This window comes from Panicum virgatum, chromosome 7K (genome assembly GCF_016808335.1).
Source record: "Panicum virgatum strain AP13 chromosome 7K, P.virgatum_v5, whole genome shotgun sequence".
Taxonomy (NCBI): domain Eukaryota; kingdom Viridiplantae; phylum Streptophyta; class Magnoliopsida; order Poales; family Poaceae; genus Panicum; species Panicum virgatum.
Genome location: NC_053142.1, coordinates 9,224,985 through 9,297,073, shown reverse-complemented (window position 1 = coordinate 9,297,073; position 72,089 = coordinate 9,224,985). Strand labels below are relative to the sequence as shown.

General features: G+C 46.6%; 2 protein-coding genes and 1 pseudogene across 3 annotated transcripts; 1 reads left to right on the top strand and 2 right to left on the bottom strand.

The window, feature by feature from the left end:
• Positions 1-17,296: 17,296 nt before the first annotated feature.
• On the bottom strand, positions 17,297-19,421 carry LOC120639744. 2 transcript variants are annotated; one of them, XR_005661646.1, is made up of 4 exons: positions 19,200-19,421; positions 18,109-18,206; positions 17,778-18,013; positions 17,297-17,705 (listed from the first exon to the last, which is right to left on the bottom strand). XR_005661646.1 is itself a non-coding variant. In XM_039915627.1 (3 exons), exons 2-3 carry the CDS (start codon positions 18,189-18,191, stop codon positions 17,884-17,886), a joined length of 213 nt encoding a protein of 70 aa, XP_039771561.1. In that variant the 5' UTR covers positions 18,192-18,206; positions 19,200-19,420; the 3' UTR covers positions 17,325-17,883. The 2 variants fall into 2 exon arrangements, 1 of the variants encoding a protein (XP_039771561.1); XM_039915627.1 differs by having other exon boundaries at positions 17,325-18,013; positions 19,200-19,420.
• Positions 19,422-31,992: 12,571 nt separating this feature from the next.
• On the top strand, positions 31,993-33,605 carry LOC120639741 (thaumatin-like protein 1b). The gene is made up of 2 exons (XM_039915626.1): positions 31,993-32,197; positions 32,529-33,605. Exons 1-2 carry the CDS (start codon positions 32,086-32,088, stop codon positions 33,245-33,247), a joined length of 831 nt encoding a protein of 276 aa, XP_039771560.1. The 5' UTR covers positions 31,993-32,085; the 3' UTR covers positions 33,248-33,605.
• Positions 33,606-33,744: 139 nt separating this feature from the next.
• Positions 33,745-64,355, bottom strand: LOC120639742 (annotated as a pseudogene).
• Positions 64,356-72,089: the final 7,734 nt, after the last annotated feature.

Sequence of the window (72,089 nt, the reverse complement as noted above, 5' to 3'; positions counted from 1 at the left end):
GCCATTCCCGGATGCCAGCTCGGTCGCCAGCCCCTTGCACTTGCTCCTCGCCGGCCGCCTCCGCTGCTCCGTGCACTCGGACGCGGCCGCCGTTCTAGCGTGTGCAGCGGTCGCCAGCCCCTTGCTCTCGCTCCTCACCGACCACCACGTACCCAGCGGCCCCTCGCCCTGTCCGATTCCGCGCCGCCACCTCGAGTCGCGCTGTGCAGCCGCGCCCGCTGCCCTGAGTTGCGCTGCGCTACAAGGGGAGGGGAGCCGCTAGCACCAGGGGAGAGGAGGGGAGGGGAGGGGAGGCCGGCAGTGGGAGAGGAGGGGAGGGGAGAATGGCACCGTGCTGCCGAGCAGAGGCAGTGGTGTGCGCATAAGTGGGGCGGCTGGAGGTGAGCTACAAGGAAAGGGGGAGATGTGGAAAGGAGGGAGGGAAGAAGGGAGAGGAGGAGCTCGAAGGGGAAGGGAGCTGGAAAGAGAGAGGAAAACAATCTGAGGAGTGAAAGAGAAAAATGAAAATAAAATAAGTGGGTGAAGCCATCACCGCCGAGTCATAATATGAGCTGGAGGTGATGCTCGACCATCACCGCCGGTTCGTATTACCACTCGGTGATGAGCATCACCAGTGAAAGTGATCGGGTGCTCGTATCCTAAGAGGGGGAGGGGGTGAATTAGGCAAACTAAAAACCTTAACCTATGGCTCCAACTATTTTGCACAAAACATAAACGAGATCATGCTATCTAGATGTGCAACTATGGTTCTTCTTGTGTAAAACTCTTGTCCCAATAGAGTTTTGCAACCTATAGCCAATTCTAGAAAGATACTACACTAAAAATGTAAAGGCGCACAAGTTGCAATATAAAGTGGGGATGAATGGAAGCAAACTCTTGACACAAAGAAGTATCTCGTGGTATCGGTAGGCAAATTCCACCCCTTGTCCATGTTGTTGGAGCACTCAATCAAGAGTATCGCTTTTCGGCCACCAAGTCTCTTCCGGGGACATCTTGACTTGCCACCAAGGTTTACCCAAGTTTCCGGTCACCTTGGCCCCGTTTTCCACGAAGGGTGGGGGTTTCAACGTCCCCCGCACAATATCGTCAATGCCGCTCCACACCAAGCCGGAGGGTCGAAGATGTGCTAGCGAGCCACCAAGACTCCAAGGATGGTCGGCGCACCGAAATAAAAGTTGGTTCACTCAAGAACCAACACACAAGGTTCAAAACATTTCTCTCTCACTCACTTAAGTGATCACTAAGCACTTGCATGGCTTGGATATGTTCTTTAATGTGTATGGGGTCTCCCTGAATTCCAGCAACTCCAAAATGGCCGGAAGAAGCCATTTCTATAGGCCACCAAGTTGAACTAGCCGTTTGTAGTCGTTGTGCATTTTTCTGCGTAGGCGTCGGTTCATCCGGTGGTAAGGCATCGGTTTAACCGGTCACACACAGACTGATACTAGCCATTGGCCTTCTGACGCGCTGCTTGTTGCTGACTCAGCACCATCGGTTTAACCGATACAATGCACCGATGCCCATCGGTTCAACCAGTGCTGAAGAGATTGCCTTGACTTTCCTCCAGCGCTGACGTCATTGCGCCGACGCTATGCTCCGATGACTGTCAGTTCAACCGGTGCTGAAGGCGACTTGAGCCTTCCATAGAAGAAAGTTCTCCCTCGTCAGTTTTTCAGAGATGGGAGAACCGAGCTGCGATGCAGCTGATGTTGAGGAGGACGCCATGGAAACTCCTCTGGTTGATCTAGTCGGCTAGATGTATGTTTGGGAAGAAGTGGCTCTGATTACTATGTAAAAAGAGAGAAACGTGATTGCCGAATTCAGCACATCACGTGGTGTATATATATATATATATATATATATATATATATATATATATATATATATATATATATATATATATATAGGATCTCAGCATTGAGTCCTCAAGGATTACGACACGGTTTACAATTCAGAGTCCAAGTAGGTTTGAATACATCTAAACCTCCTAGTCAGACTCTATCACGATCACAGTCGTGGTACTTGTTAAAAGAAGCAAGCATTGTTTAACAGCCCCTCGTGTGCGAGGGCCAACACCGAGGGTCCGAACACTTGAAGAAAGATTGCTGACCGACCTCCGCAAAACGTCTCCCGAAAATCGGAGAACAGACCGAGCTGAAAGATGTGATTATGTTTATGAGGCACGCGTCTCTTTTTTATTGCTTGCCGCTGGGGTTCTTCTCGGTTTTACCGTTGCTTGTAACTATAGCTTTTACCCCTCCTATAAAAGCGGATGAGGGGGTGGTTGGTTTCATGCCTGCTTTCGTTGGATAAGCTTCGCCTATTTTTTGTTGTGACACATGTCGAGTTCTCATTCGTTTGATTTCAACCGGACCTTCGGGACCCTGCTTAATGTTTCATTTTATCAACTGCTTTTTTTTCTCGAATGCGCAGGAGAGCTGCGCATCAATATATTAAGAAGGAGGGGGAAAAGAACCCCTGGTACAAATTGTTACAGCGTTAGAGGGTTTGTAACACACCCTTTTAACAACAAGATAAATCTCTCTCTAAGGATTAGTACATGACCAGTACATGACTAGTAAGCTCTCGACCAAACTAAGATGCAGGAGGAGTGAGGGCGAGAAGGTGAGAAACTCCTCGAGCCCTTGCCAAAGCCCACTGTCGCACTTCATTTTTGAAGGCCGGGACGACTGTATTTAAGCTGGGAGTACCACCATCAAATACACAGTGGTTACGGTGGAGCCACAGCGACCAAGCGCCTAAGATAATGATGGAGTTTAGCCCTTTTTTTACTTGACCAGCAACTCTATCACTTGCATTGGCCCACCAATCTTCAAAACTCAAGTCATTCCGCTGCGGGGTAAGAACATCTAAGCCAAAGAGATTTAGGATGGTGAACCAGAATTGGTGTGAGAAAACGCATGAGACCGTCAGGTGGTCAATTGTTTCCTCATCCTGATCACATAGAGGGCCCTGATCACATAGAGGGCAAGTTGTAGGGTGAGGGAGGCCTCTCCTTGCAAGTCGATCTGCAGTCCAGCATCGATTGTGAGCCACTATCCACATAAAAAACTTGCATTTCCTCGGGGCCTAGCTTTTCCAAATTCTTTCCCAAGGACTAAATTCGGTGGCCCCTATAAATAATGCCTCATAAGCAGATTTTGTTGAATACTGACCAGAAGTTGAAAATTGCCAAATATGTGTGTCCTCCACCTCAGGCTGTAGTTGAACTGTCGAAAGAAGCTCCCACAGCTAGAGAGATTCGACCAAGACCTGCAGTGTTAAAGGTCCTTTTATATCAGAAATCCAACTTCCCTCAGAGAGTGCGGCATGTACTGTTTTCTTTCTTGCTCTGGTTGCGACTGAACTGAACAAATGTGGCAGCGACTGCTCAAAGCTTTGGCCAAGCAACCATCTATCAGTCCAAAAAAAGTGTTTTTACCATTTCCAATTTCTGAAACAATAGCTATAGCGAAGAATGCTTTGACCTCTGCTTGAGCTTGGATGGGGAAGAAAGCCCATGCCTTCTCAGGTTCAGTTTTTTGCAGCCACAACCATCTTAATCTCAGTGCCCAGCTCAAGTTCTGAAGGCGTGAAATACCAAGGCCCCCTAGATTATGTGGCCTTGTGACTTTTGGCCAAGCTAGCAGGCAGCGTCCCCTCTAGCATCCTTTCTTCCTCTCCACAGGAATCCTCTCCTGACTTTATCAATTGCTTTCAGGGCCCATTGAGGAAGGTCCAACACTAGTACTAGGTAAATCAGCATGGAAGTGAGGACAAATTGCACCAAGACTTTCCTGCCAGCTTTCGAGAGTAAATCAGCTTTCCAACTTGGTAGCCGGTCCCCAATCTTGTCGATGATGGGTTGAATTTGTGTTTCTGTCAGCCTGAGAGGAGAGAGTGGTACCCCAAGATAACTGCAAGGGCATTCTGAAATCTGACAAGGCAGAAGTTCTTGCAAGGCTGTTATATCCTCCTCAGAGCATTGTATAGGGAGAACATTGCTCTTTTGGATATTTGTTTTGAGTCCTGAAGCCTCCCCAAAAAGTTGTAGAATATCCAAAGTAATTTCGATATCACTAGCCGAGGGTCATAGGAAAATGACCACGTCATCTGCATATAAGGATATCCGATGCTGCAAAGCTCTTCTCGCAAGAGGTTGCAGGAGCTGCTCATCCGAAGCTTTTGTTACCAAATGACATAAAACATCCATGACCAAGATGAATAATATGGGAGACAGCGGGTCACCCTGTCGCAGACCACACTGATGCCAAATTTGTTTTCTAGGTGAGCCATTAAGAAGTACCTGGGTGGAGGAGGTGGCAAGCAAACCGCTGATCAGATCACACCAAATAGGACCGAAACCTAAATTCCTCATAACTTCCAAAAGAAAAGGCCATGACATAGAGTCAAATGCCTTGGTAATGTCTAGTTTCATAAGAATTCGGGCTTGTTTTTGTTGATGTAGGAACTTGGTGGTGTGCTGCACCAACATGAAGTTATCCAAGATAAAGCGCCCTTTGATAAACGCACTCTGATTGGGTGAGACCAGCTGGTTCAACTTATAACTGCTTTTTCAAAGTCCAACTTGAGTATGATAACCTCTTTCTTTGACTAGTGACAAAGGTGAAGGTATTTTAGAGTCTAGGTTAGGCAGTCTTGGATGGTTCTAGATTTGATAAAGCCATAATGATTTTTATGAATGAGACTTTGCACTAGCTGTTGTAATCAATTTGCTAACAACTTTGTGATCAATTTCATGGAGCAGTTTAGGAGAGAGATAGGTCTGAAGTCAGTTGCCTTAGAAGGATTATCAACTTGAGGCAGAAGAGTACTGTGAGAACTATTCAAACTTCTCAAGCATAAATTGTTCTGTTAGAAAGCTTCATAGAGCTCATAGAAATCATTACAAATAATTGGCCACAATTTTTTTCAGAAATTCATTGTTGCGGGCCATCAGGACCAGGGGACTTATCCGAAGGAAGATGTTTAATTACTGAATATATTTCCTCATGTATGAAGGGGTATTGTAGTATCCCCAAGTTATCTGCTGAATGAATAAGCTCCGATAAATTTTCTTGTGGAACAACCTCTTTTGTTGTACCTAACCTCTCTTTAAATGCCTGCCATAAAATTTCTGCTTTACCTGAATCCAAGTGCACTTTTTAGTTGTCTTTCTTAAGTAGAAAGGTTATGAAGTTTCATCTATGTTTGATTGTTGCATTTACATGAAAGAACTTTGTTCGTGCATCACCAACTTTGACCAATTTAATCAGAATTTTGACCAATTTAATCAGGATGTGGGAGTCATTATTCAAGATGTTAAAAACTTAATTAGTGAAAATTCTTCTATAACTTTTACCTATGTTAGTAGTAGGTGGTGTAATAAGGCAATGTTATAGCTAAGCAGATATAATTTGGTTTAATGTGCCTCCCGAGATTATTCGAAACAAATAGCTGCTTTATTATAAAAAAAAGATACTCAGATGTCTATAGAAAAATAAAAGGAGCCGCCGGTCACGGGTCCGCCAGATATACCTACGGCTTGTAACTGCGCGTGCCCTCACTCTGTTCATTGGGATGTGTAAACCGACTTCATTTTTTAAGTCTCCTTTCATCCCCATATGTTAAACTTAGATATATGCTATCCACCGTGGAAGATATACTGACCAATATAGTGAACATGTGGCTTTAAACAGTGAAACTGTCAGGCTGGCTCAACGGAGGGAGGAGCTTCGTAGCTTTTTAAAGACTACTCCTACTGTCCTACACCTAGACTCTCTCTCTACTACAAAAATACATTAACGGCCACCTTTAAAGATGGTCTCGGAGACGGACACAATTGATTAACCGAGACGGTTGTTCTAAAGCAAATGCCGAGGCGGTTACTTAATAGCAACCGCCTAGGTTAAGTTTATGTTGACAACCAAAATTGGCGGGAAACCAGGAAACTCCGGGTTAGTACCCGGATACTCCGGACGCCGGTTCGGACGTCCGAACTTTGGCCCGCATACTCCCGGAACTCGACCGGATACTTCGGACGTCGGTTCGGGTGTCTAAACTTTGTCTCAGATACTCTGAGAGTTGGCCCGGATACTCTGGACCGCCCTGGGGGAGCAGACGGTCCGCAGACTATTTCTTGGCCCAAACAGCCCATATACCGCTTGGAGTATATAAATAGAGTTAGGGTTTCCCTCCCCCCTCACTTCTCTCTCTCCTAGCCACCCCTCTCTCCCTCTCCCAGCGCGGCTCCATCTCCACCCTTTCAGAGTCCGCGCCCCTTCTCTCTCCTCTCTGTCCCGTGCCCCTCCCTCCTCCTCTCTCCTCCCCGCCGCCACTTGCCAAGCTTCGCCGTCTGTCGAGCTCGCGCCGGCCTCGTCTCCTCCAGATCCGGCCTAGCTCAAGGTCCTCCCGACCAGCCGCCCTTACGAGGTCCGTGGCCACGGCACTATCTCCCTCCTCTGGATCCGGCTGCCCTCCTCCCCCGTCGACGCTGCCCTTCTCCGGATCCGGCCGGCGCGACGCCGGAGCTGGCTCGGAAGGCCGGGGACCAAGCACAGCGGCGGCGGATGGCGGCACGGCGGGGCAAAGCCGCACACTTGGGCAGCGGCGGTGGCGCGGAGCCACAGAACGGAGCGGTGGCGGCACAGCGGCGCGGCCGGAAGCGATGACCTAGAGCGGTGGCGACGGCTCGGAGCTACGGCACAGGTGGAGGGCAGCGGATCCAGGGTCGCCGAGGCCGGATCCAGCGTCGGGGAGGTGGATCCAGTAGCGGCAGCCCGTGGATGGGCTCGGCGGGCCTGCCCATGGGTTTTTTTTTTCTTTTTTTATGTTTTTGCTATTTTATTAACTGTGGTGAGCGCCTGAACTGCCTCGGTAAATCGAACGATTTAACGTGACCTTGAGGGCGAGGCAGGCGAGCAAGCCCGCCTGGGGAAATTGATTTTGCCCGCCTCGCAAAAAATTTTGGTAGTAGTGTCTCTCGATCTCTAGATGTTTCCTCGAGATCACCTTTCCCTTCTTCAAACATTCTGTCTCTCCGTAGTGGATGTACGTAGTAAAAGATGTTCTTGTTTTGCGTTGACAAGTTTAAAACTAATAGATGTAGTATAATGCACAAAGACGCATATTACTTGCACAATAAAACTATATAATGCATCATGTGTATTTATTTTTATATAGATAAATGAATAAAATTATTTCACTATGGATAGCATGAGTACTTGCAAGTAGTACTTAAATTATTTCACTGTGAGTTATAAAAAATAATGTAAATAATTTTCCACAAATATATACCCGTCTATATTTATTCAATATGTTGTTAGTCTTGCACAAAAATCTATGCATCATAACACAATTTTGTAATTGTTTTACATAGTACACAAATTTATGTGTACACACAAATTTGTGCATCTTACAGGTTCAACAATTTTGGCATTTTCTATCTACACCAAAATATGTGCATATATCTACCAACCATTTTTTTTATAATTTTTGTTATATGCAAAATGATATGTGCATGCGCATGTTACTATTATTTATAGTTGCATCAAGTCAGATGGGCAAGGGAAGCACTAGACCTCTCATCTAGCACAATATGCTGTTCTCCGTGCATGGCGCCATAGAGCACAGAGCACCTTTGTGGCTTTGTACACCATTGTTTAGTGTGTTATATACAAGGCAAATTTTGGCGTAGCACATAGTAGAAACACGTATTTTGCTGGAGCACACCGCCAACTGCAGTATTGGCTGAGTACCATTATAAAAACGGGATCTTTAGCTGTAGCACACCACCTCCATTAGAATATCATTTTTGCTGGAACCAGAGAGAGAACATTTTCAAAATGACTATGGTTGCCCCTCGACTAGCCCGTGACCCCCTCAGGCCCGATCCGGTGCGTGACCGAGAGGGGATTTTTTTATTTTTAACTTTTTTTAATAATATTTTAATTTCAACTCGTATTGGTTTTTATTTGTAGGGAGTAGCCCGTTTGGTCGCGCCACTTGTCATGGCGCGACAGATAGCCTCTGTCGCGCCAGTGCATGTGGCGCGACAGGGTGGCCACGCTGGCGGTATTTGCAGGGAGTAGCTCGTTTGGTCGCGCCACTTGCCCTGGCGCGACAAATAGCCTCTGTCGCGCCAGTGCATGTGGCACGGCAGGGAGGGCCACGTCATCGCCGACGTGGCCCTCCCTGCCGTGCCACATGCACTGGCGCGACAAGCCTGTCGCGCCATGCGGGCTGGCGCGACAAGGCCAATGTCCTGGGCCCGCGCTGGCCCCTTCTCCCCCACCCTCCCTTTCTTTCCCTCCTCCTCCCCGACCAGTGCTACAGGCAGGGCGACGGCGCCGGCCGCCGCCCCTCAAGATCCCCCAAATTCGGATTTTTTTGAGGGGAAAAAGTGGGGGGAATCGTTCCCCATCCTTGTCCGAAGGTATTGCCCCTAATATCTCATCGTTTAACCGTGTGCATTAGTAGTTATTGGTGGTTTTTTTTATTAGGGTTAGGTTCTTGATATGAGAAATGGTGGTGTTGTTGATAGTTTTCTCATGATTAGGGCTTTAGATGATACGTAGATAGTACTCTGCTCTCGATTTGGATGTGAGGTAGTACGTGCATGCATCGATTAATATGATTTCTAGGATTGAGTAGTGAGGATGTTAATATGAGGTAGTACTTTGTTTCCATAAGTATTTTGTTTTTGTTTCCATAAGTATTTTGTTTATTTCACATGGCAAGAAGCTGCTATATATCGTGTGAACAATCCTCCCAAATGTCGATCCCTACTACTCTGTGGAAATGTTTAGAAAGGCCTATGCAGGAATTATAATGCCCATGACTGATAGGAACCACCTATGTTGAAGAGGGCTGCTGGTAGACCAAGATCAAGGAAAATTAAGGGTGCAGAAGGAGGGAAAGCCACTGGGAGGCAAATGCAGCGCAAAAGGTGTGGTCAATTTGGTCACATGATGAAGACTTGCAATGAGACGGTTTATGACAGTGATGCTCCACCTCCAGCACTACCTAAGCCTAAAACAAAGAAAAACAAGAAAGCAAAAGCTGCAAGTATTGCATCAACAAAGCAATCCCAGGCTGGAGCATGTTCCATTACCATTACAGCACCACCACTGTTATCCAAGAGTCCTGCTGTTAACACTAAGAGCAAGAGAGGACGGAGGAAGAAGACCAGCGTTGGGGAAGGAGTGACTGGCTACGGGCGACTGTTTTTTTTTTTTTGATCAGCACTACGGGCGACTGGGTTGGGTTCAACGAAGTAGGCAAGCCAGGGGTAAAATCGACCAATGCAAATATTTTCTCTCTCTGATTCCAGCAAAAATCATATTCTAATGGAGGTGGTGTGCTACAGCTAAGAATCCTGTTTTTGTAATGGTACTCGGCCAATATTGAAGTTGGCGGTGTGCTCCAGCAAAATACATGTTTCTACAATGTGCTACGCCAAAATTTGCCTATATACAAATATGGACAGCACATTTACATCATCCCCAAAATTTTGTCAATATCTTTTTGCATAGACATTAATAAAAAGATAATTAAACATTTTTAGCATCTAAAATATATGCGCATCTTCAACAATAAACAACTTAAGATGCGGTTTTGTGCAAATGAACAACTTTGAGATTCTTTTGTAGTGTGTAGAAATTGTACCATTTTGATTTTAAATTTTTCCTATGCTCAATAACAAGTGCATCGTGAATGAACATATTTGAGTTTGTTTAGGCATACATATAAATCACTTTAAGTTTGAACTATGTTGGTATGACAAATTGCTAGGCATTCATGTAAAAAAAAATATGATGTAACTCTTGAGTAATAATCATCCCAAAAAAGTCTCTTCAGCGATAAATCATCTGGTACACATGGGCCTGGTTCAGGATGCATCCGCAAAAAATCTTGAGGACGTGAGCTTTAGGAGCGCCTGGGAAAAAATCAGGCTACTGAGCTAGATTCTTTTTTCGATCCATCCCGCCTGCCTTGGTACATCCTGTCTTCCTAAGTGATCTATCTCGAAACCCGTGCTGCAAACACATAATTTATTCACCAGTAGCATCAAAATACGAGATGCACTGCACCAAAATACGTACTGAATACCCCGCCGCCCTGCGGTCTCCTTGCATCATGAATCATAACGTCATCCGCACCGTTAATTAGCGGCGAATCCGGCATCTACGGGACAAAATCCACCCTCGGATGTCTATGCTCCAACTTGACTCGTGTAGTCCTGTGTTCCACGAGTCGATGCAGTGCAGCATCAATAAGTTTCACACGCCCCAACAACCAAAGATTCGACACTACTGTTGTAGCAAATTAGAAGCTGGAATCCCAGTGCCTCCCGATCCACGATACACTCCACCACGAGTTCTTCAATCCCCTCGAGTCCAGGCACTTCTCATCAGTGTATGTATGCCTCTGTCTCTCGCTCTGCAGTTGTGTATTTTGTTTGTTCTTGCGAGATGGGCGCTAGCTCTCGGCTAGCTCTCTATATACACGGTGCTGCGGCGCTAGCTGCCTTTTAAGATCTTGTTTTTTTGGTTGGTGCAATCAAGCAGCAGCGGTCGTAAATACCAATAATTCGATATCGTGTACAACAGCGCGTGTATTGCAGTTGCAGCGATTTGGTACCTTCATATGTAACTTATTTTTGCAGTTGTACTACCCTGGCTTCCCCTGGAAAACCTTAACGATCGTGATTACTAGTTAGTAGAGTGGATGTGCCTAAGCACTGCCGTATCTCAGCCACATTATTTTTTTTAGATAATGGGAAAAGAGTACCAGCCTTGACCTCGGGAGAGGCTACAACCGATGATTACAAAGTTTGCAGCTCTTCCGTCTGCGATCACTCTAACAAGATTAAACAAAAGGCGACATGGCCATCCCAACAATTTGATGAGGATGCTTATTAAGGATCAATCCCATTATTAAATCTCCATCCATAGTTGGCTAATAACTGCATGATCAAAACCTCCATGGTTTGACATGCCTACTGTAATGCCTCCTTTTCTTCATCACGCCTTTGCAGCTGTGCTCAGAATCTGAGCCAATGGGTGGCCGATGTAGTACCTATATGAAAGTGATCGGGTGCTCTAGCCTAAGAGGAGGAGGGGGTGAATTAGGCACTAATAAAAACTTAGAACTAAGGCTCCAACTAGTTTACACAAAACTTAAACTAAAACATGCTATCTAGATGTGCAACTAGGTTGTTCTAGTGTGAAACCCCTATCCCAAAAGAGTTTAGCAACCTATAGCCTTTCCTATCAAGAAACTACTCTATGAAAGTAAAGTCATACAAATTGCTAGTATGAAATGCGGAAGCTTAAAGAGCGGGATAGGAGATAGCAAACTCTTGACATGGGTGTTTATCCCGTGGTTCGGTTAGCACAAAGGCACACCTACATCCACGTTGTTGTAGCACTCACTAAGAGTATTGCTACTCGGCCATCAAGTCTCTTCCGTGAACACAATCACGGTCACCTTGGCCCCGGGTTCCACTAAGGAGCTTCTCCACAAAGGATGGGGGTCTTCACGTTCCCCGCATAAAGATGTCGTCGCCGCTCCACACCAAGTCGGAGGGTCGATGATGTTGCCGGCAAGCTTCACGCTCCAAGGTGCCGGCGCACCAAGCTCTTGTTTTGGTTCACTAGAGAACCATAGCACAAAGGCTCAAGGCCTTGCAATCACACTCACTAAGAGCTAACCTTTACACAACACTCTCAAAGTGTGCTAAGCGCTAAGGATATGATCTTGATGCTTTTGTATGGCTTGGAGATGTTCTTGGGTGTGTGTGGGATGTCCAGTAACTCCAGCAAACTTCAAATGGCCGGGGTGAGGCATATATATAGGCCACCAAGTCTTGTAGCTGTTGCTCCAACGGTAACCAGAAAATCTGCGTACCATCGGAAGAACCGACGCTACCTCAGCCTGAGGTAGCGTCGGTTCTTCCGGTCACTCATAACCCGAAGTAGCCGTTGAACTCCTGACAGCTGTCGCAGTGATCACCGGTTGAACCGATGCTTTGTACCGATGCATCACCGGTTCATCCGGTGCTTAAGAATCTACTCCTGGGCGCTGACGTCATTGCACCGACGCAATACTCTGATGCACTGTCGGTTAAACCGGTGCTGAAGAAACTTCTCCTGGGCACTTGACATCGTCTCTGGTACACAGTACGCCCAATGCACCGATGCCCTTTCTTGGACCGTCGGTTCAACCGGTGCCTATAGGCTGACTTGGGTTTGATTTCCTCCTGCACCAAACATCATAGCGTCGGTTCTTTCGACAAGCGTCGGATGCACTTCGGGCCTTCGGGCCTTGCTACGCCTATCTTCTCTTACTCTTTGTCATCACTTGAACCTAAAAACCTGAGAATGGTCATCTTAACAATCATATTAGTCCAAGTGTTGTGTTGTCATTTGATCACCAAAATCACTCGAAATGGGCATAAATGGTGCCATGTTCGTTTCAATGTAGTACCTATATGTAAATTTTAGTTGGAGATTTGTCAAATACTAAGCCAAATGGCCCAACATAAAGCAGATGTTCCTACTAACAGTTGCATTTTTAACTTGGTTCCCACCCCCCCCCCCCACCCCGCGCGCCCCAAGCCAATTACCAAATAAGTGAGCAATGCTATGAGACAGATTTAAATCAAAGGTGAATTGTACGGCTCTCCATAGGAACTTGGCTACATGACAATTAAAAAAGAGATGTTGAATAGTTTCATCACAAGAACAAAAGCAACACTGTTTTTTACCAAACCAATCCCATCTTGCTAGATTGTCTTTAGTGAGTGTATGACCTGTCATGGTTCGTCTAAAAGACACATTGAGAGGTACTCTATCAAAAACCGATGCTACTGTCGCATGCTTTTTTCGCACAATATTAAAGATACTTCTCTCTAAGTGTATAAATGCCCAACTATAGTCACAAAGATTCGGGGTCGATGGGGTCGAGGGATGGGATCGAGGAACGAGATACGGTCGTCATGAGAGGTTTTTGCAAGGAGGGAACGAAAACGACCCCGCGTTTGACGGGTCGGTGTTTCCGGGTCGAGGAACGGTACCCTCGACCCCGAATCCTGTGACTATGTGCCCAACTACTTGTCCTTCCAAAATCTTGTTTGATTACTATCATTTAATTGGAAGGAGCCATAGCTCAGGAACGTATCTTTAACTTTCATGAGACCCTCCCAAACATGAGAGTCCCCCACTTTCTTTTCTACTTGAGCAATAGTCTGGTTCTTTAAGTACTTGTTCCTTAATAAACTTTGCTAAATGCCCTCTTCATTGATATGTTTAAAAAGTCATTTACTTAATAAGCACATATTTTGTATATCAAGGTTCTTATGCCTAACCCCCAATTTCTTGTGGCTGGCATATAATGCTCCATTGGGCTAATCAATATTTCTTCTTATGTTCGTCAGATTGCCAAAAGAACCTTGACCGGTAGTAATCCAATTTTTCAAATATCCCTTTCGGGACTTCAAAAAACGATAACATGAACATGGCTAAACTAGTTAAGGCTGAATTTATTAGAACCAACCATCCTCCTACCGACATGTGCTTCTCTTTCCAACTACTTAGTTTCTTTTCAAACTTCTCTGCCATCCTCCAATCTGCATTGGTAAGCTTTCTAAAGTGCAACGGAAGGCCAGGATAAACTTCCCAGAGTGCCAACCAAATAAATTGAAGTTCCTCCGCAACCAGATATCTCAGCCACATTATTTGAAGTTCGAATTTCTTCAACGTGATTTTCCTCCGCAACCTGCAATTACTTTCCTCAGCATTTTGTGGCGATTTAGTGTGTAGAGAACTCAGGGAAGTGATTTTCCCTACCGGCCTTTTAATTTCCTTGTTCATCACAGAAATGTAAAATCTTGCATCCATACTCACAGAGAATCAGCAGCTGATCGCTCCACACTCATGTGATCGACCTCTCCAACTTTTTTATGGGCTGATGATGCTTGCACAGTCATGGCGTAGCTTTTTTGAATCCCTGTACCTCCCAATCCTACATTCATTTCAACCCAGGGATCAAAGGGCATCCAACACGTCTCAGCAGTACGCTTTAGTTTTGTGGTTGCCCATGAACATTGTATTGCTTGTCTGATGGAAACTCTTGGCTCTCTATTGCGCTGCCTTTTAAGGTTGGGATCTGTCAGTTCGTGTAACCATAAGAAGTTCAGCTTAAATTTTTTTTGCTCTATCAACAATGTAAGCACGCACATCTTTTGAACCTTGCAAAGGGGACATAAACTCTACTTGTAATAAGCTGCTCACATGGAAATTTGATCGCCCATACAGTCCTAGCTTGATGATTGTACCAAACATATAACTTGGCTGTTTTTTGGTACCTATGGCATAACTTCTCCATGTGGTTTGTACATTACAGAATCACAGGGGCACGATTCATAGTAACAATTTGCATTGAAGTTACGCAACAATTTGCAGACTCTGTTCATACGGACACGTGCAGAACGATAAAAGAAGTAATGGAGATCCGGTGCAAACTAGAACCTGAGAAGCTATTACTAGAAGCAGTACTGTTATTATGGTGGCAATGGTGGTGGGGTCCAAGAAACAAAATTATATATGGTGAAAGGAGCTGAACTGCATGCTGTACTGCAGAGTACATGCATCGTTTCAGAAATAGGCGGGAGAAGACAATAAGCAGCCAAAGCAGAGGAGGAAAGCTGGAAAAGACTTAACTGCATGCTACTCCCTGTACAGTTAAGCCTTTAATATGGCCTAGGGTTTCGGCATCAGCTTCGCAGCTCCCTGTACAAGGAAATACAGAGGAAGGGACCGGACTGCTCAGCGGATGCAGTATTGTTCCACGGAGCCAAGACACTGATTTCCACTTGCTTCAATAGATGTACGCTAATCATGAATGTAAGGTCAGTGCCTATGCTTGTTGCGGTAGGGCTCTCATGTTTCTTTCCTTTTTTTTTGGATAATAAGTAGGGGTCTCATGTTGAGGAGCACTCCCCATGTTGCTGGAAGCGTGTATTGTTGCCATTGTAATGCCCGAGCCGAGAACGTTCAGTAACAGAGTCGTGTTGCTTAAAAAAACACAAAACAAAGCAAGGCCCAAGTTATTTTTTCAAAAAAAAAAAAACAAGGCCTAAGCTTACATTCATGGAAGGCATGTGCCTGAATTTCGATGTCAGTCATATTTGTTGTTGGATATGATGAAATGTTCAAAGAACGTAAGGATGACCCAATTGTTGAACTAAATTACTCAGATCGGCAATAGTGCTACATATTACATGAAGGATTAGCTCAACGGACCAAGAAAAAGGTGGCGCATAACTGAGTTCTGGTTCTCCGACTCATTACACCGTGGGAAATCGAAGGTACATTCCACCAATAACCACGCATCCAAATTCCACCAACAAGAGAATTGGGGAAACATAGGAGTCAGGAGTCAACACGCCGTAGGAACGACGCAGTTGTGTCTCTAATTCCAGCAAGCATGATGATATATATGCTTATGGACCCATAATCCCTGATGCCTCTCAAGCCTACAACATGTTGTTAAGAAAATAAGCTGTTTGTAATGCATCGCCATACTCTACTACTCGCACAGAGGCAGATGTTGTGAAGACCGATGAGATTGTCAAAAGACAGTGGCTGGAGCCTGGAGGGAAGTTTTGTACTCATACATTGAGTGTACCCATCGCGTAAGGTAGTATATGATTGGCTTAAGTACTGCATCTCTCTCTGTCCGTGGAGTAGAACGGGATATAGGACGAACGGCTTCAATCACTCTTCTATGTCTTCAAAGCATTTACTTTGAAGTAAATTCTTGCCAGTTTTCCACGTGCATGATGAACTTAGTGCTGCTTAAAAAGATAATAAATTACTCAGATCGGCAATAGTTCTTGCTGCAATTATTTTTCACCAAATTATAAAAGTTGAATTTCACTTCATCGACGAATGATGAAATAAATGTGCAAACAGGTGACACCAATTATATAGGATCAGCTAAGTTTGTCAAAGCATCCAATTTCCAATTCTATTAAAAGATCAAGTGTGCCGACTATAGAGTTGTACAGCAGGTTCAAATTGGGCAGAAACACTTGTCTCGTGCAAGCAGTAGTGCCAATGTCTACTACCCGTTCAAGCATCTATGATAATCTTGTTGCAAAAGGATAACATGATCACTTACATATGTATCTACAAACAATGGGTGAGATTGAGGCAAACTCTATTTTTGGAGAATGAATTGACTACATAATCTGTTGAAAAATAGAAATTATTTCTCGACAAAAAATGTGATTACAGAGCCACAGACTGTTTATTTTTGTAGGATCAAGCTATAATAACGCCAGAAACTTAGATGTAGCTACCAGACTCGTTACAGCTTAACAGGCACTGTTATATTTTTCCTAAGATATCTGAGCGATTGTATGGGAAAATTATCTAGCTTGAAAAATAAGAAAACCAACTGCAGCCCGTGTGCCAAACTATACGTAGTAAAAGAAGAAAAGAAATTATTTCGTTACCACTACAAATTTCCCAAATCCTGAATCTGCCAGTACATGATCTGTGTCTAGTCATCCATGCCACACAGTCATTTTTTCATGGAGGTAAAAATATTCTGTGTGAACTGCGAAGAGTGGAAAGAGGAAGAAACACTCATACTATGACAATCAACTCTACCGCTCTCTAATGCAATCGTGTCCTTGCTTGAATCAAAATGCAATATGACATTATTCCATTCGTAATCTATGTATTGTCATTTACCAACTGATTTTCTGTGCTTCTTTCCATTAATTCTCACAAAGTTACTCCCTGCAGACATAGTTACAAAACTCTACTGCTTTGTAAGTGAAGTTATATGCATCAATTCAAGCGATACAATGCAAACTGATGCTGCAAACTTTAAAATGTAAAATGCAATTTTTTTTATCCGTTGCCTATCACAAGTGACTCTAAAAATCCACCATTGCTTATATATGGATTTACAGGTCCCTTTTGCAATGTTAAAAAAGAACATAGAATGCAATCCATTTTCAACAGAACCAACGGAATTTCCCATGTTCAAAATGGCATTTTACAAAGATTATATAGCACAGTAGGCATAGATAAAGGATGAATATGCCCAGCAGAAGTTGATTCTTCGACTGTACTGCTTTTAGCCCCTGAAATGATTACAATTGGAAAATAGTAACATAGAACGCAATCCGATTTCGACAGGACTAACAGAATTTCCCTTTTCAAAAGGCAATTTAACAAAAAGTATATAGCACAGTAGGCTTGGATAAAGGATGAATATGCCCAGCAGAAGATGATTCTCAGTCTGTATTGCTTTTAGCCCCTGAAATGATTACTATTGAAAAATACTAAAGGGCAGTAGCTGCCTGACAGAACAAGGTCCGTACACCATAAAGGGCGGCAGATTGTTCTAGACAGCCAATTCACATGGCTATTCAGATTCTGCTTAATAATACATACGAGATGCAACTAATCCTATAAACATCCATAAAAAATAGTATACCTATAAAATAATTAGCAAAGTTTACACTTCTATGAGGTCTACAATATCCATATTTCATTTCAATGGAGCTCCTAAAACTACAAGTAGTCATATATGCATCCACAAAAGTATATATACTATTTTCATATTGAGCAAACTATGCACTTCTAAAAGGTCTTCAATGTCCACCCTTCTTTATATAGGAGATACTGAAAAAAAATTCATTGTCAAGGCACATGCACAAACAGATGTCGCAAGACCCAACAATGATAAGGACGCACATAATACAAGGTATTCTTAACATGGCACTATTTCAGAGTTGTGCACTTTTGTGATCTGCCCAAAGAGATGAAAGGGAACAGGCCTCAAATGTCAGGAAAGAATACATCACTTCTTGGGATAGTTGGTAGGATCAGGTCCAATATCGCGTGATCCAGTATTCACATATGGTCCTCGGAATGTAGCCTGTGGTGGCAGAGGTTTTGATGAATCAATGATAGCCCTGTTCTTTGATTTCCTGGAAACAATGTGCAGATTAAAAAGAAAGTTCAATGCCCAATTCTCCTTCCCAAGTTGCATGATGGTGAAAGACAGTGCGCAGCTTGTACTTACACAAAAAGGAATGGAAATGATAAACCAGCACCAGCGAAGATCAGCAAGCCAGTGGCAACTAAAGCATTGTGTGCCCTGGACATGAGTTCTCCTTATAACTGTACAAATAAGGGAGAGAAATACATCCGATTAGAAATTACCACAAAAATCTCTATTTGTTCTCAAGACTCAAGAAAACAATGGAAATTAGACAACTGGAAGGTAAACACTATATTGTGCCTCACAAGATTTTGTAATTACATCACAGTAAATTAGTTGCAAAAGATTTGGTCACATGTCTTATTATTTGTGACTGGAGAGAGCAGTTGGGAAACCTGAAAAATCTCAACAAAGCTAGGAAACTGAACGGCATACTGGTCAGGGTGAGAAAATGAAGTTGCTTTGTGCATAGCAAATTGCTTCCACATTTTAGCCACACAAGAGAAGTACTATATAGAAACAAATGAATTCAACAATTCAATCATACTTATCACCAATTAAACAACATATAGTTCCTGATTACAGTATCAGAAGATACGTTAGACATAGTGTTTATCTCAATTTTCTCTTTTGAGGACATATGAAGGTTTTATGAAGTATTTGTCACAAGCTCATTATGAGGTGCATGATGCTTAGCATCGAATTTACAGTGTTCTAAGTCACACACAAAAAAAAAGAATTTACAGTGTTCTCTGAACTTCTCGTAATTCAGTTTACAGAGACCAACTTAGTAAAGTCCAAAGTTTCAGTGACGTGTAAACTTTTCACATATACAAATTTATAAACATACTAATATTAGCAGCTACTTAATCACTGCCTCCTGGATCACAAAGCATGTGTCTTATTGGACAAGGTGTCACTGGAAAGGAACATAGTTAATTGCATAGTTTGTCAGCCAGCCAAGGGAAATGACCATATAAGGTACACTAGATTTGAGCTCTACGCGGAGATCGAATTTGAACCGCCACCGGATCGCACAAACTCACCGAAGGATATCCTAATTCGTAGATCACCAGAATCCAAAACCAACAGAATTGATGCCCGAACCCTAACCACACACCTAATCATGTGGTTCCGACGTCGAAAGATCCATAGGAACTGCGTCCACTTACCGGAGTCGACGATGCCGCGACGGGCGGCGACGCCGGCGAGGAGGAGCCCGGGATCGACGCTCCTCAGCGCAGGGAGAGCAGCGAGAGACTGGAAGCCACACAAAGGGGACCGGCCGTCGGCGGGGAGATCGACGAGCACGACAGCCGGCGGCAGAGAGACGGGCGGCGAGGTGGCGGCGGCGCAAGGGATGTGTGGGCATGGGGCGTTGGCGTCGTGCAGGCTTGCGGAGTTGCCTTGTTTAGGCTGTAAATGGGCTGGGCCAGCCAAATGAAATTGTGGAATGGGCTACGTGCAATTCTATTTTTTTTTTTAAATCGCTACGTGCAATTCTAGAGTGGCCTGCGAAGGATGGCTCAGAGTACTCTGGTCTTTTTACGCGCGCTGGACGTGCTGGTTCACGGTAGCCCTGGACGGAATTGATGGAAGGGTGCAAGAACCAAAACGAAATTCGATTTAGGGTCAAATAACCAAGTTCAACTGAAGAAGGATCAAGAAACTAAACTATTTTAGAGCCAAGAAACTAATTTAGTCAAAGAACCAATTAGTGCTTACCTTGTCAAGAGTACGCACAATTGGTTAAGATGAAAAAGGTTGTCGACACCCCCCCCCCCCCCCTCCCTTCTAGTTTAGTTATCCTTTTATCTAATATAAGCATATTGAGAAAAATAAACATGTCCGGATGATTCCAAGTTGAGAAATAAGAAATCGAGTAGCACGTCAAGCCTAACTGAAGCCAACATTAAAGACACTTCGGAGTCAACATAAGCGCCTTGTGCTTCTTAAGTTCCCGATGGTTTTGAATAATCATTAGTCGGTTTAATCAATTCAATCAACAATGAAATCTGAAAGCGTCACGGATGGTGAATTGACGTGACAAAATGATTTCGTCACAGAATAAATAGTATGATGTAGTGTTATCAATCAGTCTGAGCAGGTGGACTTCAAGTTTTGTGATAACCTACACAGACCATATGCATCTGCGAGTGTAAGAAGTGGATCAATTTTTACAGGGCCTATATAGTTGTTGTTGCATAGTATTTCTGGTTTGTTGTGAGTGTTGTTTCAATTTGTTGCAGAGAATCTTTCAGTTTGTTGTTATAATTCTTTCAATTCATTGATGTAGTCTTTTTATTTGTTGTGAAACGTTTTCAATTTGTTGTGGCATGTCTTTTGATTTGCTATGATAGATCTTTCCATATGGCATATATAGGACCCTACATGTGACGTTGTTGTGAAACGTTTTCAATTTGTTGTGGCATGTCTTTTGATTTGCTATGATAGATCTTTCCATATGGCATATATAGGACCCTACATGTGACGTTGTTGTTGTAACAAATGGATTTTTGGAGGCCGTGGGGCATTATACTTTTCTTCTTTTTTCCATTAATATTGTTTGTGGGGTACGGTCCAGTTTATCGATAATTTATATCAAGGCTCAAAGGCGAACACCTAGTTAGAGAAACAAGGTGTAAAGGCTATATATGCATGATGTCGTGGGAAAGAAAAAAGAAAAAGAATATTGTAATTGAAAGACGTAATAGTTAGGGAATAATGCATTGATTGATCACTACTACAGAATAGGCTTTTGTTCCAGGTCATTTATCCCGGTTACCTTTGGGCCCGGGACAAAAGGTGGCTTTTGTCCCGGGTCCAAAGGCTAGCCGGGCCAGCGGGGGGACAGGGGCCTTTTGTCCCGGGTGGAGCCACCAACCCGGACAAAAGGCCCCCCTTTTGTCCCGGTTGGTGGCTCAACCCGGGACAAAAGGTCCAACCCCTTTTATCCCGGTTGGTGGTACCAACCGGGACAAAAGGACTCTTTTGTCCCGGTTGGTGTTACCAACCCGGACAAAAGGCCCCTCCACGTGATAGTTCAAAAGGGAGTTATTCTTTACTGAGTCACATGTACTACTTAGTTGAGTTGGCAATGAAGCCATGCGCTAGGCAATAGTTCTTGGGTTCCAATCCCACATGGCGTAAATATTTTTTAGCACGAGGGACATTTTGTCCCGATTCTACCACCCGGGACAAAAGCCTCCAGCGCTTTTGTCCCGGCGGCCGAATCCCGGTTCCAAAACCGGGACAAATAGCCCTTTGGAACCGGGACAAATGGCCCGATCTGTAGTAGTGGATGATGTACAGGTAGAGATTACATATATAGGCCAGAGGCCCATCCTACACATATACGACTCAACCAACATAACGGTGGTGCTGAATTGCATGCGGACATAGTTAAAGAAATTAGAGAGAATGGAGAAAGTTTCAGACTTGAGGTGAAGGGGAAAGGTCCAAAGAAAATGGGAACAGTCGTCCAAAATGATGGGGTAATATTTGTAACCGGAAATACTAGCAACAGGTGATGTCCAAAGATCACAATGAACCAAATCAAAATTATGACTAGCCCTGGAGCGCGAAGAGGAAAAAGGAAGTCGAATGTGACGACCTAGCTGGCAGGCATGACATAGAGAACTAGCAACGTGCTTAGTACATGGAATGGCAGCAGTGCTAACTAGCTTGGCGAGAGCTTCATGACCAAGATGCCCGAGACGACGATGCCACAAGTCAGATGAGGTGACGGCTGTGAGGCCATGTGTGGAGGGCGGACTGAAAGGGTAGAGCTCGCCGGAGCTATTGCACCGAGCGATCACGTTCCGAGTGCGGAGGTCCTTCAAAGAAAAACCAAAAGGGTCAAATTCTATGGAGCAGGAGTTATCAGTGGTAAACTGACAGACAGAAATAAGATTCTTGATGAGGCTAGGTGTGACAAGAACATTATTAAGAATGAGAGGACCACGGGCGGAGGGAAAAAAAAGTGAGCCGGTGGAGGTAACGGGGAGAAGAGAACCATTACCGACAACAATGTTAGGAGGGTTGAAAGAAAAGGAGGAGGATGTCAGAATACCAGAGTCGGTCGCCATGTGGGAGCCAGCGCCGGAGTCGAAGTACCACTCGGCACGAGCAGGAGGCGGGGTGAGCGTCACAGTGTTGAAGGCGTTCACGAGCTGCTGCTGATCCCAGGACACCGGTGCCTGCGGCTGAGGGGGCGCATACTGCACCGGGGCCCCGTACTACACCGGAGTAGGCGACGTCAGCACGTAGTAGCCTGGTGGCCCATACGCCACAAAGGCATGTGGGCCAGGCCGGGCCTGCTGGAACTACTGAGGGGGCGCCGGTGTCCCAGGCCGAGGGCCCAGAATAGAACCCTGGTGCGGCCAGACCTAAACGGTGCCAGCCTAGGGTGTCGACCAGGAGGGAGTGCCAGAACCCTGGGGTGTGCCACCTGTGGCGCCGCTGTGGGTAGCGCCGTTGCTGCTGCCACCGCCTTGTTGGCCACCGTCTTGATTGTTGCCGCCCTGGTTTCCCTTTCCACGGCGGCGGTTCCTGTTGCTATTGTTGCCGCCGGTGGTCCCCTTGTTGCCAGGGGGCGCTGGAGAACCGCCCGACAGTGGCCGAGAGCCCGTGGCGGCGAAGAGGGCGGTGGGGTTCTGCTTGCGGTCGTCGATGGGGATCTCCTCAAGTAGCAGGGTGGAACGAATCTCGTCAAAGGTAGGAAACGGGCGCTGCTGCCGGATGAGAGGGACCATGTGGACGAAGCGATCGCTGAGGGCGCGAAGGAAGGCGAGCGTGAGCTTGCGATCAGTGAGGGGGTCATCGAGGGCGGCGGGGTCGTCGGCCATGGACCGCAGGTGGCGGGAGAACTCAGAGATCATGAGATCCCCTTGAGAGAACTTCCGGAACGTGGCTTCGAGATGCAAGGCACGACTCTCCTTGTTGCCGAGGAACTAGTCCTCAAGGAAGAGCCACGCCGCACGAGCCAAGTCGAACGCCATGATGTCCTCCATGAGACTGGCGGAAACGGTGTTGTAGAGCCAGGTGAGCACCGTGGACTCCATAGAGGCCCAAGTCAGATGGTCCGGACAGCGATCGTTGGAGAGGACGTGATCCGCTAGGGCATACCTGGTGAGGACGACGGGCATGAGACGGCGCCACTTGGAGTAGTTGTTGGAGGTGAGGTCAAGGGTGACCGGAACGAGGGAGCGGATGTTGAGGACGCCCACAGCCTGCGCATGAAGAGCCGCCGCGGCAGTCTCCTGTGCGACGAGGACGAGCACAAGGTCGGCAGCTTCCTTCTGGCGGCGCTCGGCCTCAAGGCACGCCTGCTCCTCGGCCTCCTGGCGACGGCATGTAGCGGCAGCTTCTGCGGCAACACGGTCTTCCTCGGCTTTCTGGAGGCGATCGAGTTCGGCGGCACGGAGGCGCTGGAGCTCTTCAAGTTCAGAGGGCATCATGATGGCGACGAGATGAGTTGCGGCGAGCGGCGCAGGCGTCGAGAGGACGAGGTGCGGTTGTAAGGATCACCGGGGTGTCCGACCCTAGAGGGGGAGGGGGTGAATAGGGTCGCTAATCGCTTTCTATCCTAGGGCTCAATCTATTTGCATGAGATAAACCTAACACGTCCTACACATGCTAGTTATGACTAAGGTTTATCTATGCTACTCTCTACTTACCCCTAAAAGACTTGCAACCTATAGCCAATCCTAATCAAACTAACTAGGAAAGTAAAGGCACGCAAGATAGAGTAAATGCGGAAACGTAATACGGTAAGTAAAGAAGTAAGGGAGAGAATATGCAAACTCCCGTGAAGACACCAAGACACACGATTTAACGTGGTTCGGTTAGGACACAAAAAGTCCCTCCCTACGTCCACGGCCACTTGTCCAACACGAACAAGTGTGATGCCGAATCTCTCCGCTTGATCACCGTCTTGCGTTCGCCACCAAGGCTCTTGGCAAGCAAAGGCTAAGTGACCCCAAGTCACCAAGACAAGGCCACCGCCACCGTCTCTCTCGAAGCGTCACCCACGGCACCGTCTTCACTATCAGAGCTTCTCACCAAGAGGGGTCTCCTTCCCCGCACAAAGTGTCGTTGCCTCTCTACACCAAGTCAGAGGGTCACACGATGAATACACAAAATGCTTGCCACAGCAAGACTTTCACTCAAGCTAGTTCTCTCAAGAACTAAGCCTAATCAAGCACTAAGCACTCTCACAAGTGTGCTTAAGCCTATATGATGTACAATGAAGCTCTAAGGTGGTTGGAGGTGTTCTTCAAGTGTAGCAGGCTTCAGCAACTCCAGCACCCTCAAATGACCCGACCTTGGGGGTATATATATAGCCACACATCCAAAACTAGCCATTGGGAAAGGCTGTCAAAATTCCTTAACGCCGGTTAAACCGACACTGTAGTTTTGCCATCACCGGTTTAACCGGTGAATGCTTTTTCCCAGCAACTAGCCGTTACTGCTCCAACGGCTACTTGATCAATTGCACCGACACTCTTGAATTCAACGTCGATTTAACCGGTGAGTGCAAGCTCAGAAACCCCCCGAAAAATGGAGTCTCTGGACAACTGCACCGACGCTCACTTTGCCTTGATCGTCGGTTTAACCGGTGCCTGTAAAACTCCTGCTGTTTCTTCGGCCTCCAAGTCCATTACACCAGTGAGTGTAAAACACCCAACGTCGGTTAATCCGGTGCCAAGTTCATTGCACCGATGAGTGCAATTTGCTCATCATCGGTTTAACCAGTGATAGCAAATTTGCTCATCAGCGGAACCACCGTAGGGGCGGCCCTTCGGGCCTAGCTACGCCTATCTCCTCTTTGTCATCACTTGAACCTAAAAGCCTGAGAATGGTCATCTTAACAATCATATTAGTCCAAGTGTTGTGTTGTCTATATCAACCACCAAAACATTATATTGAAATATGGCATGAGAGGTTATTTTCGCTATAATCTCCCCCTTTTTGGTGATTGATGACAACACAACCAAAGGAAACAAGATGAATTACAAGAATATGAAATTGATACCAATTTAAAAAGTTAGAAACTACTTAGCTTGCTTGTATGACATTTCAATGCTCATTTAAAAAGCTACCGGCATTTGATTAGCCCATAGGACGAAATGCTTCCGGCTTGATAGCAATTGTGAAACAATGGCTTGTGGCCAATGTAAGACAATTGTGTGGTTTGAACTATATGAGCAATGAAAAAATTTTATACCTTAGTGTCCATGGGATCATCAAATTGCACTTTCCCCCCACATTGACTAAGTACCTCCCCTTATCACCATGCATCCTTTTGCATTGCATTGTCCATTCATCCCCCTTGCTAATGGCATCATTTGCTTGCTTTTAGTGTACATTTCTCCCCCTTTGTCATCAAACACCTAAATGCTTCATAACCACTAGCAACAAGGAGCATTAGTAGCAAAATGAATTAACTAGGTGAAAAGTGTTTTACCTAGCCATGCCTCCCTATATCATTTATCTCTTTAACCTTTGGGAGTTATGGCTTGGTTTTCTTCCCTTGTCCAATCTTTCTTGATCAATTGATACCAATTTGTAAGGCTAACTGCAATGTGGCGGCTGCGTGGGTCGGCGGCGCTAGGTTTAGATGCGGAAGCGGTGGAGATGATCGTAACCTCTCATGATACCATGAAAGACATAATAGTTAGGGAATAATGCATTGATTGATGATGTACAGGTAGAGATTACATATATATATATATATATATATATATATATATATATATATATATATATATATATATATATATATATATATATATATAGGCCGGAGGCCCATCCTACACATATACGACTCAACCAACAGTATTGAGGTGTCCTGTTTGCATCATCAGAAGGTAACAAGGTGATGCAAGTACTCAGACCATATGGCACAAAAGCATTTCCCTCCATAGTGGTCCCTCAATTCAACGATGCAACTTATCTTTTGTTTTTGTTTAAACCTTTTAAACTAGACTTCGACCATTGTTTTTTGTTACAAAATACTACATCCATCCACATACAAACATAAGGCCATAATGAAGGATTCCGGGGTTCAAATTTTTTTCCATAAACATAAGATATTTTGGCCGAAGGTATTAATATATCATTTAATCTAGCCAATGAGGAGCTTGCCCCGCCGCCTCCCTTTAATCTACCAAATTAGGAGCTGGGCCTGGCATGTGCCTCTTCCTACTCAATCTATCTTAACATCAAAGAAGTTTTTATATTTGTGAGTGTTGTTAGGTATTTTATATCTACATAATCAAAAATAATGTGTGCATGGTTCAGGTATTTTAAAATATGAGCTGTATAAATTCTACAGAATGAATACTTAAACTTTGAGCAAATGTAGCACAATTGTTGAAGACCCTCATTCGTGTTGGTTATCCAACTGGCAAAAAGGAGGCGACATGGATACTTACCAGAATCTATGCTAAGCTGTGCCAAACGGTCTAGCTAGATGCGAGTATCTGTGTCGGTGCCAACTACGAGCAAGTACGGATAATCGTAGGACCTTGTCAGCATGGATGACTTATCCGTGCAATTTTTAAAGATCGAGACAGATGAGTGTTTTATACTAGGGCAGGAAAAATATTCCATGCATACAAAGCTTTCTTATATAAAACAGGAAGAAGAGCCCAAGATGATTCAGTTACCTACGGAAAGAATTATAATGACAATATTTATTGTGGTTGGCATCTTGAATGCCACTTTCTCAACTATGTGAATGTTGTTTGCAAGTTGTAACAAAGGTTCGGCACTTCGACACGTCACCGTGAATTGATCGAGAGACAACAAAGCTGGAACAGAATCACTGCGCCACTATTCATGTGCTTCATCGTCCAATGGAACCATGTCCGCTGATTTTTACCTTTCTCCACCGCTGCTAACTTGCTAAGGATACTAGGACGTGTGGCGCGCTTTGCCGCGCCCGCCCCAGCCTGGAGAATAATGTGCCCGATATGCTTTATATTTCTTGTTTCGTTGGTGTGTTGTTTTGCCTGTTGCTTCGATCGTGGGTTATCTTGCCCTAATGAGTTGGTTGAACCGCAGAACTTGCAACCTAGTCTGAGTCATTGATCTCATGACCCCTGCTGGAATACTTGCATCTTGTGTTTGCAAATGGTTAAGATTGGTGTATCACATGACACGTAAAATAGAAATTTGCTGAATCTTTTTGAAAAATGCATCTGGCACCTTATTTTTTCAAGCTTAGCACAGATCATTTATAGATCGAAATAAGTAGCCAGCAGTCATCACATAAATTTGAACGGAAAAATGCAAGCAATATGGACATCAAACTCGTAGTAAATTATATTTTTGATTTAGCTATGAGCATGTCCTGCTCGCCAATTAACCAACCATCACAAATCTTAAGAATCATATCATATATGGACAACTTATTTCCGCGTCCAGAATTTGCAGATCAAGAGTAGGCTATATAGAACACAGCTTCCATATATCTTGTTATACAGACCAATCTTGAAATTTGTCATTTCTAGGTAAGACTCAAATTGTCCTTGATCTAAAATCAAGAGGCACAAAGCAAACAAAACCATGTAAGCTAGAAGTCAAGTAGGTTGTAGAAAGGGACATGTAAACTACTAAACTCAAAAAAAAAAAAGAAGTGCATGGAGCCCTCGAGCATGGTGAGAGAAAGACCGTAGCTTACCTAGGAACCTGACGAGCGATGCAGGAGCTAAAGAAAGATGGCCAGTGACTACTACTGCAGGAGTGAACGACCGCGAGAGTCGAGGAGGGCAACTGGGGCAACAAACAGTAAAACACCCATGCAACAGGTTGCCAGTGTGATTCTGTCGGCCGCTTAAAAAAAAGAAATTGTTTTCTTGCCTTCTTGGGCCAAAGGCTGGAAAGCGAAATGTTAAGTAGACACGGACGACGCGCACGGCAGGCGAAGCCCAGCAACACAGAAGCGACCGACGAAGTGGGCGAGCGGAGTTATTATCGGTCCAGCGGTAAAAAAAATAAAAATAAGAAAAAACTAACACGTGTGAAGCAGCGATAGGCCTAAAGTGGAGAGTTGACCCCATTGCTTGGATTTCTTCCAGCATAAGAGGCCAAAGGCTGGAAAGCGAAATGTTAAGTAGACACGGAGGACGCGCATGGCAGGCAAAGCCCAGCAACACAGAAGCGACTGACGAAGTGGGCGAGCGGAGTTATTATCGGTCCAGCGGTAAAAAAAATAAAAATAAGAAAAAATTAACACGTGTGAAGCAGCAATAGGCCTAAAGTGGAGAGTTGCTCCCGTTGCTCGGATTTCTTCCAGCATAAGAGGCCAAAGGCTGGAAAGCGAAATGTTAAGTAGACACGGAGGACGCGCACGGCAGGCAAAGCCCAGCAACACAGAAGTGACTGACGAAGTGGGTGAGCGGAGTTATTATCGGTCCAGCGGTAAAAAAAATAAAAATAAGAAAAAACTAACACGTGTGAAGCAGCGATAGGCCTAAAGTGGAGAGTTGCTCCCGTTGCTCGGATTTCTTCCAGCATAAGAGGCCAAAGGCTGGAAAGCGAAATGTTAAGTAGACACGGAGGACGCGCACGGCAGGCAAAGCCCAGCAACACAGAAGTGACTGACGAAGTAGGCGAGCGGAGTTATTATCGGTCCAGCGGTAAAAAACATAAAAATAAGAAAAAACTAACACGTGTGAAACAGCGATAGGCCTAAAGTGGAGAGTTGCTCCCGTTGCTCGGATTTCTTCCAGCATAAGAGTGTACATATTTTCAGCTCTAGATTCTTTTAGAATAGTGCAAAAAAGTTGAATTCATAACTGGAGTTATCAATAATCCGGATTCTACATTGTGATGCATTGAAAGTGAAACTTTACGTTAGCCAAGCACCTTTTGGTAAGATAAATTAAATAGTAACTAGCAATGAAACTGTGACACTACTGCAAAAAAGATTTTTAGAGGGGGATAAAAATATATTTTTGGAACGAATGTGGTCCCCGGACATACTTCTCACAGCTAAAAATTGATTTATATGGCCCGTTTCTATAAATGCATTTGTAGGGGGAGGGTCGTAGCGTCACTCGGACGGGTGAGGGGCTCACAGCCCCTACAAAGGGGCGGGTGATGCCATGACCCGCTACTTCAAATTTCCCTTCTACCGAGGTACAATTTTTTTTGACCAAATATGTACACATGTGTAAACTGGGGTTCAAACCGTTTACCTCAAGCCTCGCGCGTACCTTTCTTTCGACCATACTCCACAGTCGCTTGTAACTCTATAGGATATGCTATTTTTTATATTAACTCTAAAATCGATTGTAGGGGGGCCATGATTCGCCCCTACAAATCCATTTTCAAGGGCAGGTGATGCCATCACCCGCCCCTAAAAATATTTTTTTATTTTATCACCAAAATTCATTTAAATCTTTAAATCTAGAAGAAAAAATAAAAAAATGAAACTTCTACATTATGGTTATTGTGAACTATAGATACGGAAAAATATTTCAGATGTATTTTAGTGTATATAAAGGTTAAGATTGTGAAAACTTGAAAAGATTACTTCATTTGTATGAGATACTATATAGTCATAGCTATATATAGGGCACAACTAGTAAATGTCTTAAATGAATAATGTATAAACTATAAATTTAGATCTTACCGGTACAACTTTGATATAGAACTACTTTGCATCCGAGGTTGTTTGAAAACAAATCAAAACTTGTAGACTTTGAAACTAGAGAACTTATAATACTTTTTTGGACTCTTAATGACCTTAAATAAAAAATTATCAACTACAAAATTTTAGATCTTGACAAGGTCTACAATTTTGGTATAAAGTTTGTCTTCATCCGAAATCATATGAAAAAAATTATGAATTCTATGAGATCCTTTGTAGGAGCGAGTCATGCCACCACCCGCCCCTAATAATGCATTTTAGGGGAGGTGATGTCATCGCTTGCCCCTACAAATACATCATCCGCCCCTAAAATTTGATTTTTAGGGCAGACGATGGTGTTACCTGCCTCTAAAAATGGTGACTATTTATTGAGGCAGATGATGCCATCACTCACCCCTAGAAATACATTTTCAGGGGGAGGGTCAACTGCTATAGTAGCTCTTCTTCCTTTGTAGGAGCGGGTTACCTTTTGACCTATCTCTGGAAAAAATGAGACATTCCTACAAATTATTCTTATAGTACCGTGATGTCCATAAGATTACTGTAGTCCTTGAATTCGCAAGTGCAGCTTTTATGTATCCAGTAGAAAGAAACATCAAGGATCTTTTCCCGTACTATCTTTTGTGAAAAATGAAGATTTTGGAGCAACAAACTGTCATGGTTGATGACTCATCTTCTTATATCTATAAAAAATTGAAACAATTAAAAACCTTTCTTACCAAGATTAGGCCCACCGTACCCCTCACGAAGGCCCCGCTTGTTAGGCCAAAAGGTTTGACGAAAGGGAGGGGGAGATTGGTTTCATCAATGTTTTCCACCAAAATCCTATTACTTTTTACACCAGCAATTTCCTATACCCACATTTTGTACCCACATATTACTTTCCTTTAGCACACACATAATTTATTTTGCACATACATTGACCCATAATTCACGTCATTTTTTCTTTTGGAAGGATAATAATTGACATGATTGTTTATGGAAGGAAAATAAAGACGTGTATTAACATATTACTTTCCTATAGTATATACGTACTTTCCTTTGTACATATTCTTACCAAGATTAGGACCACCGTACCCCTCATGAAGGCCCCACTTGTCAGGCCAAAAGGTTTGACGAAAGAGAGAGGGAGATTGGTTTCGTCAATATTTTCCACCAAAATCCTATTACTTTTTATACCAGCAATTTCGTATACCCACCTCTTGTACCCACGTATTACTTTCCTTTAGCACACACATACTTTTCTTTGCACATACAATGATCCATAATTCACATCATTTTTTCTTTTGGAAGAATAATAATTGACATCATTGTTTGTGGAAGGAAAATAAACACGTGTATTATTTTTTAGAAGAAAAATAAATAACGTCATTGCTTAGTGGTTTTGGAAGGATATTAATTGACATCATTATTTTATGGAAACGAAAAGAAAGATGTGTATTATTTTTTGAAAGAAAATAAATAACATCATTGCTTGATGGAAGAAAAATTAAATATGTGCCGCACTTCCCTAGTAGTGCCAAATAGTAGGATTAAATGTGGGCTAATTGTTGATCTAATTACATAGATAATGGATAATTAGTCATTACAATCTACTCCTTAGCCTTTGATTAGGTCTCATTAGCTCATGTTTAGCCCGTTAGCACATCTAGAGCTAAACTTTAGCGCATCCAAACACCCCAAATCCAGATTGTTTTATGATCGGAGTCTCTTATTACAGAGCTTCAACTTTTGCCGACCTTTTCTGGGGATTGCATGAATAGGTTGGCCCGGGTCCTGCCGATCCTCTTTATCAGTTCACCTGCTATTTGACCCCTGGCCAGCAGAGACAAAGATTCAGCCATCTACAGTAGTACGGTTTCTCCAATCCACAGGAGTGTACCAAACCTTCACCAAATCGAAAAGAGAGCTAGATGGATGTCCAGATCCGCCATTAATTTAATCGGTGTAACTGATGACAGGTCCGCGCGTACACGTACGTGATGCCAATTAAATCTGCATCGCCTTTGGCCCTTCTTTTTTCGGTTGCAACAGCTTGCTAGCAATCAGCCAGCTTGCTAGATAGCCCATGCCAAGCGTGAGGGCCCAACATAAATTCGCCGAAAAGGTGGAAACTTTTTCTCGATCTGTTGCATGCATACCTTTTTCTCCCCTCCACGCATTCTTCTATCCGGCCGCCGATCTATATCTAAGCTGCAACAACCGTACCGTACCAGAGGGCAGGATTCTTGTTGATTCTACTTGCTATATATATATATATATATATATATATATATATATATATATATATATATATATATATATATATATATATATATGTTGCTTGCGCACTTGTGATTGTTCTTTGCGAGATCCATTCATCCATTTAGGTTCCTTGTGCGTGCGTGCTATCTACCATGGCGGTAGCTCACCTTCTTTTCCAACTCCCCGCCGCCGGCAATGCTGCTAGGAACAGGATGGTTGTTTCTCCTGCCATTCTCCTGGTTCTTCTGCTGCTTCTCTTCACAGGTCTGGAATTCACCTTTCCACATAAGCTTTTGCATCATCATAGTGTTATTGTGTTAAAAATAAGGTGTTCTTGGATTCCATGTTTTCCTCCTAGTTGTAACAATGGTTACAGAGAACATATAAGATTCCATAATTAGTTCCGATCTGTGAGTGAAACTGGATTAACATTCAGTTTTGTTAGTTCTAATCTTTTGAGCTTTGTTTAGTACGCTTAATTCTCGAATGTTTTCTTTGTTTCGTTTTTTCGAGAATTCTTCCATCAATTCTTCCATCATGAACGCAAATACACATTATTTCGCAATTAAAACGCGTCTTTGAATAATTTATGCAGCGCTGGGCGCTGACGGCGCGACGTCGTTCCGCTTCACCAACGCCTGCCAGCACCCGGTGTGGGTGGGCGCGCTCCACGGCGCGAGCTCGCCGCCGCTCGCGCGCTCCGGCTTCTACCTGGCGCCGTCCGCCACGTCCCACCTCGACGCGCCGTCGTCCGGGAGCTGGTCAGGCACGTTCTGGGCGCGCACGGGCTGCGCAGTCGACTCCGCCACGGGCCGCTTCTCCTGCGCCACGGCGGACTGTGGCACGGGCGACGTCGCCTGCGAGGGCCGCGGGCCGGCGCCCCCCGTCTCGCTCGTGGAGGTCACCCTCGCCGCGCCCGGCAGCGGCGGGCAGGACTTCTACGACGTGAGCCTCGTCGACGGGTTCAACGTGCCGGTGCGCGTGGCGCCCTCGGGCGGCGGCGGCGGGGACTGCCGGCCGGCGGCGTGCGCGGGGGACGTGAACGCCATGTGCCCCGCGGACCTCCGCGTCGTGGCCGCGTCCGGCGGCGGCGTTGTCGTGGCGTGCAAGAGCGCCTGCAACGCCTACGGCAGCGCGCGCTACTGCTGCACGGGGCAGTACGGCACGCCGGCGGCGTGCGGGCCCACCAGCTACTCTCAGGTCTTCAAGAGCGCCTGCCCGGCGGCGTACAGCTACGCCTACGACGACGCCAGCAGCACCTTCACGTGCTCCGGCGCCTCCAGCTATGACGTCACCTTCTGCCCTGGGAGTTAATTATCAAAGTGATGACCAGAGTGAAAAAAAAATTGGTCACAGGAAGATGAGGTTTAATTTGGAGATTATATTCCTTGATATGTTGGTAATAATTGAAGAGCTAGCAGTGTTTAGAACCAGACTAGATATTTCTTTCAAAACTTCCTACATATGGTGGTGCTTTGAGAATGAATGAAGTCAGTAGGAGCCACAGAAGGCAACACACAAAACACATACTGATAATTTATTCAATACATACTCTTCATGAAAAGGAGGTGGTCCAACGATATCTTGTACTTCGTATTGAGATATTTTGGATGGTGCTACACTTGAACATCATCTATTTATCACCATCGAATATTTTCGTGGCTTGAAATCACTGGAAATTTCTGACCGACATGAAATTGCCAGGCTATGGTGCCTAGAAGAATGTTTGTCTGGCTGAACGATGGCTGAATGTAGAAGATAATAGATCGTTCTGATCAAAATCAAACAGATCACATCCGCACAACATTGCGAAAAGATAAGAAACCAAGGCCCTTCATTTATTTTGCAAACCATACAATACATTCTTGTTTTGATGATCAGCAACATACACATGGCAGCCAAGCATTGGCGACTTGGGCATCTTATTTTTATATAAACTGGCACCTTATTTTAATATAAACTAGCCAAGACAGGCCCTTAGCTTCGATCCATCTCTTTATGTATACATATTTAAGGACTCCTATTCTTACACTCACTTTCTTCGATGCCGAAATGCATTTGTTTGCAAAAGGCATCAGCACCTCGGTTCAACAAACACTGCTGTTGTTCTTGTGGGCACAGTGAATCGACCTGTGGTGGAGTCGAATGCAGATTGCCGGACTAAAGCATCTGATGAGTTCACCTGAATCAATTTGCATTAGCCGTCAGATATTCACACAACCTCGTGGTAGTAGCAGTTTGGATCCGTGACTCATTGATGTCTACAGCGAAGTTCTTAACTATAATCTCCCCACAATCAGTGATTATTCTATGCAGTTTGCAGATATACCAGTGTTCAGTTTTTTACAGGAATGACTAATAACGGATATGCAAAGTGTAATCCAGGCATGCAGGCACTGGAAAGACCATACTTACTGTTTTGTATTCAACATGCTACAGAAAATCACTTCCCAAAAGCATTACTAGGTTTCAGGACTGGGTTTCAAGTACAACACTTGCAGAACAATGCTTGTGATTAATGTATTTGGCTGAGGAGAGGATAATTGATGCAGCAAAAACTGAAAAACAGTTAGTTACCTGCACAGGATGCAACTGAAGCTCCATTGACATGAGATCAGGGATTTCCATTGATACTTCGTGTGGACATGCATTGAAGACTGTAACGACACAAGTGAAGCTGCAGAAATGGACACGCTGTTAGCTACTGAACAGAACATTGAAAGATCCCATAACATATATATATATGTCAGTGCAGAGACCAAAAAAATACTTTAACTGCTTTTCGATCTCTCAGCTGATAAACAACTGTATGTTTCCAGAGACTGAAATATAACGACATCAATGCTGCTTACTTTTTATCTAACTGGGCCATCTCATACGTATCATTCCGTGCATCTTCAATGCTCATGATAATAACTCCTGGAACCAAGGATGGGCCTGTGTTGTGAAAGTGAACACGTTGCTGAAACAAGATAGGAATACAGTCAGATCTGAAGAAAGCACAGGAGATCAAATATCCCTAAACAAGTCAGCTCAAAAAAGATCCTTAAACATACAAAGTAGTAGTTTGTTTGTTTTTATTGTACTTATATGTGGATCCACAAATATCTATATCACACCAGGATTATTCTTCATCTATTTTTCAGGCAATTATTCATGTCCCGCTGCAAGGTGTAGTTAACATACATTTGTGTCCCATTGACAAGTACATAGCTCCAGAGTGCATGAAATTCATAAATTTTACTTAATGCATATATCAAAATGTCCAGAAGAGCAGTTTATGCTTTCCTTGCAACAAACAAAAAAAGTGCCCATCTAAGCGATATCACTACAGAAGTCTGGTGAAAGTTAAAAGTAACTTGTTGAAGCAAAGAATTCGTGTACCTCAATGTCACTTGCTGTGGTTAGACGAAATAGCGGCGATGAGTATCTAATCTTCAGTATGTCAACAAAATTGTCTAAGGCAGCAAGAATGTGATCTTTTGTAGGTTTGAATGACGGGTTCTCCAATCTTTGTTTCATCCTGAAAAATTCCCAGTTGTACAATAAAATGATCACTGAACTCTTTAGTTCAAAAGAAACAATATAATGTACAACAGGATGTTGCCTAAAAAAAATGTACAACAGGATGAGTATTAGAGATATATTGTTGTATTTCCTTGTATTGAGTTTACTTGTACTCCAAGTCATACGGCAATATATAATAGAGGTCACCCCCCCTCCTTAGAGCGTGTGGTGTTTTCTCAATTCTCTACATGGTATCACGAGTCCGGGCCCTCCTCCTGCCCTGCCGTGCGCCTCCCTCTCCTCCGCTGCCATAGCCGCCGTCCAGGGGATCCCCCATCGGCGCCACCCCTCCCTGCGCCCTAACCCTAGGGCACCTCCCCCTTCCCTACGCCCCACCCTGGGGCGCCACCCACACCACCGGCCGCGGCCTCTCGCGTGCAGCCCCCTCCCTGTTGCGCCCTCCCCTCCTAGGGCGCACCTCCTTCCCCTCAACAGATCAATCTGTTGATGTCCTGTGTCACCAACACCTCTACCAATGCCGGTGACACCATCGACGACGGCGATTCCTTCCTCGACGACATCGCTGCTCTCTTCTTCGACGACTCTACGCCCCTACCGACTGCAATGGCCGCCTACACCGCTGTCTCCGTCCAGGCGCACGTCCCCATCAAGTTGGAACTCCGCTCCTCCAACTACACCAAGCGGAGCAACTTCTTCGAGGCCATGTGCGGCAAGTTCGGCCTCCTCCGTCACATCAATGGCACCCCTCCTCCTGATCCGCGCACTGATGCATGGAACGAGGCCGACTGCGCTGTCTGCAGCTGGCTGTACGGCTCCGTCTCCGAGGACGTCCTCGACTTCACCATGGCCGCCAACCAGACGACGGAGCAGCTTTGGGTCGCCATCGCCAACCACTTCCAGGCGAACAAAGCTCCTCGTGCCATCTACTTGAGTCATGCGTTCCATACGCTAACTCAAGGGGACATGTCCACCCACGACTATGCCCAAGCTATGAAGAAGGCTGCCGAGGCGCTTCGAGACGTCGACAAACCTGTCGCCGAATCCGAGATGGTGCTGAACTTCATCACCAACGCTGACCCGCGCTACAACACCACTTGAGAGATCATTGCAAGCGAGGCTGGCATGACCTTCTCCAAGGCCGTCGACCGCCTCGCCCTCCAGGAGCTGCGCTTGGCGAATCAGGCAAAGGTGGCCGCCTCCTCTGCCCTAGTCGCCTCCTCGTCTGGGTGCGGCCCTTCCTGCCTGTCGGTGACATCCTCGCCCTCTCCTCTGCAGCAGCAGTAGCCGCGCCCACCCCAGCAGCAACAGCAGCAGCGTCCACCGCAGTAGCAGCAGCAGCAACGCCGATGGAGGAACAGGAGGTCCAACGGCGGCCAGCAGCAGCAGCAGCCACCTCGCGCACCTAACCCTAGCGGCCCATGGATTTGCATCAACCCGTGGGCTGCTTTGCAGGGCGCGCAGGGTGGCGCAGGAGGCCAATTCTGGCGTGGTGGTCAGGGCGTTCTAGGCGCCCCTCAGGCTCACGCGGCGCTCAGTTCGGCTCAGGCACCAGCTCAGTCTCCCACATGGGACCAGACTGGTCTGATCGCCGCCCTTCAGCAGATGGCACTCGAAGGCAATGCATGGGTAATGGATACTGGCGCCTCCACACACACATGCACTCTTCTAAAGGTATCCTTCTCTCTCGCCTCCCAGTTGCTCATTCTTTGATTACCGTAGGCAATGGTGCACATATTCCTGTCACGCCCCGAGGTTCTTCCGTTCTAGCCACAGACTCGTCTAGATTCGTTTTGAACAACGTTCTTATCATTCCATCCATCATTCGCAACCTACTTTCAGTTCGCCAATTCACTCGCGATAATCGTTGTTCTATTGAGTTTGACGCCTCTGGTTTTTCTGTGAAGGACATCAGGACGCGATGAGTGATCCTTCGCTGCGATAGTACCGGCGACCTCTACACCATCCCATCAATCGCCCCCGCAGCAGCACAAGCCCTCCTTGCAGCCTCTTCATCCTTGTGGCATCGCCGTCTTGGTCATCCTGGTCCAGCAATTTTAGCTACTTTAAAACAGAACAATTTAGTTTCATGTAATAAGGTAGATCGCTCGCTCTGTCATGCTTGTCAACTTGGGAAGCACGCGCGCCTTCCTTTCACTGCTTCTACTTCACATACTACTTCACCTTTTGAAATAGTTCATTGTGATGTCTGGACCTCACCGGTTGCTAGTATTTCTGGCTGCTCTTATTACTTAGTCTTGCTGGATGATTTTTCGCACTATTGTTGGCCGTTCCTGCTTAAGCACAAATCCGATGTACAATTGTACATCAGCATATCGTAGATTTTATTGCTTATGCCCGCACACAGTTCGGCCTTCCTGTTAAGTGCTTTCAAGCTGATAACAGGACTGAGTTTGTCAACCACGCCATGCACGCCTCCCTACGCGCCAACAGCATCGTTTTCCACCTTTCATGCCCATATACCTCTCCACAGAATGGCAAGGCCGAACGTATCCTTCGAACACTTAACAATTCAGTGCGAACTTTACTGATCCATGCTTCTATGCCTCCCAAATATTGGGCTGAGGCACTTGCTGTGGCCACATACTAGCTTAATCGACGACCTTCCTCCGCCATTCGAAACGCGATTCCCTACTTTCGCCTCTACAACTCCTATCCCACTTATGATCACTTGCGCGTCTTTAACTGCTTGTGTTATCCTAATTTACAGGCCACCTCTCCGCATAAGCTAGCACCGCATTCGACAGCCTGTGTCTTTTTGGGATATCCCCCTAATCATAAGGGGTATTGCTGTTTCGACCTCTCCACGCGTCGAATCATCATATCTCGACACGTTGTGTTTGATGAGTCCGTTTTCCCCTTCGCTTGTGAGACTCATCCTCCCTCCACCAGCTCCTTTGATTTTTTACTTGGTAGCGACTTGGATATTGCACCATTGTTTACTAATCATGCAGCTGGTGGCCCTTCTGCGGATGCTCCGTCTACCTCAGACGTTGAGCACCCGCTACCCCTATCTGGTGGGCGTGGTCCTGTACCCCACCAGAACCTTCGGCTTCTTCAAGACCGGGCGGGTGTGGTCTCGTGCCTCCGTCAGGTCCTTCGGATTATCCAGCACCTACGCCAACGCCTGCAGCAGCAGCAGCAGCCCCTACGCCAGCGCCTGCAGCAGCAGCAGCCGCCCCTGCGCCATCGCCTGCAGCGGCGGCGGCGGCGCCTGCCATGCAGCAGATGCACCCGTCGCTGCTGCACCTCCTAGGCGTTTTGGTCAGGTTTACACTCGACGACCAGCTCCTGCACCAGCTCCTGCGCCTGCATCGCAGCAATCTGGTCGCCGATATCCTGATCCTCCTCTACCACTGCACCGAGGTCATTATCATGCCCCCCTTCAGCTGCGACGTTCAGGTGTTCATGTTGGGGAGTTGTCACCTCCTGCTGCACCTCGCCATCCGATGAGTGGTTCCTCTCCGCCGCCGATTCTACGCCGCATTACTCGGCTCCAGTCTGGTACTATTCAGCTTGTTAGTTACAAGAATTTGTCTGCTGATCATGTTGTTGCTTCTCCCGTTCCGGCCAATTATCGCAGTGCTCTTGCGGATCCTAATTGGCGAGCAGCCATGGCAGAAGAGTTCAAGGCTCTGGTTGATAATGGTACTTGGCGTCTCGTCCCTAGGCCGTCTGGGGCTAATGTGGTCACCGGCAAGTGGATTCTCAAGCACAAATATCACTCTGATGGCTCTCTTGCGCGGTATAAGGCTCGATGGGTTGTCCGTGATTTTTCTCAGCAGCATGGCATTGATTATGATGAGACTTTCAATCAGGTGGTGAAGCCTGCAACCATCCGCACTATTCTTAGTATTGCTGTGTCTCGCCATTGGCCCGTCCGTCAGCTTGATGTGAAGAACGCTTTCTTACATGGACATCTTGATGAGACTGTTTATTGCCAGCAGCCTCCTGGGTTTGTTGATCCTTCTCAACCAGATCATGTATGTCTTCTTCAGAAATCTCTTTATGGATTGAAGCAGGCTCCTCGTGCTTGGTACCAACGGTTTGCTACTTATATTCGTCAGTTGGGATTTGTTTCTTCAGTCTCCGACACCTCCTTGTTTGTCTACAAGGATGGCGCTAGCACTGCTTACCTGCTTTTGTATGTTGATGACATTGTCCTCACTGTTTCATCGACAGACTTGCTTCACTCCATCATTGGTCGCCTTCACACTGAGTTTGCCATGACAGATCTGGGAGATCTACATCACTTTCTGGGGATTTCTGTCAGCCGTTCTTCTGATGGGCTATTCTTATCTCAGCAACTGTATGCTTTGGATTTGCTTCAGCGTGCCGGCATGAGTGAGTGTCACTCCACCTTGACACCTGTTGATAGCAAGTCTAAGCTCTCCGCTACAGATGGTCCTCCAGTTGCAGATCCTTCAGAGTACAGGAGTATTGTTGGTGCCCTACAGTATCTCACTCTGACTCGTCCTGATTTGGCATATGCTGTCCAGCAAGTCTGCTTGTTTATGCATGATCCCAGGGAGCCGCATCTTGCAGTTGTCAAGCGAATTTTGCGCTATGTCAAGGGTACTGTCGCTGCTGGACTTCACCTAGGTGTCGGCTCTATTGACTCTCTTACAGCATACTCTGATGCTAATTGGGCTGTCTGTCCTGATTCTAGGCGTTCGACCTCAGGTTACTGTGTTTATCTTGGAGACAATCTGGTGTCTTGGTCTTCCAAACGTTAGACTACAGTCTCCTGCTCTAGTGCTGAGGCTGAATACAAGGCAGTTGCACATGTGGTTGCTGAGTGCTGTTGGCTGCGTCGGTTGCTTCAAGAGCTCCATCTTCCTCTTGCCAAGGCTACCATTGTCTATTGTGACAATGTTTGTGCTGTATATATGACGGCTAATCCAGTCCACCATCGTCGCACAAAGCACATCGAGATTGATATTCACTTCGTTCGCGAGAAGATGGCTTTAGGAGAAGTTCGGGTCTTGCATGTCCCTTCTTCCCATCAGTATGCTGATATCATGACTAAAAGACTTCCTGTCCAGTTGTACACTGACTTTAGGACTAGTCTTGGTCTTCGTTTAGCTCCGCCTGCGACTACGGGCGGATATTAGAGATATATTGTTGTATTTCCTTGTATTGAGTTTACTTGTACTCCAAGCCATACGGCAATATATAATAGAGGTCACCCCCCTCCTTAGGGCGTGTGGTGTTTTCTCAATTCTCTACAATGAGTATGTGTCCTCTGCAGCTATGGTAAATTAAAGGAATGCCATATACTAATATGAAGTGTCAAGAAGGATCCAGAACTTACAAAGGCCAACTCCCTTCATTCTTTTCCCTTGGTGGAAGCCCAACACCACAATTGTTTGTTTCATAGGTAAAATCAAGCCTGCAGACAAGGAAGAAAACAGAACATTTACCCTGCCCTGCTTTCAAACATGCTTGGGGAACTTCCTTTCAACTTTTATTCACATAGGATAACTATTGAGAAGTTATGGTCGCAACAAACAATTCTTCAAAGTACAATCGAATAATTTTGGGGAATTGATGTTCTCATCAAGGTCAAAAGGGCAGCACGTTACTTGTTAAACCAATCACCAGAGTTATATGAATCACGATCAAGCGACTTAGATCGCAGTATCTCATCACCAGCATGGAAAAATGGTATTCCCTGGAAGTAGACAAAACAATATCAAAGTGAGAAACCTATTGCAGATGTTTAAGTTATGGTCAATGCATGAAAACATACAATAGCACTTGATCTTAAGAAAAGCAACAGTCATGAAAATATGCATAGTGGTGAAGGCTGAAAAAACAAATCAGGTTAGATTGTGGTATAGTGCGTTTCTGCTGGATTTTAGCTAAGACTTATATTATTTATAGTTTAAGTACCAATATCACAATATTACATCCTAGCAAAAGAATTCTGATGCTTAAGTGCCCTAATGAAACAATTTTTTTTTCTCGAACCATGCAGAAGAGCTGCGTGTCATTTTATTTAAGGTTGAAATAAATGCAGTGCACGAGTCCAGTACAGACCCAACCCGAGTAAATTTGCAACGAGTATTAGCAAGGTAACAATTTTCAACCTGTATTAGCAAACATGACCATTTAGTGACTCCATATCTAGCACCAAGTTTAAGGCTGAGCTGATTTGACTAGCACTAAACCTGTTAGATCAGAAATGCAAAACATTCATTTTACTATGTACATTACTTTCGTGGAAACCCATTATTTGGGTTATCAACTCCTATAATATGAAAAACAAATAATAGATAAAAACTTCAATAACCACCTGGGATAATGCAATGATGCTTGTGGACAAATGATTTATCCTGCATCTCTCGTCAATTGAGAGGCTCATCAGAGTCTGCACATGGAAACCAAAAATACCAAACACCACTGTAACTAGAGAGTAAAACTGTTCTTGCAAAATTATACTCACACAGGAATAAGATGCTCACTTTATCTATATAAGACATAACGTACAAGGTAGCAAATACTGCTAGCAGCCAAAAAAAGTGTCATTTTTATTTTTGAAGAAAGAAAAAGAAACATCAATTTGCAGACTGATAATAGATGAAAATGTAGAGCAGTTAAGTTTCTGGGTATCATGATGCACTCCATACCTTTAGACTAATAATGTCAAATAGAGTTTCATTGTCATGAGCAGAAGCATAGTTGATCTGAAATGGAAGAAACAGTGGCGTATTTCAGTAATTAATTAGTGGCAGAATTTAATAAGAGACACAGAAAATAACTTATCCAATCAGGTTATGCAAATCAGAAAATGTATTGAGCTTCTCCAGAATGTGAGCTTTGACAATTTAACATATAATGTTTGGCTTGTTTTGGAAAGTTTGCAAAATTTACTGTTTCTATAGGGGATGAAGTATAGCCAACAGGCGACCCATCGAAAGTGCGAACTTCAGATCCTTTCTTAACTTCTCCGGTATGAGATATTAGTACATAGTCCTTCAGATTCCCAGCTAATCCAATCTGCAAAAGGAAAATGAAATCAACAAGGATAATACTTATCTGAGTATGGTTCCCACATGGTGAACCTGAAAGCAATAAAATTACTTGCTGTGCCCATAAGAAAGTTTCATAATAGGCTCATGGTGACACCTCATATAAAAGAAATTCAAAATTCCTCTGCTGACACAAGGCTTTGGAGATGGAAGACAAAACATGGAAAAAGTCAAAGATAATTACTTAGTTGTATGAAAGACGGCACATAATTAATTGGAGCAAACAGACGAAACAAAAAAAATGCATGAAAATGAGAAGGTAAAGTCACTTCAGGGGAATGCTCATAACTAACATCAATTGGTACTATAAATACCTTAACTACAGCTTACCTATGTATGCATTTGCATACAAATAGGAACTGATTAACTTTATTCAGCTTTACAACTTTCAAGTTTATAGCGTGCTAACATTTAACAAGACTATTGTATCAAGAAACAGCATTTGTGGCCAAGACAATGACTTGTTTTTCTGAATACTATCCATAGGTGGTTCGGTGGTTCCTAAAAGGGTACTCCAAATTATTCTTTGACAGAGCTTTGTCACACATATTTAAGAATTGATTCTACAATAGAAGCAATTTTAATGCCCACTTGTATACTGTCCAAGATATAACAGATAGTGAAGATCAGCACAAATGCGGCAAAACGTTGAATTCAAGTATTCGATCTCAAGTTTTCTCATGGGTCTCTATTAATTCAGTATATTCACGTAATCCTTGCAATAAGATGATAATAGACGACAGAACTGTTTCCAATTAGTAGATAGGTCAATAACTGTTTGAAATTCAACCAGAACATAGTAACTTCTAGAAAAAAAATGAATATTGATATCCAACCTGTATATGGTCACTGTATGTAGCAAGCGTGAGCCTGGTTTCTGTTTCATTGCCCTGATAAAATCCATTTGGCTGCACAAAAGGATCAATACAAAGTTACAAACTAATAAGAAAATAAATTTTTGGGAGCTAATCTAATTCTGTTCAGATGCAATTTGAAAGAATGTATCACAGATCAGCATGAGAGCTTGAACTCTAGAGGATTTTCAGCTCCAGCGAGGACAAAGAAGACAGTAGGTTGCTTACTGGTTCAATCAACCATTAACAAAACTCTGAACCTTACTAACTCAAATCAAATGACAAACCATCTGACCGAAGTGGCAGAGACTATAACAATAAAGCTTAAGTGGGAAAATTTGTACAATCTGTCAGAGCTTAGAACAGGCCCTGACACATTTGTTTAGTTCTACAGCAGTCAGGGCAAGAAAGATCAGTTTATGATGCTGTGACTGTTGGAAGATGGATCTCGGATATAAGAGATGCATTGAGTGTGCCTGTGGGAGCTTCTCTCAAATGTGGTGCTGCAACCTGAGGTGGAAGATACACATATTCGGAAGTTTTCAGCTTATAGCTTGTACTCCACCAAATCAGCCTATGAGGCCTTGTTTATTGGAGCTACTCATTTCAATCCTTGGGAAAAAAAATTTTTGGAAAAGCTGGGCCCCAGGGAAATGCAAGTTCTTCATGTGGACAGTGGGTCACAATAGATGCTGGACAGCTAACAAACTAGCACGACAAGGCCTCATTCACCCACCAAAGTGTCCACTTTGTGATCAGGTTGGAGAAACGCTAGATCACCTACTGATCTCTTGTGTTTTCACCTGACAAACAAACATGGTACAGCATTCTGCAGCTGTTTGGTCGACAAGCTGTTGCTCCACAGATGGATGATCTACTTTATATGGATTGGTGGGATGGAGCAAGCAGCAGGTTTTCTGGCCAAGTAAAAAAGGGACTTAACTCCATCCTTATCCTAGAAGCCTGGTTAATTTGGAAGCATCATAATTACTGTGTGTTTGATGGAGGCACTCCTGACTTAACCCGGGTCATCACGGCTTTCAAAGAAGCACAGCAGTGGTCTGTAGCAGGGGCTTGAGGAGTTCCTATCTCCTTCACCTGGCTCCTTCCTCCTAGTTGTTCTGGTCAGGTGGTCTGGTCCTGCTTTAGTTTTCTAAGAGACAGCTTAGGGTGTGTTACAGACCCTTCAATCCTGTAACTTTCTTTGTACTGGGGTTTCTTTAACCCCCCCCCCCCTTTTTCTTCTTCTTAATATACTGATGTGCAGATCTCGTATGCATTCGAGGAAAAAAACATAAACATATGAGGACAAATGAGTACATGACCTAAAATGAGTTTATGGCTAGCAAGCAGCAACATGAATTCATAGGCTACTTCAGGAAGGAGATTTCAGGTAGCAACATGAATGCTTGATGTGTGACAAAAGTTTTGTGATTTTCAGGACTTTACAGCCGCGAGTGAAATTATTATGAGGTTATCAACTGTCATGTGGGGCCGCGTGTACCAGCAACGTGGCCGCACGAAGGATGCCAGCAAGGCCGACGCGGCCTCAACAGATGGTGCGGAGCGCCAGGATCGGCAGTCACCCGCAGCAGAAGGCGCGGGAAGCCAGCAGTGATCAGCGCCACTAGTGGCTAAGTGTAATACCCTAGTGTTAATCGTAACGCTAATTACTTGTTTAATTGATGTTTAGGGCTGAGCGATGTCATTAGCTGGTTAATGACCGTCGTTAGTACTCAACACTAATCGAACTTTGAGTGCGTTTTTCTCCCTAATCTAAGCTCCAAATCAATTTTCGCCCAAAACCAAAGCTGTAGATCTTCTCTTTCTCTACTTCTCTTTTGGCCAAAATTCAAGTTCCCATATGAAATTTTGAATTTTGGAGCGTCAAAAACTGGGCCAAAATAGTCAAACCAGTTTACTGTGCAGCTCCAGTGCTTCCACTGTGCTCACCACGCCCATGATGGATAAGTCTTTGCTGTTGGTCTTTGTGGTCCCTTGTACCCCTGTAGCATCTTGTAGTCCTTTGCATCTTGGACTGCAGACATCTCTTGTACCCCTGCAGCATCTTGTAGTCCTTAGCATCTTGGACTGCAGGCATCTCTTGTACCCCTGCAGCATCTTGGACTGTAGGACAGCAGTTAGTGTCCTCTCTAGGACAGCAGTTAGACTAGTGTTAGAGTAGCATTATAGGCTTCGTTTGTTGCCCAACAGCCTGCTGTATATATATGTGGCCACCCCTCCAGTTGGAAGGCATGGCATTGTGAGTGAACAAAGAAAAACCCAGAAAACTTCCCCAACTTGAGTGTCATCCTCTCAGCCAATGAGAGTGAAAATTGAGCTGCTAACATCTGGTATCAGAGCCGAGGTCCTGGGTTCGATCCCTCCCGGCCACGCATTTCCGCTGCGCGATTTCCCTGGCTGCGTTCACTGAGACCGAAGTGCTGAGACCGGGCAGGTGGCACAGCCCCGCGGATCGCCCGGCTCGCACGCAGTAGGGGGAATGTTGGACTGAGGATAAAAGCCACCATCCCTCCCACTATAACACCTGGGTTTTATGGTCGGGTTGACTAGGTGGGGCGTTCTAACTTGGTATCAGAGCCGTACTTTCCTGTAGACTGGATATATCATGTTCTTCTCCCTCCCAAGCATCAGTAGCAGCTGCTGCAGCAGCTGCTGCTAGCGCAGCAGCACCTGCAGCAGCCCCTCTTCCACCTTTCTCACCCGAGCAGACGAGCAGCAGCTCATCTGAGGCTGCGTCTTCTCCACGCAGCAGCCCCTTGGAGGCGCACCATGTCCGACGCACTGTCTCAGCGCTCGGTCGCCTCGAGCGCACGGCGTCAGCGAGATGCCGAGCTCGCCGCGGCAGAGGAGCGCAGGCGAGCGATGGCACAAGCCGCTGCAGCAGCGGCGAGGGCGGCCAGGCTGGCTGCAGCGGAGCTGGCGGCGGCCAGGGCGAAGGTGGAAGCAGAGGCGGCGGAGGATGCAGCGCGTGCGGCGGATGTCGAGGTTGAGACCTTCCGCGGCAGCCTCAGCGGCTCCATCGCCGGCGACACCACCGCCGACGGGGACCTTGAGGAGTTGGAGAGGAAGAGAGCGCGGAAGCGGACCGCGCGGTGGGCAGCAGCCCACCCCGGCGGCGGCGGCCTGGAGGGCGGCGCGCCCGGCGACGGTCCAGGGGCCCACGCGCCCAGCGGCAGCCTGGAGGGCGGCGCGCCCGGCGACGGTCCAGGGGGCCGCGCACCCGGCGGCAGGGGCCGCGCCCTTGGCGGCGGCCCGCAAGGCGGAGGCGGCGCCCCTGGCGGTGGAGCGCAGGGCGGTGGCGACGCTCCTGGCTGGGGTGCGCGCGGCGGCGCCCCCGGCTACCACGGCCTCCAGGCGGTGGTCAGGGACGTCGGTCCCGGCGGTGGGTGGCCCACCCTCACCAAGACCAACTACGTCGAGTGGGCCGCAGTCATGGAGGTGAAGCTCCAGGTGCGGCATATGTTTGAGACAGTCCGGTACGGCGACGTCGACTACGATGAGGATCGACGGGCGCTGGATGCTCTCATCGCAGCAGCCCCACCCGAGATGCAGTTCACGTTTTCCAAGAAGCGAACGGCCAAGGAGGCCTGGGACTCCATCGCTGCGGCACGTATCGGCAGCGACCGCGCCCGCAAGACCACTCTCCAGGCACTTCGCAAGGAGTGGGAGAACCTGGCCTTCAAGCCAGGTGAGGATGTTGATGACTTCGCCCTCCGTCTCAACACTCTGCTGCAGAAGGTGGTGCAGTTCGGCGAGGACACCTACGACGAGGAGAGAGCCGTCGAGAAGCTCTTCCGCTGCGTCCCCGAGAGGTACAGGCAGACCGCTCGCTCGATCGAGTCTCTGCTGGACCTCTCCACCATGACGATCGAGGAGGCGATAGGTCGCCTCAAGGTCGTCTACAGCGACGAGCCACAGCCTCCCTCGGGAGGCATCTCCATCGGTGGGAAGCTCCACCTTACTCAGGAGCAGTGGGAGGCCCGGCGCGGTAACAGGAGGAAGAGGGGGGAGCCCTCTTCCTCGACTGGTGGCCGCAAGCGCGGCAAGCCGCGAAAGGGGCGCGGAGGTGCCCAAGCCGGGGCACGAGGGCGCGCCGAGGGTGGCGCCCGCGGAGATGCTCAGGGCGGCGCCGCTGATAGGCCCAAGGCGGCACGAGACGACGCCTGCCACAACTGTGGCAGGCCCGGTTACTGGGCCAGGGACTGCCCGCAGCGGAGGCGTGGGGGGCCAAGCCCACGTCGCAGAGGCCCAGCCGGATGACGAGCCGGCTCTGTTCCTACTCCACGGGGACATGGAGCCGCATCCGGCGGCAACGCCTGCCACCGCTCTACTCCACCTCGACGAGCCGCGTGCCCGAGTCCTCCTCGGCAACGGCTCCGATGACGACAGGGTCGATGGCTGGTACCTCGACTCCGGCGCCACGCACCACATGACCGGGCGGCGGGAGTTCTTCTCCGACCTGGACGTTGACGTAGGTGGCTCCATCAGGTTCGGGGACTCCGCCGTGGAGATCAAGGGCGTGGGCTCCGTGATCTTCACCGCCAAGTCTGGAGAGCACCGGATGCTCACCAGAGTCTACTACATCCCGGCGCTGTGGAACTCCATCATCAGCCTTAGGCAGCTCGATGAGATCGGCTCCTGCGTGGTGATCGACAACGGGGTCTTCCGCATCTGGGACTACCGTCGCCAGCTTCTCGCCAGGGTGGTTCGAGGGAAGAACCGCCTCTACATCCTCCACGTCGGGGTGGCCCAGCCTCTTTGTCTTGCAGCTCGCAGAGACGACGAGGCATGGCAGTGGCACGAGCGCTTTGGGCACCTCCACTTTGAGGCCCTGAAGCGGCTTGGCGCCAAGGAGATGGTGCGAGGCCTCCCATGCCTCGACCACGTGGAGCAGCTCTGCGACGTCTGCGTGCTGACAAAGCAGAAGCGGCACTCCTTCCCCCAGTAGGCGAGCTTCCGAGCCAAGGAGCGGCTCGAGCTCGTACACGGGGACTTGTGTGGCCCGGTGACACCGGTCATACCAGGAGGACGGCGCTACTTCCTGCTGCTCGTCGACGACCTCTCCCGCTTCATGTGGGTGATGATCCTCGGCAGCAAGGGAGAGGCTGTGGACGCCATCAGGCGTGCTCAGGCTGCTGCGGAGGCAGAGAGCGGCCGCAAGTTGCGTGTGCTGCGCACCGACAACGGCGGCGAGTTCACGGCGGCCGAGTTCACGGCGTACTACGCGGATAAGGGCATCCAGCGCCACTACTCCGCGCCGTACAGCCCGCAGCAGAACGGCATCGTCGAGCGGCGCAACCAGACGGTTGTGGGGATGGCCCGGGCCCTCCTTAAGCAGAAGGGGATGCCGGCTGTCTTCTGGGGAGAGGCGGTGGTGACGGCCGTCTACATCCTCAACCGCTCGCCCACCAAGGCACTCGACGGCATGACGCCGTATGAGGCTTGGCATGGGCGTAAGCCGGCGGTCTCCCACCTGCGGGTCTTCGGCTGCCTCGCGTTCGCCAAGGAGCTTGGCCACATCGGCAAGCTCGACGACAGGAGCACTCCGGGAGTGTTCATCGGCTACGCGGAGGGTTCGAAGGCCTACCGCATTCTCGACCCGGAGACACAGCGTGTGCGCACGGCGCGCGACGTTGTGTTCGACGAAGGGCGAGGATGGGTGTGGGAGAAGGCGGTGGACGACGGCTCGGCTCCGACGTACGACGACTTCACCGTCGAGTACGTCCACTTCGAGGGAGCTGGGGGAGTACGCAGCTCTTCTTCGCCGAGCGTGCCTACCCCAGTCCCCGAGCCTCCACCGACTCCGGCGCCCGCCACACCGGCGGCAACCACGCCCTTCAGCTACGACTCCGGCTGCACCGAGTTCCTCGGCTGCACCACCACAGCCGGCGACGCCGCGCACTCCAGTACCGATAGCCACTCCTCCGGGCACGTCTACTTCGACACCTGCTCGTGCTGAGCACAGTCCGGTGGAGTTCGCTACTCCGCTCTCACGACGAGGAGCGCGTCGACGCGTACCACGACGGCGAGCAGTTGCGGTACCGTACGATGCAGGACCTTCTCGGTGATCAGCCGATGCCGGGACTGGTGCCTCACGACCTGGAGGCGCAGTTGCACCTCGCGTGCGATGACAGCGAGCCTCGGTCTTTCGCAGAGGCCGAGGGACACGCGGCATGGCGTGCCGCGATGCAGTCGGAGATGGACGCGGTTGAGCACTTGGGAGCTTGCTGACCTCCCTCGTGGTCAACGCGCGATCACCCTTAAGTGGGTGTTCAAGCTGAAGAGGGATGAAGCCGGCACCTTCGTCAAGCACAAGGCTCGCCTGGTGGCACGAGGTTTCGTGCAGCAGGAGGGGGTCGACTTCGACGATGCCTTCGCTCCCGTGGCACGGATGGAGTCCGTGCGACTTCTCCTTGCGCTGGCTGCCCAGGAGGGCTGGCGCGTCCATCACATGGACGTCAAGTCGGCGTTTCTCAATGGCAACTTGAGGGAGGAGGTCTATGTGCACCAGCCGCCGGGGTTTGCGATCCCCGGCAAGGAGGGCAAGGTGCTACGCCTGCGCAAGGCCCTCTATGGCTTGCGGCAGACCCCGAGGGCGTGGAACGCCAAGCTGGACTCCACGCTCAAGGGGGTGGGCTTCGAGCAAAACCCGCACGAGGCGGTCATCTACCGGCGGGGCAATGGCGGAAAATGCCCTGCTGGTGGGTGTCTACGTCGACGACTTGGTGATCACCGGCACCAAGGTCGCGGAAGTGGTGGCGTTCAAGGAGGAGATGAAGGCCACCTTCCAGATGAGCGACTTGGGGCCTCTCTCCTTCTACCCGGGGATCGAGGTGCACCAGGACGACTCCGGGATCACACTTCGACAGACTGCCTACGCCAAGCGCATCGTCGTGCTCGCTGGGCTCCACCCGACTGCAACCCAGCTCTCACTCCGATGGAGGAAGAGGCTGAAGCTGAGCCGTGACAGCATGGCAGAGGAGGTGGACGCTACTCAGTACCGGCGCCTTGTGGGGAGCCTCCGGCCTACCCTCGCCCACACACGGCCGGACTTGGCGTTCTCCGTCGGCTACGTAGTCGGTTCATGCAGCAACCGACGACGTAGCACCAACAGCCGTGAAGAGGATCATCCGCTATGTGCGGGACCCTCGACCGCGGTCTCCACAACCCGAGGTGCCCTGGAGCGGCACACCTTCGTCGGGTACAAACATCGACAACGACCACGCCGGCGACATCGACAAACCAGCAAGAGCACGAGCGGGATCCTCTTCTTACTCGGCAAGTGCCTCGTTAGCTGGCAGTCGGTCAAGCAGCAGGTGGTGGCCTTGTCCAGCTGCGAGGCCGAGTACATAGCGGCCTCCACCGCGTCGACTCAGGCGCTCTGGCTCGCTCGACTGCTTAGTGATCTACTCGGCAAAGACACTGGAGCAGTGGAGCTCAGGGTGGACAGCAAGTCCGCTCTGGCCTTGGCGAAGAACCCCGTTTTCCACGAACGAAGTAAGCACATGCGGGTGAGGTATCACTTCATCCGAGGCTACTTGGAGGAAGGAAGCATCAAGAGAGCTACATCAACACCAAGGATCAGCTTGCGGATCTGCTCACCAAGCCCCTTAGGAGGATCAAGTTCCTTGAGCTTTGCTCCAGGACTAAGATGGTCCAATCTTCCACAAGACGACACAAAGACTTAGGGGAGAGCCCATACCGGCGTTTGGCCGCCGGCGAGCCCCTTTACGCGTCGCGCCGACGAACGTCGCCCGTCACGCTCGCGCACCCGTCCTTATCCCCACGGAGTCGTGTCCGTTTTTGCCATCCCCTTCCTTCCTCGCGCTCACGCCGAGCCAAGCTCGAGCTCAGTGCCACCTCCGGCGTCCACGCCGGCCATCCTCGCTGCCCCGCCTCGATTCGGCGCGCCCCAGCCTCCCTAGCCTCGCCCCGCAGCTCCTCCGCCCATCCACAAGCTCGATTGAGCCGTTTCCCGGCCGAATCGAGCTCCCCACCGCTGGTCGACATTAGAGCTTCGCGCCGAGCTCTGCGCCATCGCCGAGCTTCCTCTCCCACCCCTCATCCGCCCGATTCAAGCCGTGGTGAGACTCCCGCTCTGTCCTCTACCTCCCCCACCCCTTTTCCCCTTGGTTCCGGCGCCGCCGCCGCCAGAGCATCGCCGCGCTGTGGCTGCTTGGCGCCGCGCGGGCCGCGGGGGGGCGGTGCCATTGCCGAGCACCCCGAGGCGGCCTGGGGGCCCAGGTCGTGGGCCCAACCAGCCGCGCCGCCGCCCTGCCTTGCGCCGTCGCCGCCCCGCGCGGGCCCCGGCCGTGCCGCCGTGCCGCTGCCGTTGCCTTGCCTGGCCACGCGCCGGCCATGGCCACGGCGAGGCAAAGCAGGGCGCAAAGCAGGGGAGGGCGCTGGGAGCTGGGCTCCCACTGGCATGTGGGGCCCGGCTGTCAGCCCCCCTTTTCAGTTTTTGTTTTGTTTTCCAAAAATTGTTTATTTCGGCTGAAAACTTTGAAAATGTGTAGAAAAATATAGAAAAATGCAAACTAAATTTTGTTGGGTTGCTTAGATCAAGATCTTCAGAGGAAAAATACTCATGCTTGTGAAATGTCACTTTTGCCCCTGCTAAATTGTGGGTTGTGCTTAAGCTAGTTATTTTGTATCGGTTGTTCGGTTTGTCTAAAATTATGAAATTTATTCAGTAGATTACTTATTTGTATGTGTAGTCCACTGAAAAAATTTCAGGTGCATAGCCTATGTGCATGTTTGTGGATCTAATATACTTGATTTCCATTCTAGGCTAAAAGAAATACTTTTCTATATCAATAAATGTGTGGTAATTTATTTATGCACTCCTTATCAATAGTTTTTCATGATAGAAAAATTGTGCTACCAAATCCTTGTGGCATGTTTTATTTTTGTGTTTAGCTAATTCCTAGCTTTAGTTTTCCTTATTTTTCGCCGTTGCTAAGCAATGCTTTATTGCTTCATCCGTTTGTTAATGTGCCTAGTTTCCTTAAAGCGAGTTTAGTAGTGTTGTTGAAAGGAAACACTTCAGGCTAAACTAAGCGGGAACTGAATTTACCTAGCAGCACCAAGTCGTTTCCTTTATCGCTAGTTTTTCCTGATTGTCGTTAAATGATTGCCAGTCATATCTTCTTTTCCTCACATTGCATTGCCTCCTGAGTGCCTTGCACCGTTATAACTCCTGCATGGCATCTTTTCATACGTGTAGAGCCACGAACGAAGACGTCTACGAGCTGGTTGCTGAGCCGGTCCAGGAGCCGCAAGCAGGAGAACAGCAGGAGGACGCAGTCGAGCACACTCCCAAAGAAGTCGCTAACCCCGCTGACTTGCAAGGCAAGCCCCGGAGCATAACCCTTACTTTCGGTATTAAATGTTTATCTAAGTAATTGTGCATTTACGTTTATAGGAGTTGTATGAAACCCTAGTATGCATATTTTCCATAGGTACCTATGAGTCTCTACTAGTGTGCAGGTCGTTAGTACTGCAATGCTTAACTAGGATTCGGTATAAGTCGAGTGATTCCTGTCACTCGCATGTTATATGTCCTTGTTCTAATGGCAAAGTTACTTGAGAATGAATAAGGAGGAAAAAGAGAAATGGAGACAAGGCGGGAATGAGTTGGATTATGGATATGGAATGGATGAAAAGAAATCTCCGCCTTGTGTCGTTTGAGGACCATACCGTTGTGGCATGTTGATCGAGAATTTAACAGTACTAACCACATGCCGGGAGTAGGAGGTAGTTGAAACCGGTAAGCTCATTACTTGAATCGCAACGATACTTTGAATCGCGACTTGCTACTTTTGGGAGTGGAATGATGGCGGGTGTTGTAGTCGCCCTCGGGTCCACGGGTGTTCGCCGTGTGAGGCTCCTCACCCGGGTTTGACAGGCGTGATTCAGACGTGGGGTGATGATAGGAACAGTTGACGTGTGTAGCCCGACGGGGTTGCACGTGTCGTGTGAGTTAGATCCACCTTGCAAGGTTAAATTGGATCGATTCGCCGTGACTCGGGATATGAGAGCCTTGGTCACTGTGTCACATGTAGTAAAGAAGTGGAATAAGAGCGGAAATGGAAATGTTGGCTTGTATGTTACGGAAAGATAATTTGATCTACCATGTGTGCTCTAGATGCTATAGCGAACCTAGTTGGTACTCGAACACTAAACTTGAGCTAAAATATTGAAAGTAAGGATTTACTACTAGTAGCTTTTAGCAAAACCAACTCCAGAGCCAAAAAACTTTGTATGTCTAGATATTGGGCTAAGTATACTCATAGTCGGGTAAGCCTTGCTGAGTATTAGTATACTCAGGGTTGTTGTAACCCTTCTAAGCAGGTTGTGTTCCCGCTGACTTCGAGGAGATCTGTGCGTCCTGGATTGGACAACCGCTTCCTCCGGGTTGGACCGTCGAGTGGGCCCCGTCTTCCCCGTGAAGATCGGGCAGGTTGGCATCACATCGGTGGGCAGAATGTGGAGCTCACCTTGTATCGTCGTTCGTAGTTACGTATTGTATTTCGAACTCGGTTTTTAAACTTCCGCTGTGTATTTGAACTCTGTAGTTTGTATTTAAAGCTTTTATGTAAAACTTGTGTTGTAAATTATTAAGAATCTCGGTATGCTTGTATCACCTGTGCTCGTCTTCGTGCGAGACTTCTAGTGCAATTGTGATCCTGAAGTACAGTAGTGTTAATCGGGAATTACCCGACGGACTGCCGGATTACACTGTTTTAAGTGCGAGGTAACTTGATTATTCATTAAGATGATAGTTAGCGCACTTAAGCCGGTTTATTGGGCGGATCTGCACACAAGCTAGGAATAGAGTGAGCATTTCAATCTTCAGATCTTAGCTACACAGACCAATACTTCCTTCTTTGATTGGTGGCAGCGGCAAGTTCTATAGTGGAGGGCTAGTCCAAAAAGGCTTAAATTCCATCATCATCTTGGCAGCTTGGTCTATTTGGAAACACCGCAATGGTTGTGTTTTCTACGGTGTCACGCCCAATGTTTCTTGTGTGGTTTCGGCCATTTTAGAGGAGCTGTACCTCCTCGCCCGGGATTGACCACCATTTCAGCCGCCGGCGTCGCCATGGATCCCGCCAAGGTCCAAGCAGTGGGCGGATTAGCCACAACCTCGCTCTACGCGGGCAGTCCAAGGGCTCCTTGGCCTAGCAGGGTACTACCGCAAGTTTGTCAGGGAGTTCGGCACAATCGCTACTCCCCAGTCAGTCTCCTCTGCAAGGAGGGGTCTCTTGGACTTCGGAGGCGGCGGCATTCACCGCCCCAAAGACCATCGTCACCACGACGCCTGTCCTCGCCCTGCCTGACTTCACCCAGCCATTCGTCGACGAATGCGACGCGTCCACATATGGGTTCGGCGTCGTGCTCCCAGGACCAGCATTTGGTGGCGTTCTTCAGCAGGCCGGCCACGCCACGCCATGTGTCCCTGGCGCGTACGACCGTGAACTCATTGGCCTCGTCCTCACTGGAGGCCATACTTGTGCGGACGTCGCTTCGTGGTAAGGACTGACCAGCGCTTGGCCGCCATCCCGCCAGCACCACTCGGTGGACAAACTACTCGGCTTCGATTTCTCTGTGGAGTACAAGGTGGGGAGCACGAACGGTCGCGGATTCCCTCTCCCGCCACGACACGGAGGAGGCAGCGTCTTGGCCATCTCGGGTCCCCGCTTCATCTAAATCGACCGCCTCCAGCAGGCCACAACCATGGACACGACGCTGGTGGCACTCAAGGACAAGCTGGCGGTGGGCACGCGAGCAGGCCTTGGTCGCTCATTGACGGCCCGTCACGTTCCACGACCGCCTCTACATTCACCGGCGTCGCCCTTGCTCCACGAGGTGCTCACCACCGTGCACTGACGGCCACGAGGGCGTTCAGCACACGCTCCACTTCCACTGCGATTCCACTCCCCAACCTCCGCAAGACAGTGAAAGATTACGTCCTCGCCTGCGCCACCTGCCAGCGGTACAAGTCCGAGCACTTGCACCCGCGACTAATCCTACCGCCGCCGGTGCCCACGGCGGTTTGGATCGACATCGGGCTCGACTTCATCGAGTGCTGCCTCATGTGGGAGGAAAATCCGTCATCTTGACCGTGGTGGATCGCTGCAGCAAGTACTGCCACTTCATCTGCCTCGCACACCCGACACGGCGAAATCGGTGGCACAGGCGTTCTTCGCCGAGATTGTCCGCCTCCATGGTGTTTCGCAGTCCATGGTCTTTGACCGGGACCCCATCTTCACGTCGGCCTTCTGGTGCGAGCTCATGCGGCTCGCGGGCACCAAGCTGCACATGACATCGGCGTTCCATCCCCAATCTGATGGGCAAACGGAGGCTGCAAACAAGGTCATCATCATGTACCTCCGCTGCCTCACGGTGATCATCCCGACAGTGGGTGTGTTGGCTTTCAACACCGCGTACCAGACGACACTCAAGGACACGCCTTCAAGATCGTCTATGGCCGCGACCCGCCCACTATTTGTTCCTATGAACCAGGGAAAACAAGGGTCGCAGCCGTGGCCAAGTCCATGGTGGAGCGGGATGAGCTGCTCGCCAATGTCCGCTAACACCTCGAGCAGGCTAGGTGGTGCACAAGATCTACTACGACAAATCCACGAAGAGACCAGACACGCCGTGGGTGACTGGGTCTGGCTCAGCCTCCATTAACGCGCAACGGCCTCCCACCAAGCTCCGACGCCGGGAAAGCTGAAGCCTCATTTCTACGGCCCGTACCGCAATGCCGCCATCATCAACGACGTCACCTACCGCCTGGAGCTGCTGGCGTGCGCGCGCATGCAAGATGTGCTCCACGTCGGCCTATTGAAGAAGTTCGTCGGCACGCCTCCAACGACCCCGGCCGTTCTGGAACCCGAGGCCGTGGCGTGCGCCAAATCCTCGTCCATTGGAAGGGCGAACCTGCTTCATCAGCTTCATGGGAGGACATCGTCAGCTTCAGCAACTGCTACCCCAGTTCCAGCTTGAGGACGAGCTGCTCGTCGAGGAGAGAGATGTCATGTGGGCCGCGTGTACCAACAACGTGGCAGCAAGAAGGGCGCCAACGAGGCCAACACGGCCTCAACAGACGGCGCGGAGTGCTAGGAGCGCCGTCGCCCGCAGCAGAAGCGCAGGAGCTTGCAGTGGTTAGCGCCATTTAGTGGCTAAGCTAGGAATTAGGAGTGAGTTTAGGGATTGGTTTCCTCGTGTTAGCCGGCCAAGGCCAATTTAAAAGGATGTATTGCTACTGATTTGGGATAAGCAAGATCAATCTACCTCCCAAACCTCAACTCTTTACTCTTAATCTCACCCCCTTCAACATTGGGCCGCCAGGGAAGGACCCCGCGCCATTACCGGCCGAGGCTACGAACTACGCAGCCAAGGTCCCGCCGTCTTGGGCATTGACGCCCTTAACATCAACACTGTCAAGTGGAACTTATTATGAGGTTGCTCATTGTCTTCAGGTAAGGGTCTGTTTGGATTGGAGGTTTTTCAAAGGAATTTCACGGGAGTTCACTTCCTTTTTTTGCTGACATCATGCACCATTTGGAACGGAGGAATCGACCTCATCGTTCCTCTGGAAAGGCTTGCCTTCATTCATAGAACACAGGAATCTAAACATCCACTCGAAACCAAAGTTTTCGCTGAAACCCAAGGCACACTCGCGCATGAGAGAAGCAGAACAGATAGAGGCACAGGAAGATGAAAGAAGTGGCAGAAAAAGCAACAAGCATATTAAACTAATTTCTACAAATCAAGCCTGTTTTGCAAACAAGAATCAATTCAAGAGAAATCGAGCCCATTTCGCAAAATACGAATCAGAGTACAAGAGAATCAAAAATAGTTCAACACACTGCAAGCAAGAACAAGTTAAACAAATTTCACGCTGGCAAGGCAGTGCGACAGCAAAGAAGACCCTTGCCACTCAGCGACCTTCCCAGCTCACTGTCGTCCATTGAGCAGCTCGCGCGACATCTAGGATGTAGCGCTCAGTAGTCACCACCTAAAGTAGCTAGCCCTTCTTGCTTCCATCAATTCGCCCATATGAGGATCAGGCGTGGTGGTTCTTATCCATAATGATGAACCAAGGAACAGATAAGAATAATGCTTTGTAGCTAGACTGAGTTCATGGACCAAGGGGCCCAACTGTAAAGCCTCCCTGTATGTAAAATATACTCTCAAGTGCACAGTCAACTCCATTATTCGTGTATCTTTTATTAGGTGCTACTAATAGTTTTTGATTATTTCTGTCTTCTTAAAGATTCCTGTGTTCCAAACACCACTTCCTAGTCTTTTCCTGCATTTTCCAAACCTCTGTTTTGACCCATCATTTCTATTCCTTTCCTATGTTTTTCCCCATTCCTCTATTTTGTATTCCTCCATTCCGAACAGACCTAAACTGTTAAAGTTCAGAACATATCTCGGCCCAAATACTGTATTTTAGAAAGTATGACACGTAAATGCAATGTTCTTCAGGAATATAAGCAGCAGCTCATTACCAAAATGTCAAACATTACTTGACATTTCAGAAAGGATAAGGATAAAGGACACCAAGGTTACCTCTAGGAATAGACCAGTAGAAAAACCTTGTTGTAGTGGATTACCAAATGGACTCCCCCCATTAATAGCATCACGGATTCTATCATTGAAACTGCAAATATGGTAGTGGTACTGGGTATTGTTATGTAGGGAAAAAAAAGAAAGTAAATGCACAAGGACACCACGAGAAAGTTTCCAAGACTAGTTTATTTACTACATAAACTTCACTAAGATGTTTCTTCAAAGAGTTGAGACTTTAATTTCTTTTTACATTCCAGTTGTTGATTGTAAAAAAATAGACTAAATTTTTTTCTGCGCATCCCAACAAGACCGGATGGTTTGCAGATAGGAATTAAAATAATACGCACACTCAAGTTAGTTAAATTAGACTTACCTACCAATCCCTGTGCCACTCATATTAAGCTGGGATCCATTTATCCCACGTTTATTTTGTGCGACTTCACCAAAGTCCCATCCTTCACCATACCTGTCACGGTGTCAATGTCTTATCAGTTCAATTCACAGCAGTAGTGTGCCCGTTTTTTATGAAAACTGGTTGCACATCTTGGTGCTTAAGTATATCTTTGAACCATCCATGCCATGTTCATCTATTGTAAGGCTCTGAAGAGCAGATTTTGCTCTCATCTGCATTCAGCAACCATAAGAGTTCTCAAGCACAAAGTACAACATAATTACAAAAAAAAAAGTTGAAATTCAACCAGCAACAACAATAATGATCAATAATATGGACACATGCAACAAACAGCTAGTAAACTTTGGTTTACTGAATACCACAAAGTGATTATTTTCCCAGCTCAAATTTCTATTTTTTTTCCAGTTGTGGTGGTAGACTGGTAAGAATCAGAAAGTCACACATAAAAATTGAAAAAAAAACAATTTCTAGAATAATCTGCACTGTTACAAAGTTTAGATTTCTGGTATTAACAATCCATCGAGATATTGTTCGACTCTGGATAATTACTAAAAGAAGTATTCTCCAAATTAACTGACATGCTAAACACATATTACTAAATACCCTAAAGCTAAATATATCCACCACCCAAAGCCGTGAGAAGATATTTAAATTCAGAAACCAAATACAGAGGTTGCAAATGAAGCCCTACTCTCTATTTTTGTCTGTGCATCTTGTAGATAGAGACTGAGGTGAGATTCCGTAAAGAATAAAGGTTCAACTAGATCAACCATAACCATTACAGGGGAGTTAATATGCCCAAATAAGAGGTTGGAAGGAAACTAATTAAAAATTTAGAAGCAGCCAAAGAACACCTTTGGGCACCTAGCTGTTACTAAAAGAAATGATAATGAACTAAAATTCTAATATTGAAATATGATAAGGATTAATGCAAGACTTGTACTAGAGCATGGGGATGAAATAAAAAGAGATTCTGTTTTCAACCACCAAATCCCCATGTTATTTAATTTGGCCATTAGGTGTATTTACTTACCATTGTCTTTTCATGATATGTCCCATAAGATCAAATCTGAACCCATCAACCTATGGTGAAAGTTATCATAAGATCATAAATAATAGAGAATAATAAGCTGTGATATTAAAAGACATGCATCCACCAACATGAAACAATTTAGCCAAAAAGGAAAGAAAGAAACAACTATATTTTCTGTGAGTTTAACTATCTATAATCTCTGATGGAATCATTAAGTTTTGAAAGAACCATATCATAATTATGCAATGCCTATAATTGTAATGTAACTATTACAACTCACTTTGTAATTTACTGCCCAATTCAGAAGGTCATCCACGATTAATCTATCAACCATGAAATGCTCGCTTGCTGTATTGTTCACAGCTGCGCTGTTCTCAATCTGACCATTAGTATCCATTCTAAGGTAGTATCCAGGTACAATCTGCAAATGTCCAGTATAAACAATAAGATAGATTAGGATGCATATGGAATGTCCAAAGAACAAATAATTTTGATTTTTTCTGCCCAGAAATGGATAAACGACTTTGATTTTAATCAGCAAGTGTATATATTTGAACTACAAACATTTTATGGGCTAAGGAACAAAGATATCAAGGGGCAACAAATTCAATCACTGCCGTTTCCTAGATATAATTGTAGTTCAACAATTCGTTTCATTTGGTACACAAAAAAGCATCATGGTAAAACAGTCCTCAGTACAATTGATAAGCCAGTGAAACATTGTCGAATATTTAATATATATTTTTTCTCGAATACATAGGAGAGCTGCATATCATTGCATTAAGAAGAAGAATGTTCAATATATATGGTCTAATTTTCTTCTAAACAAGGGTCAATAGATGGATAGTGATTCGAACTGGTGATCACAAATTTGGATTACATAATTGGCAGACTGACTGATCCACAGGTAAAGTAAAAATTCAGAATCGCAAAAGTTCACACATGCATGTTCATCACAAAATAAAATGTGATAATTTAAAAGAAGTAACAGGTATTCATGAAAGGAAGCAATTAATCAATTTAATTCATGTAGTCCTTAGTATTGTGTTAGTCACATGATGATTTACTTGCCAACGTAGATTTCATCTAACATATTAATGCACAACAACCAGATCAAGTGCTTCAAGGTATATCAGGCAAAGGAGAAGATAGACCAAACCCACTCAAAAGAGAATTAAATTTCAGGAAACGGACTAATTATAGAAATCAGGGAATTGCAGCTATATATTGCATGTTCAGGAATATTCCAATTCTTTGCTCTAATATTCATTGTTAAAAAGAAGTCTCCAAAGAACTAGTTACAAGAAGTAACTTCGATTGGACATTGGTTCTATATGCTGTTGAGTGGACAAGTTTCCATGAAACAATAGCATATGCCATTTAACTCTACCAAACCAGAAAGGACATAGGTACATATATAGAATAAACATCAAGCTGCTGTTTATAACTCGAATGGCTAGGAAAAAATATAACTAAAAGCTGAGACAAACCTTGTCAAGCACCGAAGTGATGGCAGAAGGGCCACTTGAGTATAAATGATTGTATACAACATCCATGACAACACGAAGACCTAAGTGATTCAGGGCCTGCAGCAAGATTTATCAGAAGGTACCTGTTATCCTGGACACAGCTGGTTAAATTAAGGACACCTGCTACTCAGATCATTACACTAAAGCAACAGGCTGCTGAAAGTTGCTGCACGTTTATGTATCAAAATTCAGGGTTAAAAGCACAAGCACACCTGGACCATCTGTCGGTATTCAATAATACGATTTGGACCATCTGGGTTACTTGCATAGCTTCCTTTCGGAACTCCCAAAGCACAGGGTTATATCTTTAGTTGCATGTGGCCATGTTTAGAATAATTTATGACACATCAGTATATTGTGAATCTTTGACAGGAAAGAACAAAGAAGCAAAAAAAAATGAATACCCCCCAATTATAAGGGTCCTCTTCCTGAATAGCTACAACTGCATCTTGTTGTAAATCTGATCCTGGAGGGAATTTTGACAGCTCAGCCTCATCTGCCATAGTAGATGAAGTCCCCAAGTTACTTGAAAAGGAATAATCAAATGAAATGAACTAAAGGTGCATAAGATGTAAGTGACAGAGTTTAGTTTAATCAACCACTGAAAGATATATACTGAATAAGAAAAACAAAACATAGCTGGAACTACATTGAACTCTGAAAATATGCAAATACCTGGCACCATAAATTTTATGATGTCAATGTATTCCAGATATTCTATATCAGATTGAAAGTGGATTATTTCCATGCGTATTGGTAGAGTTTCAAAGCAAATAAAAAGCATGTAAGTTACAAAATTACGTTATTTTAAAGAACAGGTTAATGTCTTTTACTGGTTAAAATATACAGAAAGAATGAGTCTTTACCAACAATTTCCAATTGTTCTTAATGTCATCAACACCTCCAAATTGAAAGCTTGGCAACAAATGCACATGAGTCAAACCAGCATCAGACAGTTTCCTTAGGTGTTGTATTCCTGCTGTATCCTGTATCACAAGTTGCAGAATGAGATAAGGTGAAAGCTGATGAAATAAGGTCATGAAATATATTACTCTCCTAGTAATCAACTGTGAACAACCCTGACATGTAATGCGCAGAATCCTCTCCTCGAGAATGACAGTCCACGGTGCTATCATGGGCACTGTAAACAAAAATGACAGAAAACATAGTGGTAAATTCATAAAAATGAGGGTGCAAAAAATCTCATCAAAGTTACAGCCACAGAACAGCTAACCTGAAATCGCGAATATGCAATTCATATATGCTTATGTCAGAAAAGAATCAAGCTTTGGCTTTTCCGCCGCCAATTTATCCCATGAAGGTGGCTTCAATGTTTCACTATTAATGTCGACCAACCAAGTCCGTGTTCCATTTGCAGACAAGCCTAGTCAAAACAAGATAACATTTATGTCTTCCACTTTCTCTATGACTAGTATTGTATTATGAAGTAATCAAAATGCACTTACCCTCTAGCATAAGGATCATCAGCCAAACATTTCTCAACTTGTGATGTAGCTGGATGATATACTGTGACTTCATACAGATAATACCGGTTCTCCCAGTTTTTTGGACCAGTAACACTCCAAACACCATTGACTCATTGAGTTGCACAGCCTCCAGTAAAGGCCCCACTGGAACCATCATAGAAGCTCACACTCACATCCTGCAGCACTATTGAGATACTTTCAATTGAAGTGGAAAATATAGAGGACTAGTGGTAAACTGGTAATAGTAAGATGTAAAGGATTCCAAGATCCAGAACCTGTGCTGTAGGAGCCCATAGATGCAGACTCACAGCTTTCTCACTGAAAACTGCGCCAAGTGGTCCAGTGTAGGCAAACATGTCATCCAACACGCCAGGTAGTTGCAATGCAGTAAAATCTTGGCTTTTCCCATGACCTATCTTGTAACAATACAGAATTGTCCTCATGAACCGTTTGTCGAGGGGGTCTTTACGGAAAGGCAGCCTAGTGTAAAGATTACCATCAAAAGAAGCGACAGCCAGTTGGCATTTCACAAGGCTGGCAACATCAACAGAGCTTGGAACTCTGAAGGCTCTATAGCAGCTGATAAAAGGGAATTTCTCAGTCACCTGAAGCATGTGAAGTGTAGGGCAACATTAGAGTGCTGCTTGAAAAATAAAGTACAAAGATGAACAAACATAACAAGCACTGCAGAATAAAGATAATTACAATAACTCAATAATACTCATACACTGGCTGAAGCCCGCCGTGTTCCAGTTGCAGCTGAACTTTGGAATCATAACCTGCCAAATCAGAAAGATTGTGACATGCAGACTTTTAACCCTTTATTATTATATTCAATAGACGAAAAGAATCCACAAGTCTATAGATCCACCCACCTTCAACAACCCCATTTGACATGCACATTGTAGCACTTCTGCTTGCATATAAGTACAGGGAGGTTTCTTGATCGCTGACATCCCAGGCAATCAGGGACTTGGTGACCCCAGTAAGCTCTTGCATCTGACAAAAACTCCTGCAGAAGCAACATCACAGCTAGAGTAAGTACGGCCCAGAAACATGGCAATAAAAAAAATGAATATTTGGAAATTCTTCACAAGATGGTGATGAAAATGAACTACAGGTATCTTTTTCACAGTAGGCCTGATGGTCAGTTGTGATATAGCTGCGTTCTGCTACAACAGGTTAGATAATAGCATGATCTCGAATCAGGTGATTTGACTGGAACTTTTGGATTGCATAATACTTTTCCCGAATTTGGAAACAGCTACAAGAAGTACTCTGTCTAGGCAAAGTGCGTTTAAAAAAGTATTTCGTAAAATCTCGTTACAATTCTTTTTTGTCAGTTAGAGGAAGTGATTGCTGTATATGTATGATCACTGGCAGGTGGTCCAACACCATTGGGCTCTGAAGAACCCAGGGGTTGATGTGAAAATTTATTAACGATCATTCTATTTCCGTCCACTGCGCGCATCGTGTGACTACCATGCGGGCCACATGGACCCGCATCCGAACCTGTAGGGTTAATCGCGTATTTTTTCGCATTCGAGGGGGTACAATCGACAATTGCACCAACTCCGTAATAACGGGATATGTGAAGAGGGAGGGGCAGCAGCGGCCGCACCTGGGTGGCCTCGGCGACGCCGACGTCAGCGCCGGCGTCCTCCTTCCCCGTCGCCATGGGGGGCCTCGGCGCGGCGTGGAGCACCCTCAGGGTCCCGGGAGCCGCGGCGCGCGCGGAATGCGCCGGCGGCGGAGAGGCCCGCGCTGCACCTGACCTCCTCGGCGAAGCTGACGACGGGGGCGGCGGCGGCGGCGACGCGCGGGGGTGGCGCGAGGGCGAAGGCGGAGCTGGCGTGGAGCAGCATTTGCATCGGCGTTTGGATTCGAGGGAGGGAGAGGAAGGCGGAGAGGCCAGCCTTGTAATAATCAACTGATTTATTTATTTATTCACTTATTATGTGATGTTATATAGAAGGGGGAGGAGAAAAGCAGCATGAGTGTTTTTATTTTTATAATTTGTGTGAAAGTTTCTTTTATTTTTTTTGCGGGTTGCGTGAAAGTTTTTGTTTGGCTCATGGGTACCTTGTTGCTTTTTGTCATTTATCTCTTTCTGTTTCTCTTTTATTTCCTTTTTTATTTCTTCATTTGTAGGTATTTTTCTCTGTGTAATCCACACGTTTGGGTCATCCATTCCTTCTAAGTTTTTTTTCAGTTTCTTGCTTTCGTTTATCGGCATTTTGTGCTTTATATATAAGGTCATGGTATCAACTGGGCCAAACGTGAAATCCAAATTTGTTGCCTAGCTAGGGAGGCGGGCTTTAGTATACTTTATGTTTGTATTGCGTGTTTATTTACGCGGGCCGTTTTGATGTTTATATGAAGTTGTCGTTTTGGGTTTCCATATGCTAGCAAGACAGTGGTTCACCGCACTAGTCTCATGTTTGTTCCATGCTAAAAAAATACACAAACAGTTGGGCACCACCCCGCCCTGCTCACCTTTGATTCGTCCTGGCATTGGCCTTTGTTTGGTTAGGGTTTTTTTCCCTCTTGACCACTAATTAGAGGTATTAAATGAAATCTAATTACAAAATAACCTACACAATTATAGTACTAAATCATATGTTGTAGTTAATAAAGTCTTTGACCGCATGATTAGAGAATGATTATGAACGGTTACTGTAGCCAATTATGGTGGAACTTGGCCCATTAGGCCAGTCTCAGTAGAGGTTTTATGAAGGGTTTCATGACATTAAATATTATAGATTTTACTGACATGATAAGGAGAGAGAATGATGGAGTTTCATGGGATGTAAGTAGAGTATCATCACCATAAAACTCATCTGGCACGGTTACCTAGTTCTGAGTCTAGGTATTTGTGCCCATGAAACTTCTACTGAAACTGACCTTACATTCGTCTCGAAAAGTTACATCTATTCGTAAAAAAGTTTTACAAATAAATTTTGTTTAGTACTTCATACATATATTCGTCCTTTTGTGAAAAAAAATTTCATAGAACTGGCCAAACATAGGGGCCGTTTAGTTCCCAAAAATTTTCATCTCCCCTTTAAACACATGTATGAAGCACTAGATGTAACTAAATAACAAAACTAATTACACAGTTTGGATGTACACGACGAGACGAATCTTTTAAGCCTAATTAGTGCATGATTAGCCATAAGTGCTACAGTACCGCATTTGCTAATGATGCGGTCAAAGGCCTCAAAAGATTCGTCTCGCGGTTTCCAAGTGAGTTCTGAAATTAATTTTTTAATTAGTGTCCGAAAAACCCTCCCGGCATCTAATCAAACTATTGACGTGACACTTGAACAAAAAATTTTCACCAACTAAACACCCTCGTAGCCTTGGTCTCCCTCTCGCTCGCCGGCAGGGTTTCCGCCCGCGGCTCCGCTGACGATAGCGCCGCTGTCCCACAAGCTGCTCCTCGGCTCCTGGTTACATATTCAATGGCTAATGAATATTATATTTAATTCTCTGATTCTTGGCTTCTAGAGTTTAGTCGCTCTAAAAATGGTTTCTGATCCGATTCTGGCGATACAAATTGATTCTTGTCACATCCAATTCGTGCATCAGCAATACAAATTTGCATGGTTCACTACTGGAAAAAGAGTCATTCGTCCACCTCCATTTAGTACCGGTTGCTTTAAATCTGGTACTAATATCAATTTAGTACCGTTTCTACAGCACAGTGCCCTCGGAGCCATTTAGTATCGGTTTTTAACACCACCCAGTACTAAATGTCATCATTTAGTACCGGTTGTTGTTATGACCCGGTACTAAATAGCTCCTGGGGCCCCAACTATTTAGTACCGGGTCATAACACCACCCGGTACTAATGACATTTAGTACCGGATGGTGTTATGGCCTGGTACTAAATGGTCATGGTCCGGTACTAAATGGTTCATCCTAGTTACTTAAAAAAGATGACATCTTCAATGCACTCACATATGCTGTGTGGGTGAGATGGTAGAGGATACTACACGCAATGCCACAGGTCATGAGTACGAACCCCGGCACATGTGCATTTATTTTTTCAAAGAGACCAGCTATTTAGTACCGGACACTGCGACCGGTACTAAATAGACCGTCCATTTAGTACCGGCTAGCCGGTACAGGTCAGGGCAACCGGTACTAAGGGCTGCATGTGCCCGGTACTAATGTAGCTATTTCTTGTAGTGGTTCTTGAACAACACTTCTCATGACTTTTTCACTTTCCTATATGCACAAATCTATGAAATGCAATATCGCAAGTGAAGTGAGTTCTTATAGTACTTCAAATTACGGGATTCTTATAATACAAATCTATGAATTTTTAGTGGTCTAAAGCAAACGCATCATTTTAACCACGTCCGATAGCAATTTTGTCTTACTACTGCTCTCTCGCTCTGTCTCTCGAAAGAGAGGAGCAGAGTCACAACGACACAACGTGATGCTTCCTCAAGATCGAGTTGCCCGATCTCCAGTAGAATAGATCACTTGCCTTGAAAAGAACTGAATAAATTCCTCAAACCAAAAAAAAAACTCTTGCAACTGATTAAGAGTCATGAGTGACGATCATTACGTTACACGGACGGCGTAAACCACGCCGGCGGCGGCCAGCAAGGGTGCCGTCGGAGCCCCTCGACCCTCTCCACGGTGCCGTCTTTGAGGACGTACACGCCGAGGTCCCGCAGCTCATAGCTGCAGTCGCCATCAATGGACGAACGGTGTGATGGGTACCCGTCCCTCTCCAGGCGCAAGGAGGCCTTTCCGAGCTCGTCATCCGTGTAGTAGACGCAGCCGCCCCTGATCCCCGGGTGCTCCTTCGCCGACACGCACACCGAGGCAACGGCGGAACCAGGGGGGGCGAGCAGGGGCCACGGCCCCCCCTAAAATCAGTGAAAATTTTTAACCCCCACCTATATTCTAAAGCCCAACACAAAGATCAATCAATGCAACGATGCTTTGTACTTAAGTTTTTCGGCTATCGTCCTTAACAAACCCAACAACACATATTGAACGGTGCACGTATACACATCTACCTAGGCAGCTAGCTAAATACTAGTCAAATCCAACCCGAAGACTCCAATATTACTCCCTCCGTCACCAAATATAAGGCATTCTGGAGTTTTTAGAATAAATTATGGCTATATAAAAGACTCTCCTACCCCTAATTACCCTAATTATTAAGTATTGGGACTCTATTTGGTTAACTAAATATGTGCTAATAATTAAAGTAGCATGACATTTCTGTTCGCCGATGGCAAAGCGCCGACGGCAGCTACAGGGACGGCGAAGCCCTTGTTTGCCGTGTGTCAAAAGTCGCGCACACGGCGAACCTTTTCGCCGTGTGTATATATAGGCGCACGGCGAAAAAAAGCGAGAAGACGCCGTCCGGGCTAGCTGACGGCGTCGGCGTCTGTTCGCCGTGTGTCTGCACCGTGGACACACGGTGAACTTTCAGACTTCGCCGTGTGTCCTTGGTTCTGGCACACGGCGAAGAGCAAGGTTTGCCGTGTGATGGCCCTTGGCACACGGCGAAGAGTAAGGTTTCCTGTGTGTTTTTGCTTTGCCGTGTGTTCTTCTGGCGACACACGGTAAAAAAGGTCTTCGTCGTGTGCCCGAAATAATGCACACGGCGAAGATTCTAGCACACGGCAAAATACCGTTTTCCGGTAGTGAATACCCTACATTTCTAGAAAACCAAATAAATAATGCGGTTTTCAATCATAATTGGTAGAAATAATTAGGGGTAACAAAGTCATTTGTTTAGATAAGTAATGTGTCTGAAATTTCCTAAACTACACTCTTTGTGGGACGGAGGGAGTATGTATAATTTTTTTCAGAAAACATGGTCAAACTAAAAAAAACGAAGACATTTGATATTATTTATGAAAGAAAGAGAATACAAATTCGCAATACGTCTGCGAAGTTGTAAAGTGCAAACAGAACATATGTAAAGCATTTTTTCTATCTAAAATATTAGGAACACGTATATATATCTTGATATGCTTCTCACGTATAGTATAAAGTATCTGCTCGGCCCCCCTTATTCAAAATTTCTGGTTCCGCCGCTGCACCGAGGTGTTCACCCCCACGAACAGCGCCAAGTCGCCAATGTCCGGCGCCGCCACCCACTGCCGGCGCTCCCCGTCGAACACCCACACCTCGAAGACGGGCGACTCGAGCTGCTCGCGTGGCCAGTAGTGCTCCACCTTGATGGCCTCCTTCTTTGAGTCCTTGAGCACGGCCAGCCTCCACGCTGGGTCGCCGGCCGTCGCGAAGGCCGGGGCGCCGAACTCCCTTGCCAGGATGAGCATGGCGGCGTACCTGCCCGGGCGCGGCGAGGTGGAGAGGACGGCCTTGCGGTAGAACCACTTGCGCATCTGCCATTTGGCCAACGTGAGCGGCGGCCGCCGCGCGCCGTTGGGCAGGCCACCGAACCGGACCGCCGCGAAGAGGTTGCTGTCGAGGATGTGGGAGCCGCAGGAAGACAAGAAGGGGATAGTTCCCGTGGCGATGCCCGGCAGCTCCGCCTGCTCGCCGGTGACCGGGTTGGCCATCCGTAGGGTGGCCTGCGCGTCGGCCGTGACGAGCCACCCGTCCGTGGAGCCCAGCACGATGTGGCCGCGCATCGCGGGGTCCGGGGCGCGCCCGGTGCCGGTCTCGCGTGTGATATCCCGATCGCGAGCTCGAGATGATCACGATACAAGAGAGAGATCCAGGGTAGAAGAGAGAGTTTTGGGAAGAAAAGTAGAGCACGGAAGGGGAGAGAAGCAGAGCACGGAAGAGGGAAGAGATAGCTCACGAGGAAGTTAATTCATTTCATCGATGCCCAAAACACGCCGGTCACACGGGTTCATATATGCGGTCGCAGCCGCATCATCTCACGCACTCCCCAGGCCCATGGCCATTACAACTCACACAACCCATGGCCCAAATACGAAGACAGTCCAATACACAGGTATACATGACATCACCCCGCCCTCAAGAACCAGTCGGTCCCCAGACTGGTGCCGCAGGAAAGCGAGCCTTCAACACATAATAATCCTCCCAGGTAGCCATGTCTGAAGGAAGTCCACACCACTTGATCAGAACTTGAGTAACAGCCGAGTCCCCTTTCTTCACCAAGCGACGATCAATAATAGCTTCAGGAACCACTTCCACTGTATCCAACCGAGGCAAGGCTGATATATCAGAGAACACAGGAGTGAAATCAGGAACAAACGACTTCAGCTGTGAAATGTGGAAGACAGGGTGAATCAGAGCAGTGTCAGGCAGTTCCAACTTGTAAGCCGCGCTGCCTATGCGCTCCAGTATCTTGTATGGGCCAAAAAATTTGAATGCCAGCTTGGGAAAAGGTCGATTGGCGATAGAAGTCTGAGCATAAGGTTGCAGCTTGAGATATACCATGTCCCCAACCTGATACTGCCAGGGAGTCCTATTCTTGTCAGCATATGACTTCATCTTGTTCTGGGCGTTATGGAGATTTTGTTTCAGAGTAGCCAAGATGAGTTGACGGTCTTGCAGAAAGTCGGTGGCCTCAGAAGAACCATCTGCATTGAGGACTGGAACAACTCCATGGTTGGCCTCAACACCATACAGTGCCTTGAAGGGAGTGCATTTCAGAGCTGTGTGGTAACTAGTATTGTACCACAGTTCAGCTGAACCAAGCCATTTGTGCCACTGCTTAGGAGAGTCATGAACAGTACACCTCAAAAACATCTCGAGACACTGATTAACCCTTTCAGTCTGGCCATCAGTCTGAGGGTGATATGCAGAACTCATTTGCAGCTTGGTTCCCAGCAAGGCAAATAACTCCTTCCAGAATGTTGCAGTGAATACTTTGTCTCTGTCAGATACAATAGTTTTGGGTACCCCATGTAGTTTCACAACATTGTCAAAGAACACTTGAGCCACTGTCTTTGCAGTGAATGGGTGTTTAAGGGGGTAGAAATGAGCAAACTTAGTAAATCTGTCCACAATAACCATGATCACAGAGAAAGAGTCTGACTTGGGAAGACCCTCCACAAAATCCATTGACAAATCTTGCCAAGAATTTTCAGGAATTGGAAGTGGTTGCAATAGCCCTGGGTATTTGCAGTGTTCATGCTTAGATTGCTGGCATACAGAGCACTGCTTGACAAATGAATCAACCTCTTGTTTCAGTCCAGGCCAAAAGAACAGCTTCTTCACTCGTTGATATGATGCCTGAACACCAGAGTGACCCCCCACAGCTGTAGAGTGAAATGCAGCTATAATTTTAGTTCTCAAGGCAGTGTTGTTGCCCACCCACAACTTAGTGCCTTTATAGATAAGACCATGCTGCAGCGAAAACCCTGCAGCATTTGGACTAACAACAGCCAATTCAGTAAGTAGTTGCTGGGCTGTCACATCAGTAGTATAGGAGTTAAGCACCTCCTGCAGCCAGATGGGAGTAGCACCAGAAATTGCAGAACACTCCATAGCATGTCCGACTCTGGAAAGTGCATCAGCTACCTTGTTCTCAGAGCCTTTCTTGTACTGAAGCTTGAACTGTAGGCCAGCTAGCTTTGCCATTGCTTTCTTCTGCCAATCAGTAGACAGTGTTTGGTCCTGTAAGTGACACAAGCTCTTGTGATCAGTTTTGATGACAAACTGACCCCGCTGCAAATAACATCTCCACTTATCCACAGCCATCAAAATAGCAATAAACTCTTTCTCATAGATTGATAACTTCTGGTTGTTGACCCCCAAGGCTTTACTGTAAAAGGCCACAGGATGACCTTTTTGAGACAACACTGCACCAACACCAGAGTCACAGGCATCTGTTTCAATTTCAAAGGGCTCCGCAAAATTTGGAAGTGCCAGCACAGGAGTAGACACCATAGCCTCCTTGAGCTGGTCAAAGGATCGTTGTGCCTCAGGAGACCAGGCAAATTGTTTCAGTTTCAACAGCTGAGTTAACGGCTTGGCAATCAGCCCATAATTCTTCACAAATTTTCTGTAGTAACCTGTGAGGCCCAAGAAGCCTCTTAGTTCAGTGACATTAGAAGGAACGGGCCACTGCATCATTGCTCGAGTCTTGGCTGGATCTGTAGAAACTCCCTGACCAGATATGATGTGACCCAAGTATTCCAACTTTGTTTGGGCAAAAGTACACTTGCTGAACTTAGCCACTAGCTTGTGTTCCTTGAGGACTTCAAACACGAGTTTCAGATGTTCCAGGTGTGCCTCAAGAGTGGGACTATAGACCAGGATGTCATCCATGAAAATGAGCACGAACTTCCTCAAGTACTTAGCAAAAATACCATTCATCAAATATTGGAATGTGGCTGGAGCATTGGTGAGGCCAAATGGCATCACTTTAAACTGGAAGTGGCCATGATGTGTTTTAAAAGCAGTCTTGTGCTCATCTGAAGGAAGAACTCTAATCTGATGGAATCCTGACTTCATGTCTAACTTAGCAAAGTAGCATGAACCAGCCAACTCATCTAACAACTCATCAATGATAGGCATGGGGAATTTGTTTTTGACAGTAATGTCATTCAGCTTCCGGTAGTCGACACAGAAGCGCCAGGAACCATCTTTCTTCTTAACCAAGAGAACCGGGGATGCAAAGGGACTCATACTTGGTGTGATTAAACCAGCAGACAACATCTCATTGACCTGCCT

Coding starts and splice junctions, on each gene's coding strand:
- LOC120639741 (XM_039915626.1), top strand. CDS start 32,086: ATGGCGGTAGCTCACCTTCTTTTCCAACTCCCCGCCGCCGGCAATGCT. Junction 32,198..32,528: donor TCTGCTGCTTCTCTTCACAG/GTCTGGAATTCA, acceptor TAATTTATGCAG/CGCTGGGCGCTGACGGCGCG.
- LOC120639744 (XM_039915627.1), bottom strand. CDS start 18,191: ATGTCCAGGGCACACAATGCTTTAGTTGCCACTGGCTTGCTGATCTTC. Junction 18,014..18,108: donor TCATTTCCATTCCTTTTTGT/GTAAGTACAAGC, acceptor CATTGTTTCCAG/GAAATCAAAGAACAGGGCTA.